Genomic DNA, 72,089 nt, shown 5'->3' on the forward strand with positions numbered 1-72,089 from the left:
ATAGATTTCATTGCTGAGTGATATTGCATTGTACGTAAGTACCACAACTTCTTTATCCATTTTTCGCTTTCTGTGATATTGAACTTGTACCGTAAAGGAGGTTCTTGTAAACAGAGCCCTCCCAAACTTTGGGGTGGCTGTGTCTTTTTATTTGAATTTCCCTAAGCTATAGGACCATAAGTAGAAGTGCCCTAGGCTCTGTTGCTTTGTTTTTTGGATGTTTCAGGAAACACCATACACATCTCCAGAGTGGCTGCTGGCAATTCAAATCCCGATCATCAGCATAACAAGGCTCCCAGTTCTCCATGGCCTGTCCTGCCTTTCTGGATTTTACACTTTTTTCAGATGGCCCTTTTGACCAGGGGGCAGTGAGACTTCATTGTAGTGCAGATTTCCTTTGCAAGCTTGCTTGGTTGGCCAAAAAGGGCGTATGCGTTTTTTCCTGAATATATTCAGGAAAAAACGCATACGCCCTTTTTGGCCAAGTGCATCATTGTGGACGTTCTGCCTCTTTTCCTATGCTTTACATGCAATTCCAGTCTACCTCCTGAAATCGGTTTCCTGCAATTCTGCCCCGCTTTCAACTCCTCTTGGCAGCCTTACTTCAATATATTTTTGGAACATAGCTGTCATTTATAACTCTGCAGGTTTGTGAATTTCAGTGCCCCTGAGCTCCTTTCTTCAACTCGCTTTCTTGTGAGCTGGCCGCAACACCGCAGGATTGCTTCAGGCCCTAGTTTGTTTCCCGGCACGGCATGCTGAGCCTTTGGTTAATTCCTCTTCCTGGTGGGAAATGAGAGTTAAATTTGCCCATCCAGACAGCTCCAGCTAGTCTCTCATTGGATCTCCCTATTCCTGTTCATTTTCCACAGAAATTGCAAACTGGGCCAAATAGGAGGTTAAAGGCACTGACTCTCCAAGTGGGGAGAGTGTTAGTAAAGCGTCTGGAATGTTGCACCCGAGTACCAGGGGACGTAAACTGAGACACATTTGAACACGTTTTCCGATCACACGGTGGATCATACTCTGGGTTCCAAATGCATGTTTTAGCTGAAGGAAGAATCCCTTAAACATGGAGAGTTGAGACCCATGGAATGGGTACCATGCAATATGACTTCAAAGGGTCTGCATTTGCTCACCGAACCTCACCAATCCTATCACTGCTGCGTTTATGCCGCTGTACACACGTTTGATTCTCTTTCGGAGACATATAAATCCATAGTTTTTAAGATTCTTACTAGTCAGGTATATTGTTAGGCGTTTAATATGGGGTGTTGAGTCCACTTCGTTGAGCAAGGAGTAGCACTTGTCTATTATATATTTGGCTTATGGAACGGTATCTGTGCTAATTTCAATCTCTTGTTGTATGCAGCACCCCAACTCACCTTTCCCCTTAAGCAAGCATAAATTGGTTTTCTACATTTGACACTCTGTTCTGTTTAGTAATTTAGTTCCTGTGTAACCAAGTTTATATCCGTGTAGTAGTGATATCTTATGATGTTTCTTTTTCTGTGTGACTTATTTTTTTATTTTTTTATTTATTTTTTTTTTTTGCGGTACGTGGGCCTCTCACTGTTGTGGTCTTTCCCATTGCAGAGCACAGGCTCCGGACGCGCAGGCTCAGCGGCCATGTCTCACAGGCCCAGCCGCTCCGCGGCATGTGGGATCTGCCCGGAGCGGGGCACGAACCCATGTCCTCTGCATCGGCAGGCGGACTCTCAACCACTGCGCCACCAGGTAAGCCCTGTGTGACTTATTTCACTTAGAATCATCGTACCTGAATCCACTCATTATGCTGCTACAGGCCTGATGACATAGATTTCATTGCTGAGTGATATTGCATTGTACGTAAGTACCACAACTTCTTTATACATTTTTCGCTTTCTGTGATATTGAACTTGTACCGTAAACGAGGTTCTTGTAAACAGAGCCGGCCCAAACTTGGGGTGGCTGTGTCTTTTTGATTTTAATTTCCCTAAGCTATAGGACCATAAGTGGAAGTGCCCTAGGCTCTGTTGCTTTGTTTTTTGGATGTTTCAGGAAACACCATACACTTCTCCAGAGTGGCTGCTGGCAATTTACATGCCGCCCATCAGCATAACAAGGCTCCCAGTTCTCCATGGCCTGTCCTGCCTTTCTGGATTTTACACTTTTTTCAGATGGCCCTTTTGACCGGGGGGCAGTGAGACTTCATTGTAGTGCAGATTTCCTTTGCAAGCTTGCTTGGTTGGCCAAAAAGGGCGTATGCGTTTTTTCCTGAATATATTCAGGAAAAAACGCATACGCCCTTTTTGGCCAAGGGCATCATTGTGGACGTTCTGCCTCTTTTCCTATGCTTTACATGCAATTCCAGTCTACCTCCTGAAATCGGTTTCCTGCAATTCTGCCCCGCTTTCAAGTCCTCTTTGCTGCCTTACTTCAATATATTTTTGGAAGATAGCTGTCATTTATAACTCTGCAGGTTTGTGAAATACAGTGCCCCTGAGCTCCTTTCTTCAACTCGCTTTCTTGTGAGCTGGCCGCAACACCGCAGGATTGCTTCAGGCCCTAGTTTGTTTCCGGCACGGCATGCTGAGCCTTTGGTTAATTCCTCTTCCTGGTGGGAAATGAGAGTTAAATTTGCCCGTCCAGACAGCTCCAGCTAGTCTCTCATTGGTTCTCCCTATTCCTGTTCATTTTCCACAGAAATTGCAAACTGGGCCAAACAGGAGGTAAAAGGCACTGACTCTCCAAGTGGGGAGAGTGTTAGTAAAGCATCTGGAATATTGCACCCGAGTTCCACGGGACGAAAACTGAGACACATTTGAACACGTTTCCCGATCACACGGTGGATCATACTCTGGGTTCCACATGCATGTTTTAGCTGAAGGAAGAATCCCTTAAACCTGGAGAGTTGAGTCCCATGGAATGGGTACCGTGCAATATGACTTCAACGGGTGTGCATTTGCTCACCGAACTTCACCAATCCTATCACTGCTGCGTTTATTCCGCCGTACACACGCTTGATTCTCTTTCGGAGACATATAAATCGGTAGGTTTTAATATTCTTACTAGTCAGGTATATTCTTAGGCGTTTAATATGGGGTGTTGAGTCCACTTCGTTCAGCAAGGAGTAGCTCTTGTCTATTGCTTATTTGGCTTATGGAACGGTATCTGTGCTAATTTCAATCTCTGGTTTCATGCAGCACCCCAACTCACCTTTCCCCTTAAGCAAGCATAAGTTGGTTTTCTACATTTGAGACCCTGTTCTGTTTTGTAATTCAGTTCCTGTGTAGCCAAGTTTACATTCCGTGTATTGGTGATATCTTATGATGTTTCTTTTTCTGTGTGACTTATTTCACTTAGAATCATCATACCTGCATCCACTCATTATGCTGCTACGGGCCTGATGACATAGATTTCATTGCTGAGTGATACTGCATTGTACGTAAGTACCACAACTGCTTTATCCATTTTTTGCTTTCTGTGATATTGAACTTGTACCGTAAACGAGGTTCTTGTAAACAGAGCCGTCCCAAACTTTGTGGTAGCTGTGTCTTTTTGATTTTAATTTCCCTAAGCTATAGGACCATAAGTGGAAGTGACCTAGGCTCTGTTGCTTTGTTTTTTAGATGTTTCAGGAAACACCATACACTTCTCCAGAGTGGCTGTTGGCAATTTACATCCCGCCCACCAGCATAACAAGGCTCCCAGTTCTCCATGGCCTGTCCTGCCTTTCTGGATTTTACACTTTTTTCAGATGGCCCTTTTGACCGGGGGGCAGTGAGACTTCATTGTAGTGCAGATTTCCTTTGCAAGCTTGCTTGGTTGGCCAAAAAGGGCGTATGCGTTTTTTCCTGAATATATTCAGGAAAAAACGCATACGCCCTTTTTGGCCAAGTGCATCATTGTGGACGTTCTGCCTCTTTTCCTATGCTTTACATGCAATTCCCGTCTACCTCCTGAAATCGGTTTCCTGCAATTCTGCCCCGCTTTCAAGTCCTCTTGGCAGCCTTACTTCAATATATTTTTGGACAATAGCTGTCATTTATAACTCTGCAGGTTTGTGAATTACAGTGCCCCTGAGCTCCTTTCTTCAACTCGCTTTCTTGTGAACTGGCCGCAACACCACAGGATTGCTTCACGCCCTAGTGTGGTTCCGGCACGGCACGCTGAACCTTTGGTTAATTCCTCTTCCTGGTGGGAAATGAGAGTTAAATTTGCCCGTCCAGACACCTCCAGCTAGTCTCTCATTGGTTCTCCCTATTCCTGTACATTTTCCGCAGAAATTGCAAACTGGGCCAAACAGGAGTTTAAAGGCACTGACTCTCCAAGTGGGGAGAGTGTTAGTAAAGCGTCTTGAATGTTGCACCCGAGTACCAGGGGACGAAACCTGAGACACATTTGAACACGTTTCCTGATCACACGGTGGATCATACTCTGTATTCCACATGCATGTTTTAGCTGAAGGAAGAATCACTTAAACTTGGAGAGTTGAGACCCATGGAATGGGTACCATGCAATATGACTTCAAAGGGTCTGCATTTGCTCACCGAACCTCACCAATCCTATCACTGCTGCGTTTATGCCACCGTACACACGCTTGATTCTCTTTTGGAGACATATAAATCCGTAGGTTTTAAGATTATTTCTAGTCAGGTATATTCTTAGGCGTTTAATATGGGGTGTTGAGTCCACTGCGTTGAGCAAGGAGTAGCTATTGTCTATTACATATTTGGCTTATGGAACGGTATCTGTGCTAATTTCAGTCTCTGTTTTTATGCAGCACCCCAACTCACCTTTCCCCTTAAGCAAGCATAAGTTGGTTTTCTACATTTGAGACCCTGTTCTGTTTTGTAATTCAGTTCCTGTGTAGCCAAGTTTACATTCCGTGTAGTAGTGATACCTTATGATGTTTCTTTTTCTGTGTGACTTATTTCACTTAGAATCATCGTACCTGCATCCACTCATTATGCTGCTACGGGCCTGATGACATAGATTTCATTGCTGAGTGATATTGCATTGTACGTAAGTACCACAACTTCTTTATCCATTTTTCGCTTTCTGTGATATTGAACTTGTACCGTAAACGAGGTTCTTGTAAACAGAGCCGGCCCAAACTTTGGGGTGGCTGTGTCTTTCTGATTTTAATTTCCCTAAGCTATAGGACCATAAGTGGAAGTGCCCTAGGCTCTGTTGCTTAGTTTTTTAGATGTTTCAGGAAACACCATACACTTCTCCAGAGTGGCTGTTGGCAATTTACATCCCGCCCACCAGCATAACAAGGCTCCCAGTTCTCCATGGCCTGTCCTGCCTTTCTGGATTTTACACTTTTTTCAGATGGCTCTTTTGACCGGGGGGCAGTGAGACTTCATTGTAGTGCAGATTTCCTTTGCAAGCTTGCTTGGTTGGCCAAAAAGGGCGTATGCGTTTTTTCCTGAATATATTCAGAAAAAAACGCATACGCCCTTTTTGGCCAAGTGCATCATTGTGGACGTTCTGCCTCTTTTCCTATGCTTTACATGCAATTCCCGTCTACCTCCTGAAATCGGTTACCTGCAATCCTGCCCCACTTTCAAGTCCTTTTGGGAGCCTTACTTCAATATATTTTTGGACGATAGCTGTCCTTTATAACTCTGCAGGTTTGTGAATTACAGTGCCCCTGAGCTCCTTTCTTCAACTCGCTTTCTTGTGAGCTGGCCGCAACACCGCAGGATTGCTTCAGGCCCTAGTGTGGTTCCGGCACGGCATGCTGAGCCTTTGGTTAATTCCTCTTCCTGGTGGGAAATGAGAGTTAAATTTGCCCGTCCAGACACCTCCAGCTAGTCTCTCTTTGGTTCTCCCTATTCCTGTACATTTTCCGCAGAAATTGCAAACTGGGCCAAACAGGAGTTTAAAGACACTGACTCTCCATGTGGGGAGAGTGTTAGTAAAGCGTCTTGAATGTTGCACCCGAGTACCAGGGGACGAAAACTGAGACACATTTGAACACGTTTCTTGATCACACGGTGGATCATACTCTGTGTTCCACATGCATGTTTCAGCTGAAGGAAGAATCCCTTAAACCTGGAGAGTTGAGACCCATGGAATGGGTACCATGCAGTATGACTTCAAAGTGTCTGCATTTGCTCACCGAACCTCACCAATCCTATCACTGCTGCGTTTATGCAGCCGTACACATGCTTGATTCTCTTTCGGAGACATATAAATCCGTAGGTTTTAAGATTATTTCTAGTCAGGTATATTCTTAGGCGTTTAATATGGGGTGTTGAGTCCACTGCGTTGAGCAAGGAGTAGCTCTTGTCTATTACATATTTGGCTTATGGAACGGTATCTGTGCTAATTTCAATCTCTGGTTTTATGCAGCACCCCAACTCACCTTTCCCCTTAAGCAAGCATAAGTTGGTTTTCTACATTTGAGACCCTGTTCTGTTTTGTAATTCAGTTCCTGTGTACCCAAGTTTACATTCCGTGTAGTAGTGATACCTTATGATGTTTCTTTTTCTGTGTGACTTATTTCACTTAGAATCATCGTACCTGCATCCACTCATTATGCTGCTACAGGCCTGATGACATAGATTTCATTGCTGAGTGATATTGCATTGTACGTAAGTACCACAACTTCTTTATCCATTTTTCGCTTTCTGTGATATTGAACTTGTACCGTAAACGAGGTTCTTGTAAACAGAGCCGGCCCAAACTTTGGGGTGGCTGTGTCTTTTTGATTTTAATTTCCCTAAGCTATAGGACCATAAGTGGAAGTGCCCTAGGCTCTGTTGCTTTGTTTTTTAGATGTTTCAGGAAACACCATACACTTCTCCAGAGTTGCTGTTGGCAATTTACATCCCGCCCACCTGCATAACAAGGCTCCCAGTTCTCCATGGCCTGTCCTGCCTTTCTGGATTTTACACTTTTTTCAGATGGCCCTTTTGACCGGGGGGCAGTGAGACTTCATTGTAGTGCAGATTTCCTTTGCAAGCTTGCTTGGTTGGCCAAAAAGGGCGTATGCGTTTTTTCCTGAATATATTCAGGAAAAAACCCATACGCCCTTTTAGGCCAAGTGCATCATTGTGGACGTTCTGCCTCTTTTCCTATGCTTTACATGCAATTCCCGTCTACCTCCTGAAATCGGTTTCCTGCAATTCTGCCCCGCTTTCAAGTCCTCTTGGCAGCCTTACTTCAATATATTTTTGGACGATAGCTGTCATTTATAACTCTGCAGGTTTGTGAATTACAGTGCCCCTGAGCTCCTTTCTTCAACTCGCTTTCTTGTGAGCTGGCCGCAACACCGCAGGATTGCTTCAGGCCCTAGTGTGGTTCCGGCACGGCACGCTGAACCTTTGGTTAATTCCTCTTCCTGGTGGGAAATAAGAGTTAAATTTGCCCGTCCAGACACCTCCAGCTAGTCTCTCATTGGTTCTCCCTATTCCTGTACATTTTCCGCAGAAATTGCAAACTGGGTCAAACAGGAGGTTAAAGGCACTGACTCTCCAAGTGGGGAGAGTGTTAGTAAAGCATCTGGAATGTTGCACCCGAGTTCCACGGGACGAAAACTGAGACACATTTGAACACGTTTCCTGATCACATGGTGGATCATACTCTGGGTTCCACATGCATGTTTTAGCTGAAGGAAGAATCCCTTAAACCTGGAGAGTTGAGACCCATGGAATGGGTACCATGCAATATGACTTCAAAGGGTCTGCATTTGCTCACCGAACTTCACCAATCCTATCACTGCTGCGTTTATGCCGCCGTACACATGCTTGATTCTCTTTCGGAGACATATAAATCCGTAGGTTTTAAGATTATTTCTAGTCAGGTATATTCTTAGGCGTTTAATATGGGGTGTTGAGTCCACTGCGTTGAGCAAGGAGTAGCTCTTGTCTATTACATATTTGGCTTATGGAACGGTATCTGTGCTAATTTCAATCTCTGTTTTTATGCAGCACCCCAACTCACCTTTCCCTGAAGCAAGCATAAGTTGGTTTTCTACATTTGAGACCCTGTTCTGTTTTGTAATTCAGTTCCTGTTTAGCCGAGTTTACATTCCGTGTAGTAGTGATACCTTATGATGTTTCTTTTTCTGTGTGACTTATTTCACTTAGAATCATCGTACCTGCATCCACTCATTATGCTGCTACGGGCCTGATGACATAGATTTCATTGCTGAGTGATATTGCATTGTACGTAAGTACCACAACTTCTTTATCCATTTTTCGCTTTCTGTGATATTGAACTTGTACCGTAAACGAGGTTCTTGTAAACAGAGCCGGCCCAAACTTTGGGGTGGCTGTGTCTTTCTGATTTTAATTTCCCTAAGCTATAGGACCATAAGTGGAAGTGCCCTAGGTTCTGTTGCTTAGTTTTTTAGATGTTTCAGGAAACACCATACACTTCTCCAGAGTGGCTGTTGGCAATTTACATCCCGCCCACCAGCATAACAAGGCTCCCAGTTCTCCATGGCCTGTCCTGCCTTTCTGGATTTTACACTTTTTTCAGATGGCCCTTTTGACCGGGGGGCAGTGAGACTTCATTGTAGTGCAGATTTCCTTTGCAAGCTTGCTTGGTTGGCCAAAAAGGGCGTATGCGTTTTTTCCTGAATATATTCAGGAAAAAACGCATACGCCCTTTTTGGCCAAGTGCATCATTGTGGACGTTCTGCCTCTTTTCCTATGCTTTACATGCAATTCCCGTCTACCTCCTGAAATCGGTTTTCTGCAATTCTGCCCCACTTTCAAGTCCTTTTGGCAGCCTTACTTCAATATATTTTTGGACGATAGCTGTCCTTTATAACTCTGCAGGTTTGTGAATTACAGTGCCCCTGAGCTCCTTTCTTCAACTCGCTTTCTTGTGAGCTGGCCGCAACACCGCAGGATTGCTTCAGGCCCTAGTGTGGTTCCGGCACGGCATGCTGAGCCTTTGGTTAATTCCTCTTCCTGGTGGGAAATGAGAGTTAAATTTGCCCGTCCAGACACCTCCAGCTAGTCTCTCTTTGGTTCTCCCTATTCCTGTACATTTTCCGCAGAAATTGCAAACTGGGCCAAACAGGAGTTTAAAGACACTGACTCTCCATGTGGGGAGAGTGTTAGTAAAGCGTCTTGAATGTTGCACCCGAGTACCAGGGGACGAAAACTGAGACACATTTGAACACGTTTCCTGATCACACGGTGGATCATACTCTGTGTTCCACATGCATGTTTCAGCTGTAGGAAGAATCCCTTAAACCTGGAGAGTTGAGACCCATGGAATGGGTACCATGCAGTATGACTTCAAAGGGTCTGCATTTGCTCACCGAACCTCACCAATCCTATCACTGCTGCGTTTATGCAGCCGTACACATGCTTGATTCTCTTTCGGAGACATATAAATCCGTAGGTTTTAAGATTATTTCTAGTCAGGTATATTCTTAGGCGTTTAATATGGGGTGTTGAGTCCACTGCGTTGAGCAAGGAGTAGCTCTTGTCTATTACATATTTGGCTTATGGAACGGTATCTGTGCTAATTTCAATCTCTGGTTTTATGCAGCACCCCAACTCACCTTTCCCCTTAAGCAAGCATAAGTTGGTTTTCTACATTTGAGACCCTGTTCTGTTTTGTAATTCAGTTCCTGTGTAGCCAAGATTACATTCCGTGTAGTAGTGATACCTTATGATGTTTCTTTTTCTGTGTGACTTATTTCACTTAGAATCATCGTACCTGCATCCACTCATTATGCTGCTACAGGCCTGATGACATAGATTTCATTGCTGAGTGATATTGCATTGTACGTAAGTACCACAACTTCTTTATCCATTTTTCGCTTTCTGTGATATTGAACTTGTACCGTAAACGAGGTTCTTGTAAACAGAGCTGGCCCAAACTTTGGGGTGGCTGTGTCTTTTTGATTTTAATTTCCCTAAGCTATAGGACCATAAGTGGAAGTGCCCTAGGCTCTGTTGCTTTGTTTTTTAGATGTTTCAGGAAACACCATACACTTCTCCAGAGTGGCTGTTGGTAATTTACATCCCGCCCACCAGCATAACAAGGCTCCCAGTTCTCCATGGCCTGTCCTGCCTTTCTGGATTTTACACTTTTTTCAGATGGCCCTTTTGACCGGGGGGCAGTGAGACTTCATTGTAGTGCAGATTTCCTTTGCTAGCTTGCTTGGTTGGCCAAAAAGGACGTATGCGTTTTTTCCTGAATATATTCAGGAAAAAACGCATACGCCCTTTTTGGCCAAGTGCATCATTGTGGACGTTCTGCCTCTTTTCCTATGCTTTACATGCAATTCCAGTGTACCTCCTGAAATCGATTTCCTGCAATTCTGCCCCGCTTTCAAGTCCTCTTGGCAGCCTTACTTCAATATATTTTTGGACGATAGCTGTCATTTATAACTCTGCAGGTTTGTGAATTACAGTGCCCCTGAGCTCGTTTCTTCAACTCGCTTTCCTGTGAGCTGGCCGCAACACCGCAGGATTGCTTCAGGCCCTAGTGTAGTTCCGGCACGGCACGCTGAGCCTTTGGTTAATTCCTCTTCCTGGTGGGAAATGAGAGTTAAATTTGCCCGTCCAGACACCTCCAGCTAGTCTCTATTTCGTTCTCCCTATTCCTGTTCATTTTCCACAGAAATTACAAACTGGGCCAAACAGGAGGTTAAAGGCACTGACTCTCCAAGTGGGGAGAGTGTTAGTGAAGCATCTGGAATGTTGCACCCGAGTACCAGGGACGAAAACGAGACACATTTGAACACGTTTCCCGATCACACGGTGGATCATACTCTGGGTTCCACATGCATGTTTTAGCTGAAGGAAGAATCCCTTAAACCTGGAGAGTTGAGACCCATGGAATGGGTACCATGCAATATGACTTCAAAGGGTCTGCATTTGCTCACCGAACCTCACCAATCCTATCACTGCTGCGTTTATGCCGCTGTACACACGCTTGATTCTCTTTCGGAGACATATAAATCCGTAGGTTTTAAGATTATTTCTAGTCAGGTATATTCTTAGGCGTTTAATATAGGGTGTTGAGTCCACTTCATTGAGCAAGGAGTAGCTCTTGTCTATTACATATTTGGCTTATGGCACGGTATCTGTGCTAATTTCAATCTCTGGTTTCATGCAGCACCCCAACTCACCTTTCCCCTTAAACAAGCATAAGTTGGTTTTCTACATTTGAGACCCTGTTCTGTTTTGTAATTCAGTTCTTGTGTAGCCAAGTTTACCTTCCGTGTAGTAGTGATATCTTATGGTGTTTCTTTTTCTGTGTGACTTATTTCACTTAGAATCATCATACCTGAATCCACTCATTATGCTGCTACGGGCCTGATGACATAGATTTCATTGCTGAGTGATATTGCATTGTACGTAAGTACCACAATTTCTTTATCCATTTTTCCCTTTCTGTGATATTGCACTTGTACCATAAACGAGGTTCTTGTAAACAGAGCCGTCCCAAACTTTGGGGTGACCGTGTCTTTTTGATTTTAATTTCCCTAAGCTATAGGACCATAAGTGGAAGTGACCTAGGCTCTGTTGCTTTGTTTTTTAGATGTTTCAGGAAACACCATACACTTCTCCAGAGTGGCTGTTGGCAATTTACATCCCGCCCATCAGCATAACAAGGCTCCCAGTTCTCCATGGCCTGTCCTGCCTTTCTGGATTTTACACTTTTTTCAGATGGCCCTTTTGACCGGGGGGCAGTGAGACTTCATTGTAGTGCAGATTTCCTTTGCAAGCTTGCTTGGTTGGCCAAAAAGGGCGTATGTGTTTTTTCCTGAATATATTCAGGAAAAAACGCATACGCCCTTTTTGGCCAAGTGCATCATTGTGGACGTTCTGCCTCTTTTCCTATGCTTTACATGCAATTCCCGTCTACCTCCTGAAATCGGTTTCCTGCAATTCTGCCCCGCTTTCAAGTCCTCTTGGCAGCCTTACTTCAATTTATTTTTGGACGATAGCTGTCATTTATAACTCTGCAGGTTTGTGAATTACAGTGCCCCTGAGCTCCTTTCTTCAACTCGTTTTCTTGTGAGCTGGCCGCAACACCGCAGGATTGCTTCAGGCCCTAGTGTGGTTCCGGAACGGCATGCTGAGCCTTTGGTTAATTCCTCTTCCTTGTGGGAAATAAGAGTTAAATTTGCCCGTCCACACACCTCCAGCTAGTCTCTCATTGGTTCTCCCTATTGCTGTACCGTTTCCGCAGAAATTACAAACTGGGCCAAACAGGAGTTTAAAGACACTGACTCTCCAAGTGGGGAGAGTGTTAGTAAACCGTCCTGAATGTTGCACCCGAGTACCAGGGGACGAAAACTGAGACACATTTGAACACGTTTCCTGATCACACGGTGGATCATACTCTGTGTTCCACATGCATGTTTCAGCTGAAGGAAGAATCCCTTAAACCTGGAGAGTTGAGACCCATGGAATGGGTACCATGCAGTATGACTTCAAAGGGTCTGCATTTGCTCACCGAACCTCACCAATCCTATCACTGCTGCGTTTATGCCGCCCTACACACGCTTGATTCTCTTTTGGAGACATATAAATCCGTAGGTTTTAATATTATTTCTAGTCACTTATATTCTTAGACGTTTAATATGGGGTGTTGAGTCCACTTCGTTCAGCAAGGAGTAGCTCTTGTCTATTGCTTATTTGGCTTATGGAACGGTATCTGTGCTAATTTCAATCTCTGGTTTCATGCAGCACCCCAACTCACCTTTCCCCTTAAGCAAGCATAAGATGGTTTTCTACATTTGAGACCCTGTTCTGTTTTGTATTTCAGTTCCTGCGTAGCCAAGTTTACATTCCGTGTATTGGTGACATCTTATGATGTTTCTTTTTCTGTGTGACTTATTTCACTTAGAATCATCGTACCTGAATCCACTCATTATGCTTGTACGGGCCTGATGACATAGATTTCATTGCTGAGTGATATTGCATTGTACGTAAGTACCACAACTTCTTTATCCATTTTTCGCTTTCTGTGATATTGAACTTGTACCATAAACGAGGTTCTTGTAAACAGAGCCTTCCCAAACTTTGGGGTGGCTGTGTCTTTTTGATTTTAATTTCCCTAAGCTATAGGACCATAAGTGGAAGTGCCCTAGGCTCTGTTGCTTTGTTTTTTAGATGTTTCAGGAAACACCATACACTTCTCCAGAGTGGCTGTTGGCAATTTACATCCCGCCCATCAGCATAACAAGGCTCCCAGTTCTCCATGGCCTGTCCTGCCTTTCTGGATTATACACATTTTTCAGATGGCCCTTTTGACTGGGCAGCAGTGAGACTTCATTGTAGTGCAGATTTCCTTTGCAAGCTTTCTTGGTTGGCCAAAAAGGGCGTATGCGTTTTTTCCTGAATATATTCAGGAAAAAACGCATACGCCCTTTTTGGCCAAGTGCATCATTGTGGATGTTCTGCCTCTTTTCCTATGCTTTACATGCAATTCCAGTCTACCTCCTGAAATTGGTTTCGTGCAATTCTGCACCACTTTCAAGTCCTCTTGGCAGCCTTACTTCAATATATTTTTGGACGATAGCTGTCATTTATAACTCTGCAGGTTTGTGAATTACAGTGCCCCTGAGCTCCTTTCTTCAACTCGCTTTTTTGTGAGCTGGCCGCAACACCGCAGGATTGCTTCAGGCCCTAGTGTGGATCCGGTATGGCACGCTGAGCCTTTGGTTAATTCCTCTTCCTGGTGGGAAATGAGAGTTAAATTTGCCCGTCCAGACACCTCCAGCTAGTTTATCATTGGTTCTCCCTATTCCTGTACATTTTCCGCAGAAATTGCAAACTGGGCCATACAGGAGGTTAAAGGCACTGACTCTCCAAGTAGAGAGAGTGTTAGTAAAGCTTCTGGAGTGTTGCACCCGAGTACCAGGGGACGAAAACTGAGACACATTTGAACACGTTTCCCGATCACACGGTGGATCATACTCTGGGTTCCACATGCATGTTTTAGCTGAAGGAAGAATCCCTTAAACCTGGAGAGTTGAGACCCATGGAATGGGTACCATGCAATATGACTTCAAAGGGTCTGCATTTGCTCACCGAACCTCACCAGTCCTATCACTGCTGCGTTTATGCTGCTGTACACACGCTTGATTCTCTTTCGGAGACATATAAACCGTAGGTTTTAATATTCTTACTAGTCAGGTATATTCTTAGGCATTTAATATGGGGTGTTGAGTCCACTGCGTTGAGCAAGGAGTAGCTCTTGTCTATTACATATTTGGCTTATGGAACGGTATCTGTGCTAATTTCAATCTCTGGTTTTATGCAGCACCCCAACTCACCTTTGCCCTTAAGCAAGCATAAGTTGGTTTTCTACATTTGAGACCCTGTTCTGTTTTGTAATTCAGTTCCTGTGTAGACAAGTTTACATTCCGTGTAGTAGTGATACCTTATGATGTTTCTTTTTCTGTGTGACTTATTTCACTTAGAATCATCGTACCTGCATCCACTCATTATGCTGCTACGGGCCTGATGACATAGATTTCATTGCTGAGTGATATTGCATTGTACGTAAGTACCACAACTTCTTTATCCATTTTTCGCTTTCTGTGATATTGAACTTGTACCGTAAACGAGGTTCTTGTAAACAAAGCCGGCCCAAACTTTGGGGTGGCTGTGTCTTTTTGATTTTAATTTCCCTAAGCTATAGGACCATAAGTGGAAGTGCCCTAGGCTCTGTTGCTTTGTTTTTTAGATGTTTCAGGAAACACCATACACTTCTCCAGAGTGGCTGTTGGCAATTTACATCCCGCCCACCAGCATAACAAGGCTCCCAGTTCTCCATGGCCTGTCCTGCCTTTCTGGATTTTACACTTTTTTCAGATGGCCCTTTTGACCGGGGTCAGTGAGACTTCATTTTAGTGCAGATTTCCTTTGCAAGCTTGCTTGGTTGGCCAAAAAGGGCGTATGCGTTTTTTCCTGAATATATTCAGGAAAAAACGCATACGCCCTTTTTGGCCAAGTGCATCATTGTGGACGTTCTGCCTCTTTTCCTATGCTTTACATGCAATTCCTGTCTACCTCCTGAAATCGGTTTCCTGCAATCCTGCCCCGCTTTCAAGTCCTCTTGGCAGCCTTACTTCAATATATTTTTGGACGATAGCTGTCATTTATAACTCTGCAGGTTTGTGAATTACAGTGCCCCTGAGCTCCTTTCTTCAACTCGCTTTCTTGTGAGCTGGCCGCAACACCGCAGGATTGCTTCAGGCCCTAGTGTGGTTCCGGCACGGCATGCTGAGCCTTTGGTTAATTCCTCTTTCTGGTGGGAAATGAGAGTTAAATTTGCCCGTCCAGACACCTCCAGCTAGTTTCTCATTGGTTCTCCCTATTCCTGTACATTTTCCGCAGAAATTGCAAACTGGGCCAAACAGGAGTTTAAAGACACTGACTCTCCAAGTGGGGAGAGTGTTAGTAAAGCGTCTTGAATGTTGCACCCGAGTACCAGGGGACGAAACCTGAGACACATTTGAACACGTTTCCTGATCACACGGTGGATCATACTCTGTGTTCCGCATGCATGTTTCAGCTGAAGGAAGAATCCCTTAAACCTGGAGAGTTGAGACCCATGGAATGGGTACCATGCAGTATGATTTCAAAGGGTCTGCATTTGCTCACCGAACCTCACAAATCCTATCACTGCTGCGTTTATGCCGCCGTACACACGCTTGATTCTCTTTCGGAGACATATAAATGCGTAGGTTTTAAGATTATTTCTAGTCAGGTATATTCTTAGGCGTTTAATATGGGGTGTTGAGTCCACTGCGTTGAGCAAGGAGTAGCTCTTGTCTATTACATATTTGGCTTATGGAACGGTATCTGTGCTAATTTCAATCTCTGGTTTTATGCAGCACCCCAACTCACCTTTCCCCTTAAGCAAGCATAAGTTGGTTTTCTACATTTGACACCCTGTTCTGTTTTGTAATTCAGTTCCTGTGTAGCCAAGTTTACATTCCGTGTAGTAGTGATATCTTATGATGTTTCTTTTTCTGTGTGACTTATTTCACTTAGACTCATCATACCTGCATCCACTCATTATGCTGCTACGGGCCTGATGACATAGATTTCATTGCTGAGTGATATTGCATTGTACGTAAGTAACACAACTTCTTTATCCATTTTTTGCTTTCTGTGATATTGAACTTGTACCGTAAACGAGGTTCTTGTAAACAGAGCCGGCCCAAACTTTGGGGTGGCTGTGTCTTTTTGATTTTAATTTCCCTAAGCTATAGGACCATAAGTGGAAGTGCCCTAGGCTCTGTTGCTTTGTTTTTTAGATGTTTCAGGAAACACCATACACTTCTCCAGAGTGGCTGTTGGCAATTTACATCCCGCCCACCAGCATAACAAGGCTCCCAGTTCTCCATGGCCTGTCCTGCCTTTCTGGATTTTACCCTTTTTTCAGATGGCCCTTTTGACCGGGGGGCAGTGAGACTTCATTGTAGTGCAGATTTCCTTTGCTAGCTTGCTTGGTTGGCCAAAAAGGACGTATGCGTTTTTTCCTGAATATATTCAGGAAAAAACGCATACGCCCTTTTTGGCCAAGTGCATCATTGTGGACGTTCTGCCTCTTTTCCTATGCTTTACATGCAATTCCAGTGTACCTCCTGAAATCGATTTCCTGCAATTCTGCCCCGCTTTCAAGTCCTCTTGGCAGCCTTACTTCAATATATTTTTGGACGATAGCTGTCATTTATAACTCTGCAGGTTTGTGAATTACAGTGCCCCTGAGCTCGTTTCTTCAACTCGCTTTCTTGTGAGCTGGCCACAACACCGCAGGATTGCTTCAGGCCCTAGTGTAGTTCCAGCACGGCACGCTGAGCCTTTGGTTAATTTCTCTTCCTGGTGGGAAATGAGAGTAAAATTTGCCCGTCCAGACACCTCCAGCTAGTCTCTCTTTCGTTCTCCCTATTCCTGTTCATTTTCCACAGAAATTACAAACTGGGCCAAACAGGAGGTTAAAGGCACTGACTCTCCAAGTGGGGAGAGTGTTAGTAAAGCATCTGGAATGTTGCACCCGAGTACCAGGGAAGAAAACGAGACACATTTGAACACGTTTCCCGATCACACGGTGGATCATACTCTGGGTTCCACATGCATGTTTTAGCTGAAGGAAGAATCCCTTAAACCTGGAGAGTTGAGACCCATGGAATGGGTACCATGCAATATGACTTCAAAGGGTCTGCATTTGCTCACCGAACCTCACCAGTCCTATCACTGCTGCGTTTATGCTGCTGTACACACGCTTGATTCTCTTTCGGAGACATATAAACTGTAGGTTTTAATATTCTTACTAGTCAGGTATATTCTTAGGCATTTAATATGGGGTGTTGAGTCCACTGCGTTGAGCAAGGAGTAGCTCTTGTCTATTACATATTTGGCTTATGGAACGGTATCTGTGCTAATTTCAATCTCTGGTTTTATGCAGCACCCCAACTCACCTTTGCCCTTAAGCAAGCATAAGTTGGTTTTCTACATTTGAGACCCTGTTCTGTTTTGTAATTCAGTTCCTGTGTAGCCAAGTTTACATTCCGTGTAGTAGTGATATCTTATGATGTTTCTTTTTCTGTGTGACTTATTTCACTTAGAATCATCGTACCTGAATCCACTCATTATGCTGCTACGGGCCTGATGACGTAGATTTCATTGCTGAGTGATATTGCATTGTACGTAAGTACCACAACTTCTTTATCCATTTTTTGCTTTCTGTGATATTGAACTTGTACCGTAAACGAGGTTCTTGTAAACTGAGCCGTCCCAAATTTTGGGGTGGCTGTGTCTTTTTGATTTTAATTTCCCTAAGCTATAGGACCATAAGTGGAAGTGCCCTAGGCTCTGTTGCTTTGTTTTTTAGATGTTTCAGGAAACACCATACACTTCTCCAGAGTGGCTGTTGGCAATTTACATCCCGCCCACCAGCATAACAAGGCTCCCAGTTCTCCATGGCCTGTCCTGCCTTTCTGGATTTTACACTTTTTTCAGATGGCCCTTTTGACCGGGGGGCAGTGAGACTTCATTGTAGTGCAGATTTCCTTTGCAAGCTTGCTTGGTTGGCCAAAAAGGGCGTATGCGTTTTTTGCTGAATATATTCAGGAAAAAACCCATACGCCCTTTTTGGCCAAGTGCATCATTGTGGACGTTCTGCCTCTTTTCCTATGCTTTACATGCAATTCCTGTCTAGCTCCTGAAATCGGTTTCCTGCAATTCTGCCCCGCTTTCAAGTCCTCTTGGCAGCCTTACTTCAATATATTTTTGGACGATAGCTGTCATTTATAACTCTGCAGGTTTGTGAATTACAGTGCCCCTGAGCTCCTTTCTTCAACTCGCTTTCTTGTGAGCTGGCCGCAACACCGCAGGATTGCTTCAGGCCCTAGTGTGGTTCCGGTACGGCATGCTGAGCCTTTGGTTAATTCCTCTTTCTGGTGGGAAATGAGAGTTAAATTTGCCCGTCCAGACACCTCCAGCTAGTTTCTCATTGGTTCTCCCTATTCCTGTACATTTTCCGCAGAAATTGCAAACTGGGCCATACAGGAGGTTAAAGGCACTGACTCTCCAAGTGGGGAGAGTGTTAGTAAAGCGTCTGGAGTGTTGCACCCGAGTACCAGGGGACGAAAACTGAGACATATTTGAACACGTTTCCTGATCACACGGTGGATCATACTCTGTGTTCCACATGCATGTTTTAGCTGAAGGAAGAATCCCTTAAACTTGGAGAGTTGAGACCCATGGAATGGGTACCATGCAATAGGACTTCAAAGGTTCTGCATTTGCTCACCGTACCTCACCAATCCTATCACTGCTGCGTTTATGCCGCTGTACACACGCTTCATTCTCTTTCGGAGACATATAAATCCGTAGTTTTTAAGATTATTTCTAGTCAGGTGTATTCTTAAGCGTTTAATATGGGGTGTTGAGTCCACTTCGTTGAGCAAGGAGTAGCTCTTGTCTATTACATATTTGGCTTATGGAACGGTATCTGTGCTAATTTCAATCTCTGGTTTTATGCAGCACCCCAACTCACCTTTCCCCTCAAGCAAGCATAAGTTGGTTTTCTACATTTGACACCCTGTTCTGTTTTGTAATTCAGTTCCTGTGTAGCCAAGTTTACATTCCGTGTAGTAGTGATATCTTATGATGTTTCTTTTTCTGTGTGACTTATTTCACTTAGACTCATCATACCTGCATCCACTCATTATGCTGCTACGGGCCTGATGACATAGATTTCATTGCTGAGTGATATTGCATTGTACGTAAGTAACACAACTTCTTTATCCATTTTTTGCTTTCTGTGATATTGAACTTGTACCGTAAACGAGGTTCTTGTAAACAGAGCCGGCCCAAACTTTGGGGTGGCTGTGTCTTTTTGATTTTAATTTCCCTAAGCTATAGGACCATAAGTGGAAGTGCCCTAGGCTCTGTTGCTTTGTTTTTTAGATGTTTCAGGAAACACCATACACTTCTCCAGAGTGGCTGTTGGCAATTTACATCCCGCCCACCAGCATAACAAGGCTCCCAGTTCTCCATGGCCTGTCCTGCCTTTCTGGATTTTACCGTTTTTTCAGATGGCCCTTTTGACCGGGGGGCAGTGAGACTTCATTGTAGTGCAGATTTCCTTTGCTAGCTTGCTTGGTTGGCCAAAAAGGACGTATGCGTTTTTTCCTGAATATATTCAGGAAAAAACGCATACGCCCTTTTTGGCCAAGTGCATCATTGTGGACGTTCTGCCTCTTTTCCTATGCTTTACATGCAATTCCCGTCTACCTCCTGAAATCGGTTTTCTGCAATTCTGCCCCACTTTCAAGTCCTTTTGGCAGCCTTACTTCAATATATTTTTGGACGATACCTGTCATTTATAACTCTGCAGGTTTGTGAATTACAGTGCCCCTGAGCTCCTTTCTTCAACTCGCTTTCTTGTGAGCTGCCACAACACCACAGGATTGCTTCAGGCCCTAGTGTAGTTCCGGCACGGCACCCTGAGCCTTTGGTTAATTCCTCTTCCTGGTGGGAAATGAGAGTTAAATTTGCCCGTCCAGACACCTCCAGCTTGTCTCTCTTTCGTTCTCCCTATTCCTGTTCATTTTCCACAGAAATTGCAAACTGGGCCAAACAGGAGGTTAAAGGCACTGACTCTCCAAGTGGGGAGAGTGTTAGTAAAGCATCTGGAATGTTGCACCCGAGTTCCAGGGACGAAAACGAGACACATTTGAACACGTTTCCCGATCACACGGTGGATCATACTCTGGGTTCCACATGCATGTTTTAGCTGAAGGAAGAATCCCTTAAACCTGGAGCGTTGAGACCCATGGAATGGGTACCATGCAATATGACTTCAAAGGGTCTGCATTTGCTCACCGAACCTCACCAATCCTATCACTGCTGCGTTTATGCCGCTGTACACACGCTTCATTCTCTTTCGGAGACATAAATTCAAAGGTTTTAAGATTCTTACTAGTCAGGTATATTCTTAGGCGTTTAATATGGGGTGTTGAGTCCACTTCGTTGAGCAAGGAGTAGCTCTTGTCTATTACATATTTGGCTTATGGAACGGTATCTGTGCTAATTTCAATCTCTGGTTTTATGCAGCACCCCAACTCACCCTTCCCCTTAAGCAAGCCTAAGTTGGTTTTCTACATTTGACACTCTGTTCTGTTTTGTAATTCAGTTCTTGTGTAGCCAAGTTTACATTCCATGTATTAGGATATCTTATGATGTTTCTTTTTCTGTGTGACTTATTTCACTTAGAATCATCGTACCTGAATCCATTCATTATGCTGCTACGGGCCTGATGACATAGATTTCATTGCTGACTGATATTGCATTGTACGTAAGTACCACAACTTCTTTATCCATTTTTTGCTTTCTGTGATATTGAACTTGTACCGTAAATGAGGTTCTTGCAAACAGAGCCGTCCCAAACTTTAGGGTGGCTGTGTCTTTTTGATTTTAATTTCCCTAAGCTATAGGACCATAAGTGGAAGTGCCCTAGGCTCTGTTGCTTTGTTTTTTGGATGTTTCAGGAAACACCATACACTTCTCCAGAGTGGCTGTTGGCAATTTACATCACGCCCATCAGCATAACAAGGCTCCCAGTTCTCCATGGCCTGTCCTGCCTTTCTGGATTTTACACTTTTTTCAGATGGCCCTTTTGACCGGGGGGCAGTGAGACTTCATTGTAGTGCAGATTTCCTTTGCAAGCTTGCTTGGTTGGCCAAAAAGAGCGTATGCGTTTTTCCCTGAATATATTCAGGAAAAAACGCATACGCCCTTTTTGGCCAAGTGCATCATTGTGGACGTTCTGCCTCTTTTCCTATGCTTTACATGCAATTCCCGTCTACCTCCTGAAATCGGTTTCCTGCAATTCTGCCCCGCTTTCAACTCCTCTTGGCAGCCTTACTTCAATATATTTTTGGACGATACCTGTCATTTATAACTCTGCAGGTTTGTGAATTACAGTGCCCCTGAGCTCCTTTCTTCAACTCGCTTTCTTGTGAGCTGGCCGCAACACTGCAGGATTTCTTCAGGCCCTAGTTTGGTTCTGGCACGGCATGCTGAACCTTTGGTTAATTCCTCTTCCTGGTGGGAAATGAGAGTTAAATTTGCCCGTCCAGACACCTCGAGCTAGTCTCTCATTGGTTCTCACTATTCCTGTTCATCTTCCACAGAAATTGCAAACTGGGCCAAACAGGAGGTTAAAGGCACTGACTCTCCAAGTGGGGAGAGTGTTAGTAAAGCGTCTGGAATGTTGCACCCGAGTACCAGGGGACTAAAACTGAGACACATTTGAACACATTTCCCGATCACATGGTGGATCATACTCTTGATTCCACATGGATGTTTTAGCTGAAGGAAGAATCCCTTAGACCTAGAGAGTTGAGACCGATGTAATGGGTACCATGCAATATGACTTCAAAGGGTCTGCATTTGCTCACCGAACCTCACCAATCCTATCACTGCTGCGTTTATGCCGCTGTACACACGCTTGATTCTCTTTCGGAGAAATATAAATCCATAGGTTTTAAGATTCTTACTAGTCAGGTATATTCTTAGGCGTTTAATATGGGGTGTTGAGTCCACTTCGTTGAGCAAGGAGTAGCTCTTGTCTATTACATATTTGGCTTATGGAACGGTATCTGTGCTAATTTCAATCTCTGGTTTTATGCAGCACCCCAACTCACCTTTCCCCTTAAGCAAGCATAAGTTGGTTTTCTACATTTGAGACCCTGTTTTGCTTTGTAATTCAGTTCCTGTGTAGCCAAGTTTACATTCCATGTATTAGTGATACCTTATGATGTTTCTTTTTCTGTGTGACTTATTTCACTTAGAATCATCGTACCTGAATCCACTCATTATGCTGCTACGGGCCTGATGACATAGATTTCATTGCTGAGTGATATTGCATTGTACGTAAGTACCACAACTTCTTTATCCATTTTTCGCTTTTTGCGATATTGAACTTGTACCGTAAACGAGGTTCTTGTAAACAGAGCCATCCCAACCTTTGGGGTGGCTGTGTCTTTTTGATTTTAATTTCCCTAAGCTATAGGACCATAAGTGGAAGTGCCCTAGGCTCTGTTGCTTAGTTTTTTGGATGTTTCAGGAAACACCATACACTTCTCCAGAGTGGCTGTTGGCAATTTACATCTCGCCCATCAGCATAACAAGGCTCCCAGTTCTCCATGGCCTGTCCTGCCTTTCTGGATTTTACTCTTTTTTCAGAAGGCCCTTTGACCGGGGGGCAGTGAGACTTCATTGTAGTGCAGATTTCCTTTGGGAGCTTGCTTGTTTGGCCAGAAAGGGCGTATGCGTTTCTTCCTGAATATATTCAGGAAAGAACGCATACGCCCTTTTTGGCCAAGTGCATCATTGTCGACGTTCTGAGTCTTTTCATATGTTTTCAGTGCAATTCCAGTCTACCTCCTGAAATAGGTTTCCTGCAGTTCTGCCTTGCTCTCAGTGCCTCTTCATAGCCTTACTTCAATATTTTTGGAAAATAGTTGGCCTTTATAACTCTGCAGGTTTTTGAATTGCAGTGGCCCTTAGCTCCATTTTTCAGCTCTTATTTTTGTGATCTTGCCTCATATCCACAGGATTTCTTCAGGCCCTATTCTTCTTCTGGGGCGCCTTGCTCTGCCTTTGGTTAATTCTTCTTCCTGAATTGAAATTAGAGTGACATGTGCCCATTGAAACCGCTACAGCTATTTTCTCACTGGTTCCCCCTATTCCCATTCATCCTCCGCACTAACTGCAGACTGTGCGATACCGGAACTTAAAGGCATTGACTCTCCATGTGGAGATGTTGTTAGTAAAGTGGCTGGAATGTTGATCCGGAGCCCCAGGAGAGGAAAATGAGGTGCATTTTAGAAACCTTTCCCGATCATATGGTATACCATCTGCTGGATTTCCCATGCATGGTTTAGCTGTAGGAAGATTCCCTTCAACTTGGAGTGTTGGGACCCTTGGAATAAGTAGCATGAAGTATTGCATTAAACTTTCGGCAGTTGCTCACCAAAGCTCTCCAATCCTTTCAGCCCCAAGTGTCCAGCCTTATGTCTTATCCAGCTGTGGGTTTATATGTGGTCATTCCAGGTTGCATCACAGCCCCTGAGTGAATTTTGTAAGAATTTTTCTCTCTTTCATTGTTTCTGCGTTTTGGTTTTAAAATTTATTTCTATAATGGGGTTTAGCTCATTTTCACTGCTGTGTTTGTGCCGCTCTGCGCACACTTGATTCCCTTATGGAGATATATCAATACATGGGTTTTAAGATTCTTATTACTCAGATATATTTCTCTGCGGTTTATAGGGTGTGTTGAGGCCAGTTCATTGAGCAAGGTGTAGATCTTGTCTGATACCTATTTGGTTTATTGAACGGTATCTGTGCTAATTTCAAACTCTGGTTTTATGCATCACCCCACCTCTCCTTTCCCCTTAAGCTGACATAAGTGTGTTTTCTAAATGTGAGACACTGTTCTGTTTTGTAATTCATTTTTTGTGCAGCCATATTTATCCTCCCTCTATAAGTGATATCTTATGATATGTTTCTTTTTCTGTTTGACTTATTTCAAGTAGTATTATCGGACCTCAATCCACTCTTTATCCTTCTACTAGCCTTATTACATTGATTTCATGGTGAAGAGATATTCCATTGTACATAAGTACCACATTTTCTTTATCCATTGTTCTCTTTCCTGGGATATTTAAGGTGTACTGAAGTTGAGGTTCTTGTAAACAGAGTAGCCCTAAACTGTGGTGTGCTTGTGTCTTGTTGATTTTTAGACTTCCCTAGATATACTCCCGTGATTGGAAGTGCCCTATGCTCTGTCGCTCTGTTTTTTAGATGATTTAGGAACCACCATACACTTCTCCAGAGTGGCTCTCGGCAGTTCACACACTGTCCATCAGCGTATAAAGGCTCCCTGTTCTCCATGGCCTGTCCTGCATTTCTGGTTTTTACAATTTTTTCGGATGGCCCTTTTGACCGGTGGGAAATGAGACTTCTTTGTTGTGCACATTTGCATTGCTTGCTTGCTTGGTTGCCCATAAAGTGCGTATGCGTTTTTTCCTGGATATATTCAGGAAAAAACGCATACTCCCTTTTGGGCCAACTGCATCATTGTCGAAATTCTGCCGCTTTTCATGTGCTTTAAAGGCGAGTCCAATCTATCTCTTGAAATCTGTTTCTTGCAATTCTGTCTTGCATTCAGATCCTCTTCTTTGCCTTACCTCAACATATTTTTGGACGTTAGTTTTCATTTATAACTCTGCAGGTTTGTGAATTGCAGTGACCCTGAGCTCCATTTTTTAAGTTGCTCTTTTGTGAGCTGGCCTCAAAACCGCAGGATTGCTTCAGGCCCTATTTTGGCTCCGGCGAGGCGGGCTGAGCCTTTTTTTAATTCTTATTCTTAATGGGAAATTAGAGTGACATGTGCCCGTCCAAACCCCTACAACTATTCTCTCATTGGTTCCCCCTGTTCCCGTTCATCCTCCTCACAATTTGCAAAATGTGTGAAACAGAAGTTTAAATGTGCTGATTCTCTAAGTGGGGAGATTCTAAGTAACGTGGCTGGAATGATGAACAGGAGCACCAGGAGAGGATAAATGAGGTGCATTTTAGACACATCTCCCGATCACATGGTGTACAGTCCTCTGGGTTTTCCATGCATGTTTTAGCTGTAGGAAGATTCCTTGAACCTGCAGATTTGGGACCCATTGAATGGGTACCAGGTAGTATTACTTTAAAGGGTGTGCATTTCCTCACCCAACCTCACATTTCTCTTAGCGCGAACAGTTTCCAGCCTTATGTCTCATCCTGCTGTGGGTCTAGATGTGTTCAATCCATGTTGCATCACCGTCCCTGAGGAAAAGTTGTAAGAGGTTTTCTCTGTCTCTCTGTCGTTTATTTTTTTCAATTTATTACTATGTTGTTTACAGCTGATTTTCAAAGCTCTGTTTCTTGCTGCTGTACATCCACTTGATTCACGTACAGAGAGACATCAATAATTTCTTTTTCAGATTCTTACCAGTCATAGATATTCTTTTCCGGTGACTTGAGTGTGCTGAGTGCAGTTCTTTTAGCTACCGTGTAGGCCTTGTTGATTATCAGTTTGGTATTTGGAATGGTATCTTTGCTAATTTCAACCTCCTGGATGATGCCTCACCCCTCCCCACCTTTCCCGTTTGGCAGCCTTACGCGTGTTTTCTACATATTTATGTCACTTAGAATGATCATACGTAACTCCTCCGGAGTTGTTACAACTGGCCATATTTCATTGATTTCCAGGCTGAGTAATATTCCACTCTACATAAGTACCACATCTCTATCCATTTTTTCCCTCCAGAGACATTTAAGTTATATCCTAGTCGAGGATCTTTTAAACAGAGAGGCAGTAAACATTGGGGTGCCTGTGTCCTCTCGATTTTTGTTTTTCCCAAGATATACGCCCATGAGTGCAAGTGCCCTATGCTCTGTAGCTCATTTTTTAGATGCTTTAGTAAACACAATACACTTCTCCAGAATGGCCGTTGGCAATATACATTTCCACTATAAGCCTCACAGGGCTCCCTCTTCTCCTTGCCCTGTCCTGCATTTCTGGCGTTTACACTTTATGAGGATGGCTCTTCTGACTGATGCGAAGTGATATCTTTTGTAGTATTGATTTCCAGTGCCCACCTGTTTGGTTGGCTAAAAAAGTGTATGCCCTTTTCTTGAATATATACAGAAAAAAACGCATACAGCCTTTTTGGCCAACTGCAATGTCGGCAATGTTCAGCCCCTTTTCTTGTGCTTAATGGCGAGTCATTTCTACCTCCTCAAATCCCTTTCCTGCCATTCTCCCTTGCTTGCCAATTCTTTTCTCTGACTTTCCTCAAGACATTTTTCAGTGATAGATATTTTCAACTCTGCAGTTTCGTGAATTTTACTGCCCCTGAGTTCCATTGTTCAACTTGTGTTTATGGGAACTGGCCACAAAGCAGTGGGATTTCCTCAAGCCCTATACTGTTTCCATGGGCAACCCTAGCCTTTGGTCAATTCATCTTCCTGATTGGAAATTAGAGTGACATGTGCCTGTCTGAACACCTAGGACTTGTCTCTCATTGTTCCTCATCCTTCCGCTTCATCCTCTGGACAAATTCCAAACTGTACGCAACAGGATGTTGACAGTGTTGACATCTCCAAGTGGGGAGACTGTTAGTAAAGACGCTGGAGGGGTGAACCCGAGCACCAGGAGATGAGGAGATGAGATGCCTTTTCCAAACTCTTCCCGATCAGACGGTATACCATCCTCTGGATGTGACAGACATGTTTTAGCAGTAGGAAGAGTCCCATTCATGTAAGGAGAACACCAGGGCTTTTTCAAAATCAGTGTCTCCCTGAAACCCAAACTGGGGAGTTTTTTAAGCTACGGCTACACATATGTTCATTAAGGGCCTTGGGAAGTAGGCAGAGTCCAAACTTTAGATGACTGAAGTCTTCAGGGTCAGAAGCACTCACCACCGGCTTCCCTTAGGTTACACTTTAACTGTCATTGATAGATGATGTCAATAAAAATATCTATTCTTTTTCCGATTATTTCCCCTTATAGGTTATTGCACAATATTGAGTGTAGTTCCCTGTGCTATACAGTAGTTCCTTGTTGATGATCTATTTTATACATAGCAGTGTGTATGTGTTAATTCCAAACTGTTAATTTATCCCTCCTCCCACCTTTCCCCTTTGGTAATAATAAATTATAAGATTTTATACTTCTCAGAAATGGGGGAGCTGAAAGAGAGGTATCATTTTCAATGGAAAAGCATTTAAAACAAGATTGAAGCTTTAACCAAGATTATTAGATGTACATCCTTGGAAAGAAATCACTTCATTTCTCTAATATTGACCTGACAAATAAGACAAACCTTTTCACTGAACTTGCTTATAATAAAGTGATGGAAATATCAAATGGAAGTGTTAGAAACATCTTATTTTACCCGAGCCTTATAAACTGTTCTATGTTAACTACAGTTTGGCTCACACATCTGTTCATTGAAGTTACAATAGTCTCAATTTCTGTTACTGATCCTCCAGAGTGGACCCCAACAAGGGTCCCCCTGCCCAGTGTCATTGGGGCCAACAGATCGAGACTGAGTTTGGTTCCCAAGCAAAGGAAACTTTATATTTTCATCAGAGAATGGAGAGGTGAGAGCATGCACTACCCCGTGGGCTGTGGGCTGGGCTGCTGTGTAGAGATCCTGTCAGAGTCAGTGGGAGGGAGGGGGCGGAGCTCTCAAGGGCCGGGTTGGCTGCAGCTCAGGCTCTATATCTCGGAGTCTGCACTGGGCCCCAGGAGCTGAGGTGTCGACCCAGCCATTCTGCACCAGGAAATCTGGTCTGAAGTGCCGGGTGTGGAACCTCTGCATGCGGGACCCTAGGAGCATGTGAAATTAGACAAAGCACAAAGGATAAAAAAGGTCAGACTTGACTTTATTGCCCACATTCTATTTTTATCTCCCAGGGATTTTTAATGGGCTTTGCTGGGGACAAACCCCTCCTCTGCCTTTTGTCCCGTTCCTCATTCTTGGAGTGCTGAGGGTGCAGACCCTTCTTCTGTAACTGCTGAGTGCTGAGTTGGGAGCCCTCATACCAGGGGACGAGGGTCAGAACTTCTCCCCAGCAGCCTCCAGGTGACGTTGATTGGCCCCAGGACCCCTGCCTCCCTGCTCGTCCGCCTGAGCACCAGCATTGGAAGTGTTATAGATTCTAATGACCTTTAAGGGTCCAGGAAAGAGATGTGCAGAGACGCTGTGGGGGCCGGTTTCACCCCGCCCCACATTTGTTCGGCCACCTTAGGCTGACCGTTTCTGCCAGCCTAGATGCTCTGACCAGTAGTCTGCTCTTTCTTCAATTAGGCCCCTGAATTAACGTAAAAACAGCACCAGGTGTCAGAGCCCTGCCCGCTCAACTCCCAGACAGTCCAGGGTCAGTGGTGATCAAGGACCATGATGGCCACTGAGTCAACAGCCTTTTGAAGTAAACAGGAGTCCAGCCGGTCTTATTGGCCACCATCATCACGGTGTCTGTAGGCTTTTCTATGGTGACGGTGTGATATACGGTTCCCCTGCCAAGATTATTAGCTCCCCTCCGGGTGCAGGAAGTCCTGCAAGCAGTAGTCTACTCCTTCGGGACACACTATTGTTGTTTTATGAGAGAAACTCCAGGTCAAGTGATGTTCACACGAGTCGTCATGGTGCCCTGTTGCCCCCGGTTATCTCTCTGGATGTTGGAGTTGGAGGGCCTCCTCACTCGAGGTCGGTGTGCCCACGGAGCGAACCCTGCAACTTCAGGGCATGGTTGGTGATTAGGATCACCACGTGGGGTCCTTTTCCCTTAGGAGGGAGGTGGCCTTTTGGGCTGCTGATTTCCAGGTTTTTAGATACTGCCAGTATCTTGGCCAGATGTGGCAGTGGGCCAAGCCCCTTGGTGACTGTAGTTTATCCTACCTGGATGGCATTCTTGCGTTGTTCCATTTCAAGTGGTCCCAGTTTTTGCACTAATTCTCCAATGGCGATTCACCTTTCACCGGGAATGGAAAGGTCAAAGGGTTTAGCTCAATTAGGGAGTTCCAGGGCAAGGGTCTGAATTGACTGCTCTTTCCATTCTTGAAAGGCCACTTCTGGATTCTGTTCAAAAGGATCATCATCTTTTCCTTTCAGTGTTTCATATAGAGGCCCAGCTAGTAGACTGTAGTTAGGGATCCAGAAGCAGCAAACCCTGGCCTCCCCAGGAACCCCTAAGCTGTCTTCTAGTTTTAGAAAGGGGTAAGGCTGCAAATGGTTTCTTCCCTTTCCTGGGATGGGCTTCTCTGACCTTGTGTGAGAATGAAGCCCAGGCAGGTCACTGCAGTCTGTGATATTTGAGCTTTTTCTTGGACAACTTCTATCCTTTATTGGCTTGGTAGTTCAGAGGCCTCCTTAGTAGGGCTGGCGATCAGAATGTCGTCTGCATATTGAAGGAGGGTTTCCTTTTCCAGAGGTAGAACTTTTCGGTCGTTAGCTAAGCTTTCCCCAAAGATGGTGTGGGAATTTTTGAACCCTTGGGGCAAGACGGCCCGGAAGTATTGTTTTAGTTGTATGTTGAGTCCTGCCACTCACAAGCCAAAATTTCTTGTGACTCTGGGACTAATGGAATACAAAAGAAGGCATCATTGAAGACTAATACAGAATACCATGTCCTGGTGGTTGGTAGAATGACCAGCAGGGTGTAGGGATCAGGAGCAACTGGAGGTATATCCTCGGTGGCTTCACTGACTGTCCTGACATCCTTTACCAGGTCCCCAGCAGCCCATGGGGCTCTCGTGGTCAGGCCAATCCCAGGATATGGAGCTCTCCTGGGCAGGTACCCCACCCCCAACCCAGCCCACGGGGCTCTCATGGTCAGGCCCCTCCCAGGATACAGAGCTACCCTTGCAGGTACCGTGGCAGGGCTGGGCACACAGGAACCGTGCACATAGCCCTCATTGAAGAGCACCCCCAGCTCACCTGTCGCTCAGAGCTGACACAGAGCACCTCAGAGCAGGACTTGAACTAACAAACAGCAGCTCCGACAGGTCTGTGACCCTGGGCATCACTCTGTGTGGCCTCCCTCCACCTGGTCTTCCAGAGACTTCCACTGCACCCAGGGCACCAGGCCTCTGTCTCCAACCACCACCCACCCCTCCTCTCCCTGACTCCTGGGTTCCTCTCATTAGGAGAGGGTTTTCTTGAAGTTGTCTCCCACTCATGGGCCAGATAAAATGATTAGAAAACAAGCCAAAGCTGCAGCCCCTTGTCTATCCTGACTCTCAGGAGCCCACACCTGTTCCTTGGACCTGGCCGGTTCAGCAAGTTCCATTGTCTGCAACTGTGAGCCCCTGAGGGGTGATGATTGGCTGACCTGGGCAGCCTTACCATGCCGGCCAGCCCTCCCCAGGTGTGCCTGGGTTGAGATCAATATAAATACCACTCCAGGCAGCAAAAGCCCCTGCAGCTGTGCCTGACGCCATTTTCTCTGCCCTGTCAGCAGTCTCGGGGCTGGGCTGGTGGGAGGGAGTGAGAGGCCACGGCTTTGTGGGTGGCCCAGTGTGAGTGGGGCTCTGCTGGACTTTCTGCAGCAGTTGCCAGGCTGCCACCTGCTAAAGAAGAGGATGTGTCACCCATACCTGCTGCTGGAATTTCTCCCTGGGCAGAGGTGAGGAAGGAAAAAAGCAGTGGGGGCAGGGACAGGACGGGTATCTCAGGCAGGGAAATGGAAATCTTCCAGAAGAGCACCCAGGGCCAGGACCATCCTGGCTGGCCTGCAGGCACCAAGTCAGCTGGCATGCTGTCACTCGTGTGGCTCCATGGCCCTTCCTCTAGGCTTTCAAGTCCTTGTATATATTCAGGTGTTTTACCTGGGAAGGGCGGGAACAGTTCAGCAGCAACTGGCCTGGGGTTCAGCTCACGTTTACTCACAGATGCCTCGGCACGGTGCCCCAGCTTTGCAATGAGGACGCTTGTTGTGTGGGGGCTGCTGGCTGAATGGGAGACGATTCCCCACCACTGACCAACTTCAGAATTGTTTACAACTGGAGCAAGTGCCCTGATACGGTTTTCCTCTGAGTAACTGGTGGGTTCTGTTTTTTTTTTCTCTTTTTCGTTTTTGGTTCAAGGTAGATTTTATTCCTCTTTTTTGTATTTACAGATATAAGCATGGAAATAATTTATTCATATAAATACATGTATGTGAATGGAATAATTGTTTTTTCTGTTTTATTTTTTAAATTTTATTTCTTTTTAATTTTGAATTTTATTTTATATTTTTATACAGCAGGTTCTCATTGGTTATCTATTTTATACATATAAATGTTTACATGCCAATCCCAATCTCTCAACTCCTCCCAATACCACCCCTCCAAGAGCTTTCCCCCCTTGTTGTCCATACGATTGTTGTCTACATCTGTTGCTCTATTTATGCCTTGCAAAACGGTTAATCTGTACAGTTTTTCTAGGTTCCACATATATGCATGAATATACAAGATTTGTTTTTCTCTTTCTGACTTACTTCACTCTGTATGACAGTCTCTAGATCCATCGACGTCTCTACAAATGACCCAATTTCATTCCTTTCATGGCTTAGTAATATTCCATTTTATATATGTACCACATCTTTATGCATTCGTCTGTCTGTGGGCATTTAGGTTGCTTCCATTACCTCGATATTGTAAATAGTGATGCAATGAACATTGCGGTGAATGTCTCTTTTTGATTTATGGTTTTGTCTGGGTATATGTCCAGTCCTGGGATTGCTGTATCATATGGTAATTCTATTATTAGTTTCTTAAGAAACTCCATATTGTTCTCCATAGTGACTGTATCAATTTATATTCCCAACAATAGTGGAAGAGGCTTCCCTTTCTCCACACCTTTTCCAGCATTTGTTGTTTGTAGATTTTCAGATGATGCCCATTCTAACAGGTGTGAGGTGATACCTCATTGTTGAGTCCATTTCGTTGAGCAAGGGGTAGGTCTTGTCTATTACGTATTTGGCTTATGGAACGGTATCTGTGCTAATTTCAAACTCTGGTTTTATGCAGCACCCCAACTCACCTTTCCCCTTAAGCAAGCATAAGTTGGTTTTCTAAACTTGAGACCCTGTTCTGTTTTGTAATTCAGTTCATGTGTAGCCAAGTTTACATTCCGTGCATTAGTGATACCTTATGATGTTTCTTTTTCTGTGTGACTTATTTCACTTAGAATCATCATGCCTCAATCCACTCATTATGCTGGTACAGGCCTGGTGACACAGATTTCATTGCTGAGTGGTATTCTGTTGTACATAAGTACCGCAACTTCTTTATCAATTATTTGTTCTCTGGGATATTTAACTTGTACTGTAGAAGAGGCTCCTGTAAACAGAGCCGTTGTAAATTTTGGGGTGGCTGTGTCTTTTTGATTTTAATTTCCCTAAGCTATAGGACCATAAGTGGAAATGCCCTAGACTCTGTTGCTTTGTTTTTCAGATGTATCAGGAAACACCACACACTTCTCCAGAGTGGCTGTTGGCAATGTACATCCCGCCCATCAGCATAACAAGGCTCCTTTTTCCCCATGGCCTGTCTTGCCTTTCTGGATTTTACACTTTTCTCAGATGGCCCTTTAGACCGGGGGGAAGTGACACTTCATAGTAGTTCGGATTTCCATTGCAAGCTTGCTTGGTTTGCCAAAAAGGGCGTATGTGTTTTTTCCTGAATATATTCAGGAACAAACTCATACGCCCTTTGTTGCCAAGTGCATCATTGTCGATGTTCTGCCTCTTTTCCTATGCTTTAAATGCAATTCCAGTCTACCTCCTGAAATCGGTTTCCTGCAATTCTGCCCCGCTTTCAAGTCCTCTTCGCAGCCTTACTTCAATATATTTTTGGACGTTATCTGTCATTTATAACTCTGCAGGTTTGTGAATTACAGGGCCCCTGAGCTCCTTTCTTCAACTCGCTTTCTTGTGAGCTGGCCGCAAACCCGCAAGACTGCTTCAGGCCCTAATCTGCTTCTGGCAGGGCACGCTGAGCCTTTGGTTAATTCCTCTTCCTGGTGGGAAATGAGTGTTAAATATGCCCGTCCAGACACCTACCTCACTCTCAACCCCTTGGTGATGTGGGTCCTCTGGTTTGTGGCCACTTTTGCTGGGTTCCTCACCTTTCGATGATGTGGCCCCACTAGTGTGAGGACACTCCTGCTTGGTTCTCATCCACGTGGTTATGTGGACCCCCTGGTGAGAGTCTGTTCCTGGCTTTGTTCCTCACCCACCTGTGAGGGAGACCCTCTGCTGATAGGTCACTCCTGCATGGCTGGCACACATTGCCTTGGTGAAGTCAGCCGTGTGGTGGCAGTTGGAGCGTGCTGGGAATCTCTTCCCCCCGGTGATGAGGGCCCTCTTGCATCAGGCCCTGACTGCTGGGCTCACCAACTTTTCTTAGTGAGCCCAGTGATGCTTTGGCACTCCTCTTAGGATCCCATCTCCATGGGGATGTGGGCCTTCTGCTCTGAGGTCCCAACGGCTGGGTTGTTCACATTTTCATGATGTGGGCTCTCTGGTGTTAGTTCACAGAAGCCTGGATCCCATAGCCTCTGTGCTCTTGGCCGCCTGCTGGGAGGTTCCAACTGCTGGATTCCTCACTTTTTTAAATTTTTGGGCCCTCTGTTGTGAGGATCCTCCTGCCTGCCTCACTCCCAGCCCCTTCGTGATGTGTGTCGTCTGGTTTGAGGCCACATGTGCTGGGTTCCTCACCTTTCGATGATGTGGGACCAATGGTCTTAGGAGACTCCTGCCTGGTTCACATCCCCTTGGTGATGTGGGCCCTCTGTTGAGAGTCTGATCCTGGCTGGGTTCCTCACCCATCTGTGAGGTGGGCCGTCTGATGTGAGGTCACTCTTGCCTGGCTTGCTCACCTCGCCTTGTGGACATGAGCCCTCTGGTGGCACTTGGAGCCTGCTGGGAGCCTCCTCTCCTCGGTGATGAGGGCCCTCTGGCATCAGGCCCTAACTGCTGGGCTCCCCACATTTTGTGATGTGTGCCCAGTGGTGCGAGGACACTCCAGCCAGGTTCACATCCCCATTGGGGTGTGGGCCTTCTGCTCTGAGGTCCCAAAGCCTGGGTTGCTCACAGTTTCATGATGTGGGCTCTCTGCTGTTAGTTCACTCCTGCCTGCATCCCATAGCTTCTGTGCTCTGGACCGCCTGCTGGGAGGTTCCAACTGCTGGATTCCTCACCTTTCTTATTCTTTGGGCCCTCTGTTTTTAGGCTACTCCTGCCTGCCTCACTCCCGTTCCCTTTGTGATATGTGTCCTCTGATTTGAGGCCACATGTGCTGGGTTCCGCACCTTTCGATGATGTGACCCCACTGGAGGGAAGACAGTCCTGACTGGTTCCCATCCCCTTGCTGATGTGGGCCCTCAGGTGAGTGTCTGATCCTGGCTGGGTTCCTCACCCTTCTGTGAGGTGGGCCCTCTGCTGTGAGGTCAATCATGCCTGTCTGGCACACGTCACCTTGGCGACGTGGGCCCTCTGGTGGCAGTTGGAGTGTGCTGGGATCCTCCTTCCCTCGGTGATGAGGGCCCTCTTGCCTTAGGCCATAACTGCTGGGCTCCCCACATTTTCTGATGTGCGCCAAGTGAGTGAGGAGACTCTTGCCAGGTTCCCATCCCCATGGCGATATGGGCCTTCTGCTCTGAGGTCAAAACGGCTGGCTTGCTCACAGTACCATGATGTGGGCCCTCTGCTGTGAGTTCACTCCGGCAAGGATCCCTTATCATCGGTGCTCTGAGCCGCCTGCTGGGAGGTTCCAACTGCTGGATTCCTCAACTTTTTTATTCTATGTGCCCTCTGTTGTGAGGCTCCTCCTGCCTGCCTCACTGCCAGCCCCTTGGTGATGACTGTCCTATGGCTTGAGGCCACATGTGCTGCGTTCCTCACCTTTCGATGATGTGACCCCACTCGTGTGAGGACACTCCTGCCTGGTTCCCATCCCCTTGGTGAGGTGGGCCCTCTGGCGAGAGTCTAATCCTGGCTGGGTTCCTCAACGTTCTGTGAGGTAGGCCCTCTGCTGTGAGGTCACTCCTGCCTGGCTGGCACACGTCACCTTGGAGACGTGAGCCCTCTGGTGGCAGTTGGAGCGTGCAGGGCGCCTCCTCCTCTCGGTGATGACGGCCCTCTGGCGTCAGGCCCTAAATGGTGGGCTCCCCACATTTTCTGATGTGCGCCCAGTGGTGCGAGGACACTCCAGCCAGGTTCCCATTCCCATGGGGATGTGGTCCTTCTGCGCTGAGGTCTCAACTCCTGGGTTGCTCACAGTTTTGTGATGTGGGCCCTCTGCTGTGAGTTCACTGTGGCCTGGATCCCATAGCCTCGGTGTTCTGGGCCGCCTGCTGGAAGGTCTAAATGCTGGAATCCTCACGTTTTTTATATTATGTGCCCTGTGTTGTGAGGCTACTCCTGCCTGCCTCACTCCAAGGCCCTTGGTGATGTGGGTCCTCTGGTTTGAGGACACATGTGCTGGGTTCCTCACCTTAAGATGATGAGGCCCCACTGGTGTGAGGATAATCCTGACTGGGTCCCATCCCCTTTGTGATGTGGGCCCTCTGGTGAGAGTCTGATCCTGGCTGGGTTCCTCACCCATCTGTGAGGTGGGCCCTCTACTATCAGGTAACTCTTGCCTGGGTTGCTCACCTCGCCTTGTTGACATGAGCCCTCTGGTGGCAATTGGACCCTGCTGGGAGCCTCCTCAGCTCTGTGATGAGGGCCCTCTGACGTCAGGCCCTAACTGCTGGGCTCCCCAACTTTTCTTAGTGAGCCCAGTGTTGCTCAAGCACTCCTCTTAGGTTCCCATCCCCATGGGGATGTGGGCCTTCTGCTCTGAGGTTCCAACGGCTGGGTTGATCACAATTTCATGATGTGGGCTCTCTGGTGTTAGTTCACTGTGGCCTGGATCCCATAGCCTCTGTGGTCTTGGCTGCCTGCTGGGAGCTTCCCACTGCTCGATTCCTCAACTTTTGTATTCTATGGGTCCTGTGTTGTGATGCTCCTCCTGCCTGCCTCACTCGCAACCCCTTCGTGATGTGGGTCTTCTGGTTTGAGGCCACATGTGCTGGGTTAGGCAACTTTCAATGATGTGGCCCCACTGGTGTGAGGACACTCCTGCCTGGTTCCCATCCCCTTGGTGATGTGGGCCTTCTGGTGACAGTCTTATCCTGGCTGGGTTCCTCACTCTTCTGTGAGGTAGGCCCTCTGCTGTGAGGTCAATCCTGCCTGACTTGCACACATCACCTTGGCGATGTGGGCCCTCTGTTGGCACATGGAACCTGCTGGGAGCCTCCTGCCCTCGGTGATGACGGCCCTCTAGCATCAGGCTCTAACTGCTGGGCTCCCCACGTTTTCTGATGTGAGCCCAGTGATGCCAGGACACTCCTGTCAGGTTCCCATCCCCATGGGGATGTGGGCTTTCTGCTCTGAGGTCCCAATGCCTGGGTTGCTCACAGTTTCATGATGTGGGCTCTCTGCTGTTAGTTCACTCCTGCCTGCATCCCATAGCTTCTGTGCTCTCGGCCGCCTGCTGGGAGGTTCCAAATGCTGGATTCCTCACTTTTTTTATTCTTTGGGCCCTCTGTTTTTAGGCTACTCCTACCTGCCTCACTCCCATCCCCTTTGTGATGTATGTCCTCTGATATGAGGCCACATGTGCTGGGTTCCGCACCTTTCGATGATGTGGCCCCACTGGTGGGAGGACAGTCCTGACTGGTTCCCATCCCCTTGGTGTTGTGGGCCCTCTGGTGAGAGTCTCATCCTGCCTCGGTTCCTCACCCTTCTGTGAGATAGGCCCTCTGCTGTGAGGTCACTACTGCCTGGCTGGCGCATGCCACCTTGTAGACGTGGGCCCTCTGTTGGCAGTTGGAACCTGCTGGGAGTCTCCTCCCCTCAGTTATGAGGGCCCCCTGGCATCAGGCCCTAACTGCTGGGCTCCTAACATTTTCTGATATGTGCTAAGTGGTGCAAAGCCACTCCTGCCAGGTTCCCATCCCAATGGGGATGTGGGCCTTCTGTTCTGAGGTCCCAACAGCTGGGCTGCTCACAGGTTCATGATGTGGGCCCTCTGCTGTGAGTTCACTGCGGCCTGGATCCCATAGCCTCGGTGCTCTGGGCCACTTGCTGGGAGGTTCCAACTGCTGGATTCCTCAACTTTTATATTCTATGGACCCTGTGTTGTGAGGCCAGTCCTGCCAGCCTCATTCCGAACCCCTTGGTGATGTGGTTCCTCTGGTTTGAGGACACATGTGCTGGGATCCTCACCTTTCGATGATGTTGTCCCACTGGTGTGGGGACACTCCTGCCTGGTTCCCATCCCCTTGGTGATGTGGGCCCTCTGGTGAGAGTCTGATCCTGGCTGTGTTCCTCACCCTTCTGTGAGGTGGGCCCTCTGCTGTGAGGTCACTCCTGCCAGGCTGGCACACATCACCTTGGCGACGTTGGCCCTCTGGTGGCAGCTGGAGCCTGCTGGGAGCCTCCTCCTCTCGGTGATGAGTGCCCTCTAGCGTCAGGCCCTAACTTCTGAGCACCCCACGTTTTCTGATGTGAGCCCAGTGATGCCAGGACACTCCTGTCATGTTCCCATCACCATGGGGATGTGGGCCTTCTGCTCTGAGGTCCCAATGTCTGGGTTGCTCACAGTTTCATGATGTGGGCTGTCTGGTGTTAGTTCACTCTGGCCTGGTTCCTCTAGCCTCTGTGCTCTGGGCCGCCTGCTGGGAGGTTCCAACTGCTGGATTCCTCACCTTTCTTATTTTTGGGCCCTCTGTTATGAGGCTCCTCCTGCCTGCCTCACTCCCAGCCCCTTGGTGATGGGTGTCCTATGGTTTGAAGCCACATGTTCTGGGTTCCTCACGTTTAGATGATGTGGCCCTACTCATGTGAGGACACTCCTGCCTGGTTCCAATCCATTTGGTGATGTGGGCCCTCTGGTGCGAGTCTGATCCTGACTGGGTTCGTCACACTTCTCTGAGGTGGGCCCTCTGCTGTGAGGTCATTCGTGCCTGGTTGGCACACATCGGCTTGGCGACGTCAGCCCTCTGGTGGCAGTTGGAGCCTGCTGGGAGCCTCCTTCCCTTGGTGATGAGGGTCCTCTGGCGTCAGGCCCTAACTGCTGGTCGCCCAAAATTTTCTGATACGTTCTCAGTGGTGCGAGGACACTCCTACCAGAATTCCATCCCCATGGGGATGTGGGCCTCCTGCTCTGAGGTCCCAATGGCTGGGTTGCTCAGTTTCATGACATGGGCCCTCTTCTGTGAGTTCACTGTGGCCTGGATCCCATGGCCTCGGTGCTCTGGGCCGCCTGCTGGGAGGTTCCAACTGCTGGATTCCTCACTTTTTTATTCTATGGGCCCAGTGTTGTGAGGCTACTCCTGCCTGCCTCACTCCGAGGTCCTTGGTGATGTGGGTCCTCTGGTTTGAGGACACATGTGCTGAGTACCTCAGCTTTTGATGATGTGGCCCCACTGATGTGAAGACACTCCTGCCTGGTTCCCATCCCCTTGGTGATGTGGGCCCTCTGGTGAGAGTCTGATGTTGGCTGGGTTTCTCACCCTTCTGTGACGTGGGACCTCTGCTGTGAGGTAACTCCTGCCTGGCATGCTCACGTTGCCTTGGCAATGTGAGCCCTCAGGTGGCAGTTGGAGCCTGCTGGGAATCTCCTCCCCTCAGGTATGAGAGCTCTGGATAAAACACATATGCCCTTTTTTGCCAAGTGCATTATTTTCCAAGTTCTGTCTCTTTTCCTATGCTTTAAGAGCTACTCCAGTGTACGTTCTGAAATCAGTTTCCAGCAATTCTGCCCCGCATTCAAGTCCTCTTCGCAGCCTTACTTCAGTATAATTTTGGATGATAGCTGTCATTTATAACTCCGCAGGTTTCTGAATTACAGTGCCCCTGAGCTCCTTTCTTCAACTCGCTTTCTTGTGAGCTGGCCGCAACACCGCAGGATCTCCTCAGGCCCTAATCTAGTTCCAGCATGGCACGCGGAGCCTTTGGTTCATTTATCTTCCTGGTGGGAAATGAGAGTTAAATTTGCCCGTCCAGACACCTACAGATAGTCTTCCATTGCTTCTCCTTATTCCTGTTCATCTTCCGAAGAAATTGCAAACTGGGCCAAACAGGAGGTTAAAGGCACTGACTCTCCAAGTGGGGAGAGTGTTAGTAAAGCGTCTGGAATGTTGCACCCGAGTACCAGGGGACGAAAACTGAGACACATTTGAACACGTTTCCCGATCACACGGTGGATCATACACTCCGTTCCACATGCATGTTTTAGCTGAAGGAAGAATCCCTTAAACCTGGAGAGTTGAGACCCATGGAATGGGTACCATGCAATATGACTTCAAAGGGTCTCCATTTGCTCACCGAACCTCACCAATCCTATCACTGCTGCGTTTATGCTGCTGTACAGACGCTTGATTCTCTTTCGGAGACATATAAATCCAAAGGTTTTAAGATTATTACGAGTCAGGTATATTCTTAGGCGTTTAATATGGGGTGTTGAGTCCACTTCGTTGAGCAAGGAGTAGCTCTTGTCTATTACATATTTGGCTTATGGAACGGTATCTGTGCTAATTTCAATCTCTGGTTTCATGCAGCACCCCAACTCACCTTTCCCCTTAAGCAAGCATAAGTTGGTTTTCTACATTTGAGACCCTGTTCTGTTTTGTAATTCAGTTCCTGTGTAGCCAAGTTTACATTCCGTGTATTAGGGATATCTTATGATGTTTCTTTTTCTGTGTGACTTATTTCACTTAGAATACTCGTACCTGAATCCACTCACTATGCTGCTACGGGCCTGATGACATAGATTTCATTGCTGAGTGATATTGCATTGTACGTAAGTACCACAACTTCTTTATCCATTTTTCGCTTTCTGTGATATTGAACTTGTACCGTAAACGAGGTTCTTGTAAACAGAGCCGTCCCAAACTTTGGGGTGGCTGTGTCTTTTGATTTTAATTTCCCTAAGCTATAGGACCATAAGTGGAAGTGCCCTAGGCTCTGTTGCTTTGTTTTTTGGATGTTTCAGGAAACACCATACACTTCTCCAGAGTGGCTGCTGGCAATTCACATCCCGATCATCAGCATAACAAGGCTCCCAGTTCTCCATGGCCTGTCCTGCCTTTCTGGATTTTACACTTTTTTCAGATGGCCCTTTTGACCGGGGGGCAGTGAGACTTCATTGTAGTGCAGATTTCCTTTGCAAGCTTGCTTGTTTGGCCAAAAAGGGCGTATGCGTTTTTTCCTGAATATATTCAGGAAAAAACGCATACGCCCTTTTTGGCCAAGAGCATCACTGTGGACATTCTGCCTCTTTTCCTATGCTTTACATGCAATTCCTGTCTACCTCCTGAAATCGGTTTCCTGCAATTCTGCCCCGCTTTCAACTCCTCTTGGCAGCCTCACTTCAATATATTTTTGGAAGATAGCTGTCATTTATAACTCTGCAGGTTTGTGAATTACAGTGCCCCTGAGCTCCTTTCTTCAACTCGCTTTCTTGTGAGCTGGCCGCAACACCGCAGGATTGCTTCAGGCCCTAGTTTGGTTACGGCATGGCATGATGAGCCTTTGGTTAATTCCTCTTCCTAGTGGGAAATGAGAGTTAAATTTGCCCGTCCAGACACCTCCAGCTGGTCTCTCATTGGTTCTCCCTATTCCTGTTCATTTTCCACAGAAATTGCAAACTGGGCCAAACAGGAGGTTAAAGGCACTGCGTCTCCAAGTGGGGAGAGTGTTAGTAAAGCGTCTGGAATGTTGCACCCGAGTACCAGGGGACGAAAACTGAGACACATTTGAACACGTTTCCCGATCACATGGTGGATCATACTCTGGGTTCCACATGCATGTTTTAGCTGAAGGAAGAATCTCTTAAACCTGGAGAGTTGAGACCCATGGAATAGGTACCATGCAATATGACTACAAAGGGTCTGCATTTGCTCACCGAACCTCACCAATCCTATCACTGCTGCGTTTATGCTGCTGTACACACGCTTGATTCTCTTTCGGAGACATATAAATCCATAGGTTTTAAGATTCTTACTAGTCAGGTATATTCTTAGGCGTTTAATATGGGGTGTTGAGTCCACTTGGTTGAGCAAGGAGTAGCTCTTGTCTATTACATATTTGGCTTATGGAACGGTATCTGTGCTAATTTCAATGTGTGGTTTTATGCTGCACCCCAACTCACCTTTCCCCTTAAGCAAGCATAAGTTGGTTTTCTACATCTGAGACACTGTTCTGTTTTGTAATTCAGTTCCTGTGTAGCCAAGTTTACATTCCGTGTAGTAGTGATATCTTATGATGTTTCTTTTTCTGTGTGACTTATTTCACTTAGAATCATCGTACCTGAATCCACTCATTATGCTTCTACGGGCCTGATGACATAGATTTCGTTGCTGAGTGATATTGCATTGTACGTAAGTACCACAACTTCTTTATACATTTTTCGCTTTCTGTGATATTGAACTTGTACCGTAAACGAGGTTCTTGTAAACAGAGCCGTCCCAAACTTTGGGGTGGCTGTGTCTTTTGATTTTAATTTCCCTAAGCTATAGGACCATAAGTGGAAGTGCCCTAGGCTCTGTTGCTTTGTTTTTTGGATGTTTCAGGAAACACCATACACTTCTCCAGAGTGGCTGCTGGCAATTTACATCCAACCCATCAGCATAACAAGGCTCCCATTTCTCCATGGCCTGTCCTGCCTTTCTGGATTTTACACTTTTTTCAGATGGCCCTTTTGACCGGGGGGCAGTGAGACTTCATTGTAGTGCAGATTTCATTTGCAAGCTTGCTTGTTTGGCCAAAAAGGGCGTATGCGTTTTTTCCTGTATATATTCAGGAAAAAACGCATACGCCCTTTTTGGCCAAGTGCATCATTGTGGACGTTCTGCCTCTTTTCCTATGCTTTACATGCAATTCCAGTGTACCTCCTGAAATCGGTTTCCTGCAATTCTGCCCCGCTTTCAAGTCCTCTTGGCAGCCTTACTTCAATATATTTTTGGACGATAGCTGTCATTTATAACTGCAGGTTTGTGAATTACAGTGCCCCTGAGCTCCTTTCTTCAACTCGCTTTCTTGTGAGCTGGCTGCAACACCGCAGGATTGCTTCTGGCCCTAGTGTGGTTCCGGCATGGCACGCTGAGCCTTTGGTTAATTCCTCTTCCTGGTGGGAAATGAGAGTTAAATTTGCCCGTCCAGACGCCTCCAGCTAGTCTCTCATTGGTTCTCCCTATTCCTGTTCATTTTTCACAGAAATTGCAAACTGGGCCAAACAGGAGGTTAAAGGCACTGACTCTCCAAGTGGGGAGAGTGTTAGTAAAGCATCTGGAATGTTGCACCCGAGTACCAGGGGACGAAAACTGAGACACATTTGAACACGTTTCCCGATCACACAGTGGATCGTACTCTGGGTTCCACATGCATGTTTTAGCTGAAGGAAGAATCCCTTAAACATGGAGAGTTGAGACCCATGGAATGGGTACCATGCAATATGACTTCAAAGGGTCTGCATTTGCTCACCGAACCTCACCAATCCTATCACTGCTGCGTTTATGCCGCTGTACACACGCTTGATTCTCTTTCGGAGACATATAAATCCTTAGGTTTTAAGATTCTTACTAGTCTGGTATATTCTTAGGCGTTTAATGTGGGTTGTTGTGTCCACTTCGTTGAGCAAGGAGTAGCTCTTGTCTATTACATATTTGGCTTATGGAAGGGTATCTGTGCTAATTTCAATCTCTGGTTTTATGCAGCACGCCAACTCACCTTTCCCCTTAAGCAAGCATAAGTTGGTTTTCTACATTTGACACCCTGTTCTGTTTTGTAATTCAGTTCCTGTGTAGCCAAGTTTACATTCCGTGTAGTAGTGATATCTTATGATGTTTCTTTTTCTGTGTGACTTATTTCACTTAGAATCATCGTACCTGAATCCACTCATTATGCTGCTACGGGCCTGATGACATAGATTTCATTGCTGAGTGATATTGCATTGTACGTAAGTACCACAACTTCTTTATCCATTTTTCACTTTCTGTGATATTGAACTTGTACCGTAAACGAGGTTCTTTTAAACAGAGCCGTCCCAAACTTTGGGGTGGCTGTGTCTTTTTGATTTTAATTTCCCTAAGCTATAGGACCATAAGTGGAAGTGCCCTAGGCTCTGTTGCTTTGTTTTTTGGATGTTTCAGGAAACACCATACACTTCTCCAGAGTGGCTGCTGGCAATTTACATCCCGCCCATCAGCATAACAAGGCTCCCAGTTCTCCTTGGCCTGTCCTGCCTTTCTGGATTTTACACTTTTTTCAGATGGCCCTTTTGACCGGGGGGCAGTGAGACTTCATTGTAGTGCAGATTTCCTTTGCAAGCTTGCTTGGTTGGCCAAAAAAGGCGTATGCGTTTTTTCCTGAATATATTCAGGAAAAAACGCATACGCCCTTTTTGGCCAAGTGCATCATTGTGGACATTGTGCCTCTTTTCCTATGCTTTACATGCAATTCCTGTCTCCCTCCTGAAATCGGTTTACTGCAATTCTGCCCCGCTTTCAAGTCCTCTTGGCAGCCTTACTTCAATATATTTTTGGAAGATAGCTGTCATTTATAACTCTGCAGGTTTGTGAATTACAGTGTCCCTGAGCTCCTTTCTTCAACTCGCTTTCTTGTGAGCTGGCCGCAACACCGCAGGATTGCTTCAGGCCCTAGTTTGGTTCCGGCACGGCATGTTGAGCCTTTGGTTAATTCCTCTTCCTGGTGGGAAATGAGAGTTAAATTTGCCCGTCCAGACACCTCCACCTAGTCTCTCATTGGTTCTCCCTATTCCTGTTCATTTTCCACAGAAATTGCAAACTGGGCCAAACAGGAGGTTAAAGGCACTGACTCTCCAAGTGGGGAGAGTGTTAGTAAAGCGTCTGGAATGTTGCACCCGAGTAGCAGGGGACCAAAACTGAGACACATTTGAACACGTTTTCCGATCAAACAGTGGATCATACTCTGGGTTCCACATGCATGTTTTGCTGACGGAAGAATCCCTTAAACATGGAGAGTTGAGACCCATGGAATGGGTACCATGCAATATGACTTCAAAGGGTCTGCATTTGCTCACCGAACCTCACCAATCCTATCACTGCTGCGTTTATGACGCTGTACACACGCTTGATTCTCTTTCAGAGACATATAAATCCATAGGTTTTAAGATTCTTACTAGTCAGGTATAATGTTAGGCGTTTAATATGGGGTGTTGAGTCCACTTCGTTGAGCAAGGAGTAGCTCTTGTCTATTACATATTTGGCTTATGGAATGGTATCTGTGCTAATTTCAATCTCTGGTTTCATGCAGCACCCCAACTCACCTTTCCCCTTAAGCAAGCATAAGTTGGTTTTCTACATTTGACACCCTGTTCTGTTGAGTAATTCAGTTCCTGTGTAGCCAAGTTTACATTACGTGTAGTAGAGATATCTTATGATGCTTCTTTTTCTGTGTGACTTATTTCACTTAGAATCATCGTACCTGAATCCACTCATTATGCTGCTATGGCCCTGATGACAGATTTCATTGCTGAGTGATATTGCATTGTACGTAAGTACCACAACTTCTTTATCCATTTTTCGCTTTCTGTGATATTGAACTTATACCGTAAACGAGTTTCTTGTAAACAGAGCCGTCCCAAACTTTGGGGTGGCTGTGTCTTTTTGGTTTTAATTTCCCTAAGCTATAGGACCATAAGTGGAAGTGCCCTAGGCTCTGTTGCTTTGTTTTTTGGATGTTTCAGGAAACACCATACACTTCTCCAGAGTGGCTGCTGGCAATTTACATCCCAACCATCAGCATAACAAGGCTCCTAGTTCTCCTTGGCCTGTCCTGCCTTTCTGGATTTTACACTTTTTTCAGATAGCCCTTTTGACCGGGGAGCAGTGAGACTTCATTGTAGTGCAGATTTCCTTTGCAAGCTTGCTTGGTTGGCCAAAAAGTGCGTATGCGTTTTTTACTGAATATATTCAGGAAAAAACGCATACGCCCTTTTTGGCCAAGTGCTTCATTGTGGATGTTCTGCCTCTTTTCCTATGCTTTACATGCAATTCCAGTCTACCTCCTGAAATCAGTTTCCTGCAATTCTGCCCCGCTTTCAACTCCTCTTGGCTGCCTTACTTCAATATATTTTTGGAAGATAGCTGTCATTTATAACTCTGCAGTTTTGTGAATTACAGTGCCCCTGAGCTCCTTTCTTCAACTCGCTTTCTTGTGAGCTGCCCGCAGCACCGCAGGATTGCTTCAGGCCCTAGTTTGGTTCCGGCACGGCATGTTGAGCCTTTGGTTAATTCCTCTTCCTGGTGGGAAATGAGAGTTAAATTTGCCCGTTCAGACACATCCACCTAGTCTCTCATTGATTCTTCCTATTCCTGTTCATTTTCCACAGAAATTGCAAACTGGGCCAAACAGGAGGTTAAAGGCACTGACTCTCCAAGTGGGGAGAGTGTTAGTAAAGCGTCTGGAATGTTGCACCCGAGTACCAGGGGACGAAAACTCAGACACATTTGAACACGCTTCCCGATCACACGGTGGATCATACTCTGGGTTCCACATGCATGTTTTAGCTGAAGGAAGAATCCCTTAAACCTGGAGAGTTGAGACCCATGGAATGGATACCATGCAATATGACTTCAAAGTGTCTGCATTTGTTCACCGAACCTCACCAATCCTATCGCTTCTGCGTTTATGCCGCTGTACACACGCTTGATTCTCTTTCGGAGACATATAAATCTATAGGTTTTAAGATTCTTACTAGTCAGGTATATTGTTAGGCGTTTAATATGGGGTGTTGACTCCACTTCGTTGAGCAAGGAGTAGCACTTGTCTATTATATATTTGGCTTATGGAACGGTATCTGTGCTAATTTCAATCTCTTGTTGTATGCAGCACCCCAACTCACCTTTCCCCTTAAGCAAGCATAAATTGGTTTTCTACATTTGACACTCTGTTCTGTTTAGTAATTTAGTTCCTGTGTAGCCAAGTTTACATTCCGTGTAGTAGTGATATCTTATGATGTTTCTTTTTCTGTGTGACTTATTTCACTTAGAATCATCGTACCTGAATCTACTCATTATGCTTCTACGGGCCTGATGACATAGATTTCGTTGCTGAGTGATATTGCATTGTACGTAAGTACCACAACTTCTTTATCCATTTTTCGCTTTCTGTGATATTGAACTTGTACCGTAAACGAGGTTCTTGTAAACAGAGCCGTCCCAAACTTTGGGGTGGCTGTGTCTTTTGATTTTAATTTCCCTAAGCTATAGAACCATAAGTGGAAGTGCGCTAGGCTCTGTTGCTTTGTTTTTTGGATGTTTCAGGAAACACCATACACTTCTCCAGAGTGGCTGCTGGCAATTTACATCCAACCCATCAGCATAACAAGGCTCCCTTTTCTCCATGGCCTGTCCTGCCTTTCTGGATTTTACACTTTTTTCAGATGGCCCTTTTGACCGGGGGGGCAGTGAGACTTCATTGTAGTGCAGATTTCATATGCAAGCTTGCTTGTTTGGCCAAAAAGGGCGTATGCGTTTTTTCCTGTATATATTCAGGAAAAAACGCATACGCCCTTTTTGGCCAAGTGCATCATTGTGGACGTTCTGCCTCTTTTCCTATGCTTTACATGCAATTCCAGTGTACCTCCTGAAATCGGTTTCCTGCAATTCTGCCCCGCTTTCAAGTCCTCTTGGCAGCCTTACTTCAATATATTTTTGGACGATAGCTGTCATTTATAACTGCAGGTTTGTGAATTACAGTGCCCCTGAGCTCCTTTCTTCAACTCGCTTTCTTGTGAGCTGGCTGCAACACCGCAGGATTGCTTCTGGCCCTAGTGTGGTTCCGGCATGGCACGCTGAGCCTTTGGTTAATTCCTCTTCCTGGTGGGAAATGAGAGTTAAATTTGCGCGTCCAGACGCCTCCAGCTAGTCTCTCATTGGTTCTCCCTATTCCTGTTCATTTTTCACAGAAATTGCAAACTGGGCCAAACAGGAGGTTAAAGGCACTGACTCTCCAAGTGGGGAGAGTGTTAGTAAAGCATCTGGAATGTTGCACCCGAGTACCAGGGGACGAAAACTGAGACACATTTGAACACGTTTCCCGATCACACAGTGGATCGTACTCTGGGTTCCACATGCATGTTTTAGCTGAAGGAAGAATCCCTTAAACATGGAGAGTTGAGACCCATGGAATGGGTACCATGCAATATGACTTCAAAGGGTCTGCATTTGCTCACCGAACCTCACCAATCCTATCACTGCTGCGTTTATGCCGCTGTACACACGCTTGATTCTCTTTCGGAGACATATAAATCCTTAGGTTTTAAGATTCTTACTAGTCAGGTATATTCTTAGGCGTTTAATGTGGGTTGTTGTGTCCACTTCGTTGAGCAAGGAGTAGCTCTTGTCTATTACATATTTGGCTTATGGAAGGGTATCTGTGCTAATTTCAATCTCTGGTTTTATGCAGCACGCCAACTCACCTTTCCCCTTAAGCAAGCATAAGTTGGTTTTCTACATTTGACACCCTGTTCTGTTTTGTAATTCAGTTCCTGTGTAGCCAAGTTTACATTCCGTGTAGTAGTGATATCTTATGATGTTTCTTTTTCTATGTGACTTATTTCACTTAGAATCATCGTACCTGAATCCTGTCTACCTCCTGAAATCGGTTTCCTGCAATTCTGCCCCGCTTTCAAGTCCTCTTGGCAGCCTTACTTCAATATATTTTTGGACGATAGCTGTCATTTATAACTCTGCAGGTTTGTGAATTACAGTGCCCCTGAGCTCCTTTCTTCAACTCGCTTTCTTGTGAGCTGGCCGCAACACCGCAGGATTGCTTCAGGCCCTAGTGTGGTTCCGGCACGGCATGCTGAGCCTTTGGTTAATTCCTCTTTCTGGTGGGAAATGAGAGTTAAATTTGCCCGTCCAGACACCTCCAGCTAGTTTCTCATTGGTTCTCCCTATTCCTGTTCATTTTCCACAGAAATTGCAAACTGGGCCAAACAGGAGGTTAAAGGCACTGACTCTCCAAGTGGGGAGAGTGTTAGTAAAGCATCTGGAATGTTGCACCCAAGTACCAGGGACGAAAACGAGACACATTTCAACACGTTTCCCGATCACACGGTGGATCATACTCTGGGTTCCACATGCATGTTTTAGCTGAAGGAAGAATCCCTTAAACCTGGAGAGTTGAGACCCATGGAATGGATACCATGCAATATGACTTCAAAGGGTCTGCATTTGCTCACCGAACCTCACCAATCCTATCACTGCTGCGTTTATGCCGCTGTACACACGCTTGATTCTCTTTTGGAGACATATAAATCCGTAGGTTTTAAGATTATTTCTAGTCAGGTATATTCTTAGGCGTTTAATATGGGGTGTTGAATCCACTTCGTTCAGCAAGGGGTAGCTCTTGTCTATTGTATATTTGGCTTATGGAACGGTATCTGTGCTAATTTCAATCTCTGGTTTCATGCAGCACCCCAACTCACCTTTCCCCTTAAGCAAGCATAAGTTGGTTTTCTACATTTGAGACCCTGTTCTGTTTTGTAATTCAGTTCCTGTGTAGCCAAGTTTACATTCCGTGTATTGGTGATATCTTATGATGTTTCTTTTTCTGTGTGACTTATTTCACTTAGAATCATCGTACCTGAATCCACTCATTATGCTGCTACGGGCCTGATGACATAGATTTCATTGCTGAGTGATATTGCATTGTACGTAAGTACCACAACTTCTTTATCCATTTTTCACTTTCTGTGATATTGAACTTGTACCGTAAACGAGGTTCTTGTAAACAGAGCCGTCCCAAACTTTGGGGTGGCTGTGTCTTTTTGATTTTAATTTCCCTAAGCTATAGGACCATAAGTGGAAGTGCCCTAGGCTCTGTTGCTTTGTTTTTTGGATGTTTCAGGAAACACCATACACTTCTCCAGAGTGGCTGCTGGTAATTTACATCCCGCCCACCAGCATAACAAGGCTCCCAGTTCTCCATGGCCTGTCCTGCCTTTCTGGATTTTACACTTTTTTCAGATGGCCCTTTTGACCGGGGGGCAGTGAGACTTCATTGTAGTGCAGATTTCCTTTGCAAGCTTGCTTGGTGGCCAAAAAGGGCGTATGTGTTTTTTCCTGAATATATTCAGGAAAAAACGCATACGCCCTTTTTGGCCAAGTGCTTCATTGTGGACGTTCTGCCTCTTTTCCTATGCTTTACATGCAATTCCAGTCTACCTCCTGAAATCGGTTTCCTGCAATTTTGCCCCGGTTTCAACTCCTCTTGGCTGCCTTACTTCAATATATTTTTGGAAGATAGCTGTCATTTATAACTCTGCAGGTTTGTGAATTACAGTGCCCCTGAGCTCCTTTCTTCAACTCGCTTTCTTGTGAGCTGGCCGCAACACCGCAGGATTGCTTCAGGCCCTAGTTTGTTTCCGGCACGGCATGCTGAGCCTTTGGTTAATTCCTCTTCCTGGTGGGAAATGAGAGTTAAATTTGCCCGTCCAGACAGCTCCAGCTAGTCTCTCATTGGTTCTCCCTATTCCTGTTCATTTTCCACAGAAATTGCAAACTGGGCCAAACAGGAGGTTAAAGGCACTGACTCTCCAAGTGGGGAGAGTGTTAGTAAAGCGTCTGGAATGTTGCACCCGAGTACCAGGGGACGTAAACTGAGACACATTTGAACACGTTTTCCGATCACACGGTTGATCATACTCTGGGTTCCACATGCATGTTTTAGCTGAAGAAAGAATCCCTTAAACATGGAGAGTTGAGACCCATGGAATGGGTACCATGCAATATGACTTCAAAGGGTCTGCATTTGCTCACCGAACCTCACCAATCCTATCACTGCTGCGTTTATGCCACTGTACACACGCTTGATTCTCTTTCGGAGACATATAAATCCATAGTTTTTAAGATTCTTACTAGTCAGGTATATTGTTAGGCGTTTAATATGGGGTGTTGAGTCCACTTCGTTGAGCAAGGAGTAGCACTTGTCTATTATATATTTGGCTTATGGAACGGTATCTGTGCTAATTTCAATCTCTTGTTGTATGCAGCACCCCAACTCACCTTTCCCCTTAAGCAAGCATAAATTGGTTTTCTACATTTGACACTCTGTTCTGTTTAGTAATTTAGTTCCTGTGTAACCAAGGTTACATTCCGTGTAGTAGTGATATCTTATGATGTTTCTTTTTCTGTGTGACTTATTTTTTTATTTATTTTTTTTTATTTATTTTTTTTTTGCGGTACGTGTGCCTCTCACTGTTGTGGTGTTTCCCATTGCGGAGCACAGGCTCCGGACGCGCAGGCTCAGCGGCCATGGCTCACAGGCCCAGCCGCTCCGCGGCATGTGGGATCTTCCCGGAGCGGGGCACGAACCCATGTCCTATGCATCGGCAGGCGGACTCTCAACCACTGCGCCACCAGGTAAGCCCTGTGTGACTTATTTCACTTAGAATCATCGTACCTGAATCCACTCATTATGCTGCTACAGGCCTGATGACATAGATTTCATTGCTGAGTGATATTGCATTGTACGTAAGTACCACAACTTCTTTATCCATTTTTCGCTTTCTGTGATATTGAACTTGTACCGTAAACGAGGTTCTTGTAAACAGAGCCGTCCCAAACTTGGGGTGGCTGTGTCTTTTTGATTTTAATTTCCCTAAGCTATAGGACCATAAGTGGAAGTGCCCTAGGCTCTGTTGCTTTGTTTTTTGGATGTTTCAGGAAACACCATACACTTCTCCAGAGTGGCTGCTGGCAATTTACATCCCACCCATCAGCATAACAAGGCTCCCAGTTCTCCATGGCCTGTCCTGCCTTTCTGGATTTTACACTTTTTTCAGATGGCCCTTTTGACCGGGGGGCAGTGAGACTTCATTGTAGTGCAGATTTCCTTTGCAAGCTTGCTTGGTTGGCCAAAAAGGGCGTATGCGTTTTTTCCTGAATATATTCAGGAAAAAACGCATACGCCCTTTTTGGCCAAGTGCATCATTGTGGACGTTCTGCCTCTTTTCCTATGCTTTACATGCAATTCCTGTCTACCTCCTGAAATCGGTTTCCTGCAATTCTGCCCCGCTTTCAAGTCCTCTTGGCAGCCTTACTTCAATATATTTTTGGACGATAGCTGTCATTTATAACTCTGCAGGTTTGTGAATTACAGTGCCCCTGAGCTCCTTTCTTCAACTCGCTTTCTTGTGAGCTGGCCGCAACACCGCAGGATTGCTTCAGGCCCTAGTGTGGTTCCGGCACGGCATGCTGAGCCTTTGGTTAATTCCTCTTTCTGGTGGGAAATGAGAGTTAAATTTGCCCGTCCAGACACCTCCAGCTAGTTTCTCATTGGTTCTCCCTATTCCTGTTCATTTTCCACAGAAATTGCAAACTGGGCCAAACAGGAGGTTAAAGGCACTGACTCTCCAAGTGGGGAGAGTGTTAGTAAAGCATCTGGAATGTTGCACCCGAGTACCAGGGACGAAAACGAGACACATTTGAACACGTTTCCCGATCACACGGTGGATCATACTCTGGTTTCCACATGCATGTTTTAGCTGAAGGAAGAATCCCTTAAACCTGGAGAGTTGAGACCCATGGAATGGGTACCATGCAATATGACTTCAAAGGGTCTGCATTTGCTCACCGAACCACACCAATCCTATCACTGCTGCGTTTATGCCGCTGTACACACGCTTGATTCTCTTTTGGAGACATATAAATCCGTAGGTTTTAAGATTATTTCTAGTCAGGTATATTCTTAGGCGTTTAATATGGGGTGTTGAGTCCACTTCGTTCAGCAAGGGGTAGCTCTTGTCTATTGTATATTTGGCTTATGGAACGGTATCTGTGCTAATTTCAATCTCTGGTTTCATGCAGCACCCCAACTCACCTTTCCCCTTAAGCAAGCATAAGTTGGTTTTCTACATTTGAGACCCTGTTCTGTTTTGTAATTCAGTTCCTGTGTAGCCAAGTTTACATTCCGTGTATTGGTGATATCTTATGATGTTTCTTTTTCTGTGTGACTTATTTCACTTAGAATCATCGTACCTGAATCCACTCATTATGCTGCTACGGGCCTGATGACATAGATTTCATTGCTGAGTGATATTGCATTGTACGTAAGTACCACAACTTCTTTATCCATTTTTCACTTTCTGTGATATTGAACTTGTACCGTAAACGAGGTTCTTTTAAACAGAGCCGTCCCAAACTTTGGGGTGGCTGTGTCTTTTTGATTTTAATTTCCCTAAGCTATAGGACCATAAGTGGAAGTGCCCTAGGCTCTGTTGCTTTGTTTTTTAGATGTTTCAGGAAACAGCATACACTTCTCCAGAGTGGCTGTTGGCAATTTACATCCCGCCCATCAGCATAACAAGGCTCCCAATTCTCCATGTCCTGTCTTGCCTTTCTGGATTTTACACCTTTTTCAGATGGCCCTTTTGACCGGGGGGCAGTGAGACTTCATTGTAGTGCAGATTTCCTTTGCAAGCTTGCTTGGTTGGCCAAAAAGGGCGTATGCGTTTTTTCCTGAATATATTCAGGAAAAAACGCATACGCCCTTTTTGGCCAAGTGCATCATTGTGGACGTTCTGCCTCTTTTCCTATGCTTTACATGCAATTCCCGTCTACCTCCTGAAATCGGTTTCCTGCAATTCTGCCCCGCTTTCAAGTCCTCTTGGCAGCCTTACTTCAATATATTTTTGGACGATAGCTGTCATTTATAACTCTGCAGGTTTGTGAATTTCAGGGCCCCTGAGCTCCTTTCTTCAACTCGCTTTCTTGTGAGCTGGCCGCAACACCGCAGTATTGCTTCAGGCCTTAGTGTGCTTCTGGCATGGCACGCTGAGCCTTTGGATACTTCCTCTTCCTGGTGGGAAATGAGAGTTAAATTTGCCCGTCCAGACACCTCCAGCTAGTCTCTCATTGGTTCTCCCTATTCCTGTTCATCATACGCAGAAATTGCAAACTGGGCCAAACAGGAGGTTAAAGACACTGACTCTCCAAGTGGGGAGAGTGTTAGTAAAGCGTCTTGAATGTTGCACCCGAGTACCAGGGGACGAAAACTGAGACACATTTGAACACGTTTCCCGATCACACGGTGGATCGTACTCTGGGTTCCACATGCATGTTTTAGCTGAAGGAAGAATCCCTTAAACCTGGAGAGTTGAGACCCATGGAATGGGTACCATGCAATATGACTTCAAAGGGTCTGCATTTGCTCACCGAACCTCACCACTCCTATCACTGCTGCGTTTATGCCGCTGTACACACGCTTGATTCTCTTTCGGAGACATATAAATCCATAGGTTTTAAGATTCTTACTAGTCAGGTATATTCTTAGGCGTTTAATATGGGGTGTTGAGTCCACTTCGTTGAGCAAGCAGTAGCTCTTGTCTATTACATATTTGGCTTATGGAGCGGTATCTGTGCTAATTTCAATCTCTGGTTTTATGCAGCACCCCAACTCACCTTTCCACTTAAGCAAGCATAAGTTGGTTTTCTACTTTGAGACCCTGTTCTGTTTTGTAATTCAGTTCCTGTGTAGCCAAGTTTACATTCCGTGTATTAGTGATACCTTATGATGTTTCTTTTTCTGTGTGACTTATTTCACTTAGAATCATCGTACCTGAATCCACTCATTATGCTGGTACGGGCCTGATGACATAGATTTCATTGCTGAGTGATATTGCATTGTACGTAAGTACCACAACTTCTTTATCCATTTTTCGCTTTCTGTGATATTGAACTTGTACATTAAACGAGGTTCTTGTAAACAGAGCCGTCCCAAGCTTTGGGGTGGCTGTGTCTTTTTGATTTTAATTTCCCTAAGCTATAGGACCATAAGTGGAAGTGCCCTGGGCTCTGTTGCTTTGTTTTTTGAATGTTTCAGGAAACACCATACACTTCTCCAGAGTGGCTGTTGGCAATTTACATCCCACCCATCAGAATAACAAGGCTCCCAGTTCTCCATGGCCTGTCCTGCCTTTCTGGATTTTACAGATTTTTCAGATAGCCTTTTGACCGGGGAGCAGTGAGACTTCATTGTAGTGCAGGTATCCTTTGCAAGCTTGCTTGGTTGGCCAAAAAGGGCGTATGCGTTTTTTCCTGAATATATTCAGGAAAAAACGCATACGCCCTTTTTGGCCAAGTGCATCATTGTGGACGTTCTGCCTCTTTTCCTATGCTTTACATGCAATTCCAGTCTACCTCCTGAAATCGGTTTCCTGCAATTCTGCCCCGCTTTCAACTCCTCTTGGCAGCCTTACTTCAATATATTTTTGGAAGATAGCTGTCATTTATCTCTGCAGGTTTGTGAATTACAGTGCCCCTGAGCTCCTTTCTTCAACTCGCTTTCTTGTGAGCTGGCCGCAACACCGCAGGATTGCTTCAGGCCCTAGTGTGCTTCCGGCATGGCATGCTGAGCCTTTGGTTAATTCTTCTTCTTGGTAGGAAATGAGAGTTAAATTTGCCCGTCCAGACACCTCCAGCTAGTTTCTCATTGGTTGTCCCTATTCCTGTTCATTTTCCACAGAAATTGCAAACTGGGCCAAACAGGAGGTTAAAGGCACTGACTCTCCAAGTGGGGAGAGTGTTAGTAAAGCGTCTGGAATGTTGTATCCGAGTACCAGGGGACGAAAACTGAGACACATTTGAACACGTTTCCCAATCACACGGTGGATCATAATCTGTGTTCCACATGCATGTTTTAGCTGAAGGAAGAATCCCTTAAACCTGGAGAGTTGAGACCCATGGAATGGGTACCATTCAATATGACTTCAAAGGGTCTGCATTTGCTCACTGAACCTCACCAATCCTATCACTGCTGCGTTTATGCCGCTGTACACACCCTTGATTCTCTTTCGGAGACATATAAATCCATAGGTTTTAAGATTCTTACTAGTCAGGTATATTCTTAGGCGTTTAATATGGGGTGTTGAGTCCACTTCGTTGAGCAAGGAGTAGCTCTTGTCTATTACATATTTGGCTTATGGAACGGTATCTGTGCTAATTTCAATCTCTGGTTTCATGCAGCACCCCAACTCACCTTTCCTCTTAAGCAAGCGTAAGTTGGTTTTCTACATTTGAGACCCTGTTCTGTTTTGTAATTCAGTTCTTGTGTAGCCAAGTTTACCTTCCGTGTAGTAGTGATATCTTATGGTGTTTCTTTTTCTGTGTGACTTATTTCACTTAGAATCATCATACCTGAATCCACTCATTATGCTGCTACGGGCCTGATGACATAGATTTCATTGCTGAGTGATATTGCATTGTACGTAAGTACCACAACTACTTTATCCATTTTTCGCTTTCTGTGATATTGAACTTGTACCGTAAACGAGGTTCTTGTAAACAGAGCCGTCCCAAACTTTGGGGTGGCTGTGTCTTTTTGATTTTAATTTCCCTAAGCTATAGGACCATAAGTGGAAGTGCCCTAGGCTCTGTTGCTTTGTTTTATACATGTTTCAGGAAACACCATACACTTCTCCAGAGTGGCTGTTGGCAATTTACATCCCGCCCATCAGCATAACAGGGCTCCCAGTTCTCCATGGCCTGTCCTGCCTTTCTGGATTTTACACTTTTTTCAGATGGCCCTTTTGACCGGGGGGCAGTGAGACTTCATTGTAGTGCAGATATCCTCTGCAAGCTTGCTTGGTTGGCCAAAAAGGGCGTATGCGTTTTTTCCTGAATTCAGGAAAAAACGCATACGCCCTTTTTGGCCAAGTGCATCATTGTGGACGTTCTGCCTCTTTTCCTATGCTTTACATGCAATTCCAGTGTACCTCCTGAAATCGATTTCCTGCAATTCTGCCCCGCTTTCAAGTCCTCTTGGCAGTCATTATTCAATATATTTTTGGACGATAGCTGTCATTTATAACTCTGCAGGTTTGTGAATTACAGTGCCCCTGAGCTCCTTTCTTCAACTCGCTTTCTTGTGAGCTGGCCGCAACACCGCAGGATTGCTTCAGGCCCTAGTGTGGTTCCGGAACGGCACGCTGAGCCTTTGGTTAATTCCTCTTCCTGGTGGGAAATGAGCGTTAAATTTGCCCGTCCAGACACCTCCAGCTAGTCTCTCATTGGTTCTCCCTATTCCTGTGCATCTTACGCAGAAATTGCAAACTGGGCCAAATAGAAAGTTTAAGGCACTGACTCTTCACGTGGCAGAGTGTTAATAAAGCGTCTGGAATGTTGCACCCGAGTACCAGGAGACGAAAAGTGAGACACATTTCAAAACGTTTCCCGATCACACGGTGTATCATACTCTGGGTTCCACATGCATGTTTTAGCTGAAGGAAGAATCTCTTAAACCTGGAGAGTTGAGACCCATGGAATGGGTACCATGCAATATGACTTCAAAGGGTCTGCATTTGCTCACCGAACCTCACCAATCCTATCACTGCTGCGTTTATGCCGCTGTAAACACGCTTGATTGTCTTTCGGAGACATATAAATCCGTAGGTTTTAAGATTATTTCTAGTCAGGTATATTCTTAGGCGTTTAATATGGGGTGTTGAGTCCACTTCGTTGAGCAAGGAGTAGCTCTTGTCTATTACATATTTGGCTTATGGCACGGTGTCTGTGCTAATTTCAATCTCTGGTTTCATGCAGCACCCCAACTCACCTTTCCCCTTAAGCAAGCATAAGTAGGTTTTCTACATTTGAGACCCTGTTCTGTTTTGTAATTCAGTTCCTGTGTAGCCAAGTTTACATTGCGTGTATTAGTGATATCTTATGATGTTTCTTTTTCTGTGTGACTTATTTCACTTAGAATCATCGTACCTGAATCCACTCATTATGCTACTATGGGCCTGATGACATAGATTTCATTGCTGAGTGATATTGCATTGTTCGTAAGTACCACAACTTCTTTATCCATTTTTCGCTTTTGTGCTATTGAACTTGTACCGTAAAGAGATTCTTGTAAACAGAGCGGTCCCAAACTTTGGGGTGGCTGTGTCTTTTTGATTTTAATTTCCCTAAGCTATAGGACCATAAGTGGAAGTGCCCTAGGCTCTGTTGCTTGTTTTTTAGATGTTTCAGGAAACACCATACACTTCTCCAGAGTGGCTGTTGGCAATTTACATCCCGCCCATCAGCATAACAAGGCTCCCAATTCTCCATGTCCTGTCCTGCCTTTCTGGATTTTACACTTTTTTCAGATGGCCCTTTTGACTGGGCGGCAGTGAGACTTCATTGTAGTGCAGATTTCCTTTGCAAGCTTGCTTGGTTGGCCAAAAAGGGCGTATGCGTTTTTTCCTGAATATATTCAGGAAAAAACGCACACGCCCTTTTTGGCCAAGTGCATCATTGTGTACGTTCTGCCTCTTTTCCTATGCTTTACATGCAATTCCAGTCTACCTCCTGAAATCGGTTTCGTGCAATTCTGCACCGCTTTCAAGTCCTCTTGGCAGCCTTACTTCAATATATTTTTGGACGATAGCTGTCATTTATAACTCTGCAGGTTTGTGAATTACAGTGCCCCTGAGCTCCTTTCTTCAACTCGCTTTCTTGTGAGCTGGCCGCAACACCGCAGGATTTCTTCAGGCCCTTGTGTGCTTCCGGCATGGCATGCTGAGCCTTTGGATAATTCTTCTTCTTGGTGGGAAATGAGAGTTAAATTTGCCCGTCCAGACACCTCCACCTAGTCTGTCATTGGTTCTCCCTATTCCTGTTCATTTTCCACAGAAATTGCAAACTGGGCCAAACAGGAGGTTAAAGGCACTGACTCTCCAAGTGGGGAGAGTGTTAGTAAAGCGTCTGGAATGTTGCACCCGAGTACCAGGGGACGAAAACTGAGACACATTTGAACACGTTTCCCGATCACACGGTGGATCATACTCTGGGTTCCACATGCATGTTTTAGCTGAAGGAAGAATCCCTTAAACCTGGAGAGTTGAGACCCATGGAATGGGTACCATGCAATATGACTTCAAACGGCCTGCATTTGCTCACCGAACCTCACCAATCCTATCACTGCTGCGTTTATGCCGCTGTACACACGCTTGATTCTCTTTTGGAGACATATAAATCCAAAGGTTTTAAGATTCTTACTAGTCAGGTATATTCTTAGGTGTTTATTATGGGGTGTTGAGTCCACTTCTTTGAGCAAGGAGTAGCTCTTGTCTATTACATATTTGGCTTATGGAACGGTATCTGTGCTAATTTCAATCTCTGGTTTTATGCCGCACCCCAACTCACCTGTCCCCTTAAGCAAGCATAAGTTGGTTTTCTACATTTGAGACCCTGTTCTGTTTTGTAATTCAGTTCCTGTGTAGCCAAGTTTACATTCCGTGTAGTAGTGATATCTTATGATGTTTCTTTTTCTGTGTGATTTATTTCACTTAGAATCATCGTACCTGAATCCACTCATTATGTTGCTACGGGCCTGATGACATAGATTTCATTGCTGAGTGATATTGCATTGTACGTAAGTACCACAACTTCTTTATCCATTTTTCGCTTTCTGTGATATTGAACTTGTACAGTAAACGAGGTTCTTCTAAACAGAGCCGGCCGAAACTTTGGGGTGGCTGTGTCTTTTTGATTTTAATTTCCCTAAGCTATAGGACCATAAGTGGGAGTGCCCTAGGCTCTGTTGCTTTGTTTTTTGGATGTTTCAGGAAACACCATACACTTCTCCAGAGTGGCTGTTGGCAATTTACATCCCACCCATCAGCATAAAAAGGCTCCCATTTCTCCTTAGCCTGTCCTGCCTTTCTGGATTTTACACTTTTTTCAGATGGCTCTTTTGACTGGGGGGCAGTGAGACTTCATTGTAGTGCAGATTTCCTTTGCAAGCTTGCTTGGTTGGCCAAAAAGGGCGTATGCGTTTTTTCCTGAATATATTCAGGAAAAAACGCATACGCCCTTTTTGGCCAAGTGTATCATTGTGGACATTCTGCCTCTTTTCCTATGCTTTACATGCAATTCCAGTCTACCTCCTGAAATCGGTTTCCTGCAATTCTGCCCCGCTTTCAAGTCTTCTTGGCAGCCTTACTTCAATATATTTTTGGAAGATAGCTGTCATTTATAACTCTGCAGGTTTGTGAATTACAGTGCCGCTGAGCTCCTTTCTTCAACTCGCTTTCTTGTGAGCTGGCCGCAACACCGCAGGATTGCTTCTGGCCCTAGTGTGGTTTCGGCATGGCACGCTGAGCCTTTGGTTAATTCCTCTTCCTGGTGGGAAATGAGAGTTAAATTTGCCCATCCGGACACCTCCACCTAGTCTCTCATTGGTTCTCCCTATTCCTGTTCATTTTCCACAGAATTTGCAAACTGGGCCAAACAGGGGGTTAAAGGCACTGACTCTCCAAGTGGGGAGAGTGTCAGTAAAGCGTCTTGAATGTTGCACCCGAGTAACAGGGGATGAAAACTGAGACACATTTGAACACGTTTCCCGATCACACAGTGGATCATACTCTGGGTTCCACATGCATGTTTTAGCTGAAGGAAGAATCCCTTAAACCTGGAGAGTTGAGACCCATGGCATGGGTACCATGCAATATGACTTCAAAGGGTCTGCATTTGCTCACCGAACCTCATCAATCCTATCACTGCTGCGTTTATGCCGCTGTACACACGCTTGATTCTCTTTCGGAAACATATAAATCCATAGGTTTTAAGATTCTTACTAGTCAGGTATATTCTTAGGCGTTTAATATGGGGTGTTGAGTCCACTTCGTTGAAGAAGGAGTAGCTCTTGTCTATTACATATTTGGCTTATGGAATGGTGTCTGTGCTAATTTCAATCTCTTGTTTTATGCAGCACCCCAACTCACCTTTCCCCTTAAGCAAGCATAAGTTGGTTTTCTGCATTTGACACCCTGTTCTGTTTTGAAATTCAGTTCCTGTGAAGCCAAGTTTACATTCCGTGTAGTAGTGATATCTTATGATGTTTCTTTTTCTGTGTGACTTATTTCACTTAGAATCATCGTACCTGAATCCACTCATTATCCTTCTACGGGCCTGATGACATAGATTTCATTGCTGAGTGATATTGCATTGTACGTAAGTACCACAACTTCTTTATCCATTTTTCGCTTTCTGTGATATTGAACTTGTATGGTAAATGAGGTTCTTGTAAACAGAGCCGTCCCAAACTTTGGGGTGGCTGTGTCTTTTTAATTTTAATTTCCCTAAGCTATAGGACCATAAGTGGAAATGCCCTAGGCTCTGTTGCTTTTTTTTTGGATGTTTCAGGAAACACCATACACTTCTCCAGAGTGGCTGCTGGCAATTTACATCCCGCCCATCAGCATAACAAGGCTCCTAGTTCTCTTTGGCCTCTCCTGCCTTTCTGAATTTTACACTTTTTTCAGATGGCCCTTTTGACCGGGGGGCAGTGAGACTTCATTGTAGTGCAGATTTCCTTTGCAAGCTTGCTTGGATGCAAGTGCATCATTGTGGACGTTCTGCCTCTTTTCCTATGCTTTACATGCAATTCCCGTCTACCTCCTGAAATCGGTTTCCTGCAATTCTGCCCCGCTTTCAAGTCCTCTTGGCAGCCTTACTTCAATATATTTTTGGACGATAGCTGTCATTTATAACTCTGTAGGTTTGTGAATTACAGTACCCCTGAGCTCTTTTCTTCAACTCGCTTTCTTGTGAGCTGGCCGCAACACCGCAGGATTGCTTCAGGCCCTAGTGTGGTTCCGGCACGGCACGCTGAACCTTTGGTTAATTCCTCTTCCTGGTGGGAAATGAGAGTTAAATTTGCCCGTCCAGACACCTCCAGCTAGTCTCTCATTGGTTCTCCCTATTCCTGTACATTTTCCGCAGAAATTGCAAACTGGGCCAAATAGGAGTTTAAAGGCACTGACTCTCCAAGTTGGGAGAGTGTTAGTAAAGCGTCTTGAATGTTGCACCCGAGTACCAGGGGACGAAAACTGAGACACATTTGAACACGTTTCCCGATCACACGGTGGATCATACTCTGGGTTCCACATGCATGTTTTAGCTGAAGGAAGAATCCCTTAAACCTGGAGAGTTGAGACCCATGGAATGGGTACCATGCAATATGACTTCAAAGGGTCTGCATTTGCTCACCGAACCTCACCAATCCTATCACTGCTGCGTATATGCCGCCGTACACACGCTTGATTCTCTTTCGGAGACAAAGAAATCCATAGGTTTTAAGATTCTTACAAGTCAGGTGTATTCTTAGGCGTTTAATATGGGGTGTTGAGTACACTTCGTTTAGCAAGGAGTAGCTCTTGTCTATTACATATTTGGCTTATGGCACGGTATCTGTGCTAATTTCAATCTCTGGTTTCATGCAGCACCCCAACTCACCTTTCCCCTTAAGCAAGCATAAGTTGGTTTTCTACATTTGAGACCCTGTTCTGTTTTGTAATTCAGTTCCTGTGTAGCCAAGTTTACATTCCGTGTAGTAGTGATATCTTATGATGTTTCTTTTTCTGTGTGACTTATTTCACTTAGAATCATCGTACCTGCATCCACTCATTATGCTGCGACGGGCCTGATGACATAGATTTCATTGCTGAGTGATATTGCATTGTACGTAAGTACCACAACTTCTTTATCCATTTTTCGCTTTCTGTGATATTGAACTTGTACCGTAAACGAGGTTGTTGTAAACAGAGCTGTCCCAAAATTTGGGGTGGCTGTGTCTTTTTTATTTTAATTTCCCTAAGCTATAGGACCATAGGTGGAAGTGCCGTAGGCTCTGTTGCTTTGTTTTTTAGATGTTTCAGGAAACACAATACACTTCTCCAGAGTGGCTGTTGGCAATTTACATCCCGCCCATCAGCATAACAAGGTTCCCAGTTCTCCATGGCCTGTCCTGCCTTTCTGGATTTTACACTTTTTTCAGATAGCCCGTTTGACCGGGGGGCAGTGAGACTTCATTGTAGTGCAGATTTCCTTTGCAAGCTTGCTTGGTTGGCCAAAAAGGGCGTATGCGTTTTTTCCTGAATATATTCAGGAAAAAACGCATATGCCCTTTTTGGCCAAGTGCATCATTGTGGACGTTCTGCCTCTTTTCCTATGCTTTACATGCAATTCCCGTCTACCTCCTGAAATCGGTTTCCTGCAATTCTGCCCCGATTTCAAGTCCTCTTGGCAGCCTTACTTCAATATATTTTTGGACGATAGCTGTCATTTATAACTCTGCAGGATTGTGAATTACAGTGCCCCTGAGCTCCTTTCTTCAACTCGCTTTCTTGTGAGCTGGCCGCAACACCGCAGGATTGCTTCAGGCCCTAGTGTGGTTCCGGCACGGCATGCTGACCCTTTGATTAATTCCTCTTCCTGGTGGGAAATGAGAGTTAAATTTGCCCGTCCAGACACCTCCAGCTAGTCTCTCATTGGTTCTCCCTATTCCTGTACATTTTCCGCAGAAATTGCAAACTGGGCCAAACAGGAGTTTAAAGGCACTGACTCTCCAAGTGGGGAGAGTGTTAGTAAAGCGTCTTGAATGTTGCACCCGAGTACCAGGGGACGAAAACTGAGACACATTTGAACACGTTTCCTGATCACACGGTGGATCATACTCTGGGTTCCACATGCATGTTTTAGCTGAAGGAAGAATCCCTTAAACCTGGAGAGTTGAGACCCATGGAATGGGTACCATGCAATATGACTTCAAAGGGTCTGCATTTGCTCACCGAACCTCACCAATCCTATCACTGCTGCGTTTATGCCGCCGTACACATGCTTGATTCTCTTTCGGAGACATATAAACCCACAGGTTTTAAGATTCTTACTAGTCAGGTGTATTCTTAGGCGTTTAATATGGGGTGTTGAGTACACTTCGTTTAGCAAGGAGTAGCTCTTGTCTATTACATTTTTGGCTTATGGCACGGTATCTGTGCTAATTTCAATCTCTGGTTTCATGCAGCACCCCAACTCACCTTTCCCCTTAAGCAAGCATAAGTTGGTTTTCTACATTTGAGACCCTGTTCTGTTTTGTAATTCAGTTCCTGTGTAGCCAAGTTTACATTCCGTGTAGTAGTGATATCTTATGATGTTTCTTTTTCTGTGTGACTTATTTCACTTAGAATCATCGTACCTTAATCCACTCATTATGCTGCTACGGGCCTGATGACATAGATTTCATTGCTGAGTGATATTGCATTGTACGTAAGTACCACAACTTCTTTATCCATTTTTCGCTTTCTGTGATATTGAACTTGTACCGTAAACAAGGTTCTTGTAAACAGAGCAGTCCCAAACTTTGGGGTGGCTGTGTCTTTTTGATTTGAATTTCCCTAAGCTATAGGACCATAAGTGGAAGTGCCCTAGGCTCTGTTGCTTTGTTTTTTAGATGTTTCAGAAAACAGCATACACTTCTCCAGAGTGGCTGTTGGCAATTTACATCCCGCCCAGCAGCATAACAAGGCTCCCAATTCTCCATGTCCTGTCTTGCCTTTCTGGATTTTACACTTTTTTCAGATGGCCCTTTTGACCGGGGGGCAGTGAGACTTCATTGTAGTGCAGATTTCCTTTGCAAGCTTGCTTGGATGCAAGTGCATCATTGTGGACGTTCTGCCTCTTTTCCTATGCTTTACATGCAATTCCTGTCTACCTCCTGAAATCGGTTTCCTGCAATTCTGCCCCGCTTTCAAGTCCTCTTGGCAGCCTTACTTCAATATATTTTTGGACGATAGCTGTCATTTATAACTCTGCAGGTTTTTGAATTACAGTGCCCCTGAGCTCGTTTCTTCAACTCGCTTTCTTGTGAGCTGGCCGCAACACCGCAGGATTGCTTCAGGCCCTAGTGTGGTTCTGGCACGGCACGCTGAGCCTTTGGTTAATTCCTCTTCCTGGTGGGAAATGAGAGTTAAATTTGCCCGTCCAGACACCCCCAGTTAGTCTCTCATTGGTTCTCCCTATTCCTGTACATTTTCCACAGAAATTGCAAACTGGGCCAAACAGGAGGTTAAAGGCACTGACTCTCCAAGTGGGGAGAGTGTTAGTAAAGCGTCTGGAGTGTTGCACCCGAGTACCAGGGGACGAAAACTGAGACACATTTGAACACGTTTCCCGATCACACGGTGGATCATACTCTGGGTTCCACATGCATGTTTTAGCTGAAGGAAGAATCCCTTAAACCTGGAGAGTTGAGACCCATGGAATGGGTACCATGCAATATGACTTCAAAGGGTCTGCATTTGCTCACCGAACCACACCAATCCTATCACTGCTGCGTTTATGCCGCTGTACACACGCTTGATTGTCTTTCGGAGACATATAAATACGTAGTTTTTAAGATTATTTCTAGTCAGGTATATTCTTAAGCGTTTAATATGGGGTGTTGAGTCCACTTCGTTGAGCAAGGAATAGCTCTTGTCTATTACATATTTGGCTTATGGAACGGTATCTGTGCTAATTTCAATCTCTGGTTTCATGCAGCACCCCAACTCACCTTTCCCCTTAAGCAAGCATAAGTTGGTTTTCTACATTTGAGACCCTGTTCTGTTTTGTAATTCAGTTCCTGTGTAGCCAAGTTTACATTCCGTGTCATAGTGATATCTTATGATGTTTCTTTTTCTGTGTGACTTATTTCACTTAGAATCATCGTACCTGCATACACTCATTATGCAGCGACGGGCCTGATGACATAGATTTCATTGCTGAGTGATATTGCATTGTACGTAAGTACCACAACTTCTTTATCCATTTTTCGCTTTCTGTGATATTGAACTTGTACCGTAAACGAGGTTCTTGTAAACAGAGCCGTCCCAAACTTTGGGGTGGCTGTGTCTTTTTGATTTTAATTTCCCTAAGCTATAGGACCATAAGTGGAAGTGCCCTAGGCTCTGTTGCTTTGTTTTTTAGATGTTTCAGGAAACACCATACACTTCCCCAGAGTGGCTGTTGGCAGTTTACATCCCGCCCATCAGCATATCAAAGCTCCCAGTTCTCCATGGCCTGTCCTGCCTTTCTGGATTTTACACTTTTTTCAGATGGCCCTTTTGACCGGGGGGCAGTGAGACTTCATTGTAGTGCAGATTTCCTTTGCAAGCTTGCTTGGTTGGCCAAAAAGGGCGTATGCGTTTTTTCCTGAATATATTCAGGAAAAAACGCATACGCCCTTTTTGGCCAAGTGCATCATTGTGGACGTTCTGCCTCTTTTCCTATGCTTTACATGCAATTCCAGTCTACCTCCTGAAATCGGTTTTCTGCAATTCTGCCCCGCTTTCAACTCCTCTTGGCAGCCTTCCTTCAATATATTTTTGGACGATAGCTGTCATTTATAACTCTGCAGGATTGTGAATTACAGTGCCCCTGAGCTCCTTTCTTCAACTCGCTTTCTTGTGAGCTGGCCGCAACACCGCAGGATTGCTTCAGGCCCTAGTTTGGTTCCGGCATCGCATGCTGAGCCTTTCGTTAATTCCTCTTCCTGGTGGGAAATGAGAGTTAAATCTGCCCGTCCTCACAGCTCCAGCTAGTCTCTCATTGGTTCTCCCTATTCCTGTTCATCTTACGCAGAAATTGCAAACTGGGCCAAACAGGAGGTTAAAGGCACTGACTCTCCAAGTGGGGAGAGTGTTAGTAAAGCGTCTGGAATGTTGCACCCGAGTACCAGGGAACGAAAACTGAGACACATTTGAAAACGTTTCCCGATCACACGGTGGATCATACTCTGGGTTCCACATGCATGTTTTAGCTGAAGGAAGAATCCCTTAAACCTGGAGAGTTGAGACCCATGGAATGGGTACCATGCAATATGACTTCAAAGAGTCTGCATTTGCTCACCAAACCTCACCAATCCTATCACTGCTGCGTTTATGCCACTGTACATACGCTAGATTCTCTTTCGGAGACATATAAATCCATAGGTTTTAAGATTCTTACTAGTCAGGTATATTGTTAGGCATTTAATATGGGGTGTTGAGTCCACTTCGTTGAGCAAGGAGCAGCTCTTGTCTATTACATATTTGGCTTATGGAACGGTATCTGTGCTAATTTCAATCTCTGGTTTTATGCCGCACCCCAATTCACCTTTCCCCTTAAGCAAGCATAAGTTGGTTTTCTACATTTGAGACCCTGTTCTGTTTTGTAATTCAGTTCCTGTGTAGCCAAGTTTACATTCCGTGTAGTAGTGATACCTTATGATGTTTCTTTTTCTGTGTGACTGATTTCACTTAGAATCATCCTACCTGAATCCACTCATTATGCTGCTATGGGCCTGATGACATAGATTTCATTGCTGAGTGATATTGCATTGTACGTAATTCCCACAACTTCCTTATCCATTTTTCGCTTTCTGTGATATTGAACTTGTACCGTAAACGAGGTTCTTGTAAACAGAGCCGGCCCAAACTTTGGGGTGGCTGTGTCTTTTTTATTTTAATTTCCCTAAGCTATAGGACCATAGGTGGAAGTGCCGTAGGCTCTGTTGCTTTGTTTTTTAGATGTTTCAGGAAACACAATACACTTCTCCAGAGTGGCTGTTGGCAATTTACATCCCGCCCATCAGCATAACAAGGTTCCCAGTTCTCCATGGCCTGTCCTGCCTTTCTGGATTTTACACTTTTTTCAGATAGCCCGTTTGACCGGGGGGCAGTGAGACTTCATTGTAGTGCAGATTTCCTTTGCAAGCTTGCTTGGTTGGCCAAAAAGGGCGTATGCGTTTTTTCCTGAATATATTCAGGAAAAAACGCATATGCCCTTTTTGGCCAAGTGCATCATTGTGGACGTTCTGCCTCTTTTCCTATGCTTTACATGCAATTCCCGTCTACCTCCTGAAATCGGTTTCCTGCAATTCTGCCCCGATTTCAAGTCCTCTTGGCAGCCTTACTTCAATATATTTTTGGACGATAGCTGTCATTTATAACTCTGCAGGATTGTGAATTACAGTGCCCCTGAGCTCCTTTCTTCAACTCGCTTTCTTGTGAGCTGGCCGCAACACCGCAGGATTGCTTCAGGCCCTAGTGTGGTTCCGGCACGGCATGCTGACCCTTTGATTAATTCCTCTTCCTGGTGGGAAATGAGAGTTAAATTTGCCCGTCCAGACACCTCCAGCTAGTCTCTCATTGGTTCTCCCTATTCCTGTACATTTTCCGCAGAAATTGCAAACTGGGCCAAACAGGAGTTTAAAGGCACTGACTCTCCAAGTGGGGAGAGTGTTAGTAAAGCGTCTTGAATGTTGCACCCGAGTACCAGGGGACGAAAACTGAGACACATTTGAACACGTTTCCTGATCACACGGTGGATCATACTCTGGGTTCCACATGCATGTTTTAGCTGAAGGAAGAATCCCTTAAACCTGGAGAGTTGAGACCCATGGAATGGGTACCATGCAATATGACTTCAAAGGGTCTGCATTTGCTCACCGAACCTCACCAATCCTATCACTGCTGCGTTTATGCCGCCGTACACATGCTTGATTCTCTTTCGGAGACATATAAACCCACAGGTTTTAAGATTCTTACTAGTCAGGTGTATTCTTAGGCGTTTAATATGGGGTGTTGAGTACACTTCGTTTAGCAAGGAGTAGCTCTTGTCTATTACATTTTTGGCTTATGGCACGGTATCTGTGCTAATTTCAATCTCTGGTTTCATGCAGCACCCCAACTCACCTTTCCCCTTAAGCAAGCATAAGTTGGTTTTCTACATTTGAGACCCTGTTCTGTTTTGTAATTCAGTTCCTGTGTAGCCAAGTTTACATTCCGTGTAGTAGTGATATCTTATGATGTTTCTTTTTCTGTGTGACTTATTTCACTTAGAATCATCGTACCTTAATCCACTCATTATGCTGCTACGGGCCTGATGACATAGATTTCATTGCTGAGTGATATTGCATTGTACGTAAGTACCACAACTTCTTTATCCATTTTTCGCTTTCTGTGATATTGAACTTGTACCGTAAACAAGGTTCTTGTAAACAGAGCAGTCCCAAACTTTGGGGTGGCTGTGTCTTTTTGATTTGAATTTCCCTAAGCTATAGGACCATAAGTGGAAGTGCCCTAGGCTCTGTTGCTTTGTTTTTTAGATGTTTCAGAAAACAGCATACACTTCTCCAGAGTGGCTGTTGGCAATTTACATCCCGCCCATCAGCATAACAAGGCTCCCAATTCTCCATGTCCTGTCTTGCCTTTCTGGATTTTACACTTTTTTCAGATGGCCCTTTTGACCGGGGGGCAGTGAGACTTCATTGTAGTGCAGATTTCCTTTGCAAGCTTGCTTGGATGCAAGTGCATCATTGTGGACGTTCTGCCTCTTTTCCTATGCTTTACATGCAATTCCCGTCTACCTCCTGAAATCGGTTTCCTGCAATTCTGCCCCGCTTTCAAGTCCTCTTGGCAGCCTTACTTCAATATATTTTTGGACGATAGCTGTCATTTATAACTCTGTAGGTTTGTGAATTACAGTACCCCTGAGCTCTTTTCTTCAACTCGCTTTCTTGTGAGCTGGCCGCAACACCGCAGGATTGCTTCAGGCCCTAGTGTGGTTCCGGCACGGCACGCTGAACCTTTGGTTAATTCCTCTTCCTGGTGGGAAATGAGAGTTAAATTTGCCCGTCCAGACACCTCCAGCTAGTCTCTCATTGGTTCTCCCTATTCCTGTACATTTTCCGCAGAAATTGCAAACTGGGCCAAATAGGAGTTTAAAGGCACTGACTCTCCAAGTTGGGAGAGTGTTAGTAAAGCGTCTTGAATGTTGCACCCGAGTACCAGGGGACGAAAACTGAGACACATTTGAACACGTTTCCCGATCACACGGTGGATCATACTCTGGGTTCCACATGCATGTTTTAGCTGAAGGAAGAATCCCTTAAACCTGGAGAGTTGAGACCCATGGAATGGGTACCATGCAATATGACTTCAAAGGGTCTGCATTTGCTCACCGAACCTCACCAATCCTATCACTGCTGCGTATATGCCGCCGTACACACGCTTGATTCTCTTTCGGAGACATATAAATCCATAGGTTTTAAGATTCTTACAAGTCAGGTGTATTCTTAGGCGTTTAATATGGGGTGTTGAGTACACTTCGTTTAGCAAGGAGTAGCTCTTGTCTATTACATATTTGGCTTATGGCACGGTATCTGTGCTAATTTCAATCTCTGGTTTCATGCAGCACCCCAACTCACCTTTCCCCTTAAGCAAGCATAAGTTGGTTTTCTACATTTGAGACCCTGTTCTGTTTTGTAATTCAGTTCCTGTGTAGCCAAGTTTACATTCCGTGTAGTAGTGATATCTTATGATGTTTCTTTTTCTGTGTGACTTATTTCACTTAGAATCATCGTACCTGCATCCACTCATTATGCTGCTACGGGCCTGATGACATAGATTTCATTGCTGAGTGATATTGCATTGTACGTAAGTACCACAACTTCTTTATCCATTTTTCGCTTTCTGTGATATTGAACTTGTACCGTAAACGAGGTTGTTGTAAACAGAGCTGTCCCAAAATTTGGGGTGGCTGTGTCTTTTTGATTTTAATTTCCCTAAGCTATAGGACCATAAGTGGAAGTGCCCTAGGCTCTGTTGCTTTGTTTTTTAGATGTTTCAGGAAACACCATACACTTCCCCAGAGTGGCTGTTGGCAGTTTACATCCCGCCCATCAGCATAATAAAGCTCCCAGTTCTCCATGGCCTGTCCTGCCTTTCTGGATGTTACACTTTTTTCAGATGGCCCTTTTGACTGGGGGGCAGTGAGCCTTCATTGTAGTGCAGATTTCCTTTGCAAGCTTGCTTGGTTGGCCAAAAAGGTCGTATGCGTTTTTTCCTGAATATATTCAGGAAAAAACGCATACGCCCTTTTTGGCGAAGTGCATCATTGTGGACGTTCTGCCTCTTTTCCTATGCTTTACATGCAATTCCTGTCTACCTCCTGAAATCGGTTTCCTGCAATTCTGCCCCGCTTTCAAGTCCTCTTGGCAGCCTTACTTCAATATATTTTTGGACGATAGCTGTCATTTATAACTCTGCAGGTTTTTGAATTACAGTGCCCCTGAGCTCGTTTCTTCAACTCGCTTTCTTGTGAGCTGGCCGCAACACCGCAGGATTGCTTCAGGCCCTAGTGTGGTTCTGGCACGGCACGCTGAGCCTTTGGTTAATTCCTCTTCCTGGTGGGAAATGAGAGTTAAATTTGCCCGTCCAGACACCCCCAGCTAGTCTCTCATTGGTTCTCCCTATTCCTGTACATTTTCCACAGAAATTGCAAACTGGGCCAAACAGGAGGTTAAAGGCACTGACTCTCCAAGTGGGGAGAGTGTTAGTAAAGCGTCTGGAGTGTTGCACCCGAGTACCAGGGGACGAAAACTGAGACACATTTGAACACGTTTCCCGATCACACGGTGGATCATACTCTGGGTTCCACATGCATGTTTTAGCTGAAGGAAGAATCCCTTAAACCTGGAGAGTTGAGACCCATGGAATGGGTACCATGCAATATGACTTCAAAGGGTCTGCATTTGCTCACCGAACCACACCAATCCTATCACTGCTGCGTTTATGCCGCTGTACACACGCTTGATTGTCTTTCGGAGACATATAAATACGTAGTTTTTAAGATTATTTCTAGTCAGGTATATTCTTAAGCGTTTAATATGGGGTGTTGAGTCCACTTCGTTGAGCAAGGAGTAGCTCTTGTCTATTACATATTTGGCTTATGGAACGGTATCTGTGCTAATTTCAATCTCTGGTTTCATGCAGCACCCCAACTCACCTTTCCCCTTAAGCAAGCATAAGTTGGTTTTCTACATTTGAGACCCTGTTCTGTTTTGTAATTCAGTTCCTGTGTAGCCAAGTTTACATTCCGTGTCATAGTGATATCTTATGATGTTTCTTTTTCTGTGTGACTTATTTCACTTAGAATCATCGTACCTGCATACACTCATTATGCAGCGACGGGCCTGATGACATAGATTTCATTGCTGAGTGATATTGCATTGTACGTAAGTACCACAACTTCTTTATCCATTTTTCGCTTTCTGTGATATTGAACTTGTACCGTAAACGAGGTTCTTGTAAACAGAGCCGTCCCAAACTTTGGGGTGGCTGTGTCTTTTTGATTTTAATTTCCCTAAGCTATAGGACCATAAGTGGAAGTGCCCTAGGCTCTGTTGCTTTGTTTTTTAGATGTTTCAGGAAACACCATACACTTCCCCAGAGTGGCTGTTGGCAGTTTACATCCCGCCCATCAGCATATCAAAGCTCCCAGTTCTCCATGGCCTGTCCTGCCTTTCTGGATTTTACACTTTTTTCAGATGGCCCTTTTGACCGGGGGGCAGTGAGACTTCATTGTAGTGCAGATTTCCTTTGCAAGCTTGCTTGGTTGGCCAAAAAGGGCGTATGCGTTTTTTCCTGAATATATTCAGGAAAAAACGCATACGCCCTTTTTGGCCAAGTGCATCATTGTGGACGTTCTGCCTCTTTTCCTATGCTTTACATGCAATTCCAGTCTACCTCCTGAAATCGGTTTTCTGCAATTCTGCCCCGCTTTCAACTCCTCTTGGCAGCCTTCCTTCAATATATTTTTGGAAGATAGCTGTCATTTATAACTCTGCAGGATTGTGAATTACAGTGCCCCTGAGCTCCTTTCTTCAACTCGCTTTCTTGTGAGCTGGCCGCAACACCGCAGGATTGCTTCAGGCCCTAGTTTGGTTCCGGCATCGCATGCTGAGCCTTTCGTTAATTCCTCTTCCTGGTGGGAAATGAGAGTTAAATCTGCCCGTCCTCACAGCTCCAGCTAGTCTCTCATTGGTTCTCCCTATTCCTGTTCATCTTACGCAGAAATTGCAAACTGGGCCAAACAGGAGGTTAAAGGCACTGACTCTCCAAGTGGGGAGAGTGTTAGTAAAGCGTCTGGAATGTTGCACCCGAGTACCAGGGAACGAAAACTGAGACACATTTGAAAACTTTTCCCGATCACACGGTGGATCATACTCTGGGTTCCACATGCATGTTTTAGCTGAAGGAAGAATCCCTTAAACCTGGAGAGTTGAGACCCATGGAATGGGTACCATGCAATATGACTTCAAAGAGTCTGCATTTGCTCACCAAACCTCACCAATCCTATCACTGCTGCGTTTATGCCACTGTACATACGCTAGATTCTC

Source organism: Leucopleurus acutus (assembly GCF_964270905.1).
Source record: "Leucopleurus acutus genome assembly, chromosome: 1".
In the NCBI taxonomy this organism is placed as follows: Eukaryota; Metazoa; Chordata; class Mammalia; order Artiodactyla; family Delphinidae; genus Leucopleurus; species Leucopleurus acutus.